Source organism: Ctenopharyngodon idella, chromosome 1, assembly GCF_019924925.1.
Source record: "Ctenopharyngodon idella isolate HZGC_01 chromosome 1, HZGC01, whole genome shotgun sequence".
Taxonomy (NCBI): domain Eukaryota; kingdom Metazoa; phylum Chordata; class Actinopteri; order Cypriniformes; family Xenocyprididae; genus Ctenopharyngodon; species Ctenopharyngodon idella.
The window spans coordinates 40,866,775-40,925,673 of NC_067220.1; the positions used below are offsets into that span (position 1 = coordinate 40,866,775).

The 58,899-nt window shown below is 36.9% G+C and overlaps 2 protein-coding genes across 2 annotated transcripts; one reads left to right on the forward strand and one right to left on the reverse strand.

Moving 5' to 3' along the window:
• Positions 1 to 289: 289 nt before the first annotated feature.
• On the reverse strand, positions 290 to 12,273 carry patl1 (PAT1 homolog 1, processing body mRNA decay factor). Its single transcript, XM_051899307.1, has 18 exons — positions 12,118 to 12,273; positions 11,255 to 11,357; positions 8,911 to 9,308; positions 8,527 to 8,601; positions 8,237 to 8,437; positions 7,389 to 7,490; positions 7,060 to 7,146; positions 6,100 to 6,302; positions 5,867 to 6,017; positions 5,376 to 5,490; positions 5,098 to 5,195; positions 4,146 to 4,205; positions 3,920 to 4,065; positions 3,453 to 3,612; positions 3,154 to 3,279; positions 2,972 to 3,063; positions 1,370 to 1,519; positions 290 to 810 (listed from the first exon to the last, which is right to left on the reverse strand). Exons 1-18 carry the CDS (start codon positions 12,130 to 12,132, stop codon positions 789 to 791), a joined length of 2,304 nt encoding a protein of 767 aa, XP_051755267.1. The 5' UTR covers positions 12,133 to 12,273; the 3' UTR covers positions 290 to 788.
• Positions 12,274 to 13,054: 781 nt separating this feature from the next.
• smarca5 (SWI/SNF related, matrix associated, actin dependent regulator of chromatin, subfamily a, member 5) lies at positions 13,055 to 26,226 on the forward strand. Its single transcript, XM_051900286.1, has 24 exons — positions 13,055 to 13,332; positions 15,113 to 15,232; positions 15,362 to 15,528; positions 17,545 to 17,645; positions 17,763 to 17,863; positions 18,078 to 18,257; positions 18,369 to 18,524; positions 18,599 to 18,730; positions 18,910 to 18,978; positions 19,205 to 19,314; positions 19,499 to 19,725; positions 19,811 to 19,932; positions 20,113 to 20,265; positions 20,477 to 20,609; positions 20,747 to 20,895; positions 21,013 to 21,132; positions 21,220 to 21,327; positions 21,430 to 21,543; positions 22,276 to 22,398; positions 22,613 to 22,745; positions 22,831 to 22,949; positions 23,663 to 23,875; positions 25,571 to 25,681; positions 25,786 to 26,226. The coding sequence occupies exons 1-24, from the start codon at positions 13,255 to 13,257 to the stop codon at positions 25,849 to 25,851; spliced, it is 3,105 nt and encodes a 1,034-aa protein (XP_051756246.1). The 5' UTR covers positions 13,055 to 13,254; the 3' UTR covers positions 25,852 to 26,226.
• The last annotated feature ends 32,673 nt before the right edge of the window (positions 26,227 to 58,899 follow it).

Below are 58,899 nucleotides of genomic sequence, written 5' to 3' on the forward strand. Positions count from 1 at the left end.
ATGATTAAGGTGCAAATTTGTCATCACATCACCACAAGTTAGCCTATACTCTTCAGAAACGGTGCTACCATAAGTATACATTGAATCAGTTATTCCTTTCAGCACAAGCGCCTAAGTAAATAAGGCTAATTAGATCATTTCTGAGGGTACGTTTACACGACAATAATGTACTAAAAACGTAAAAGTTATTTCTTTGTGCAGATGACAACTTTATCAAAACTATCCCTATTCACACAGATCTGTGAAACCCAGTGCACTGGCTGATGAGACCCAAACACCACAACCAAACTTTGTATAATAGAAAGTTTTAATTTCATGTTTTAACACAGGCATCATGTCAAGATACTTAAAAATGAAGAATACCTTTGTTTAAACCTTCATTTAAACTCACAGACACACTTGCACAGTCACTCTTTTGCAGACATACCTCAAGCTGCAGTGTATAAGAAAAATTAAGATATTAATGTACAGCAAATTTCTCCTCAAATCTAAGTGTTATAAATAAGGTCTGATGTTGTCATGATTGAGCCATTTCACAGGGAAATGTCACCACACAATGAGGTCCCTGTCCTGGCTCCTGACCCTAACAGAAGCTAAAATACATAAACCTGATCGCCTTTATTGACAAATCTATGGACAACAGTTTTATTACCATTAAACATTATTCTTAGCTATTGTGACTCTTATTACAAGAAAGGAAAAGTGACCCGACCTCACCCGCCAACACATAATCACACATAAAACTGCTCATTCACAAATACACTAACAGTCCGACTGCCACGTCACTTCTACCTGGACAGGGATGTGATCCTGGAAAAAAAACAAAACAGATATGTCAATCTAAATGAAAAGACCCAAATGACCTGATCGCTGCTTCTCTTTCTCTCATCTGATTACATATATCTTACACTGAACACTAAAACCAAACATTATAAAACAGAATGTCTTCTAGGAATACCTAATATTTATGATATATTTGCAAAAAAATCTACTTTTAATCATTTAGATTAAAAGTACATGCATGTATGTATTTTTATGTATTAAATACAGAACTAAAATGTTATTTGCTCTGAAATAGTTTTTTTTTTTTTTTTTTTTTTACATTTTCATACTTCATATATATATATATATATAAAAAATGCGTGTGTATATTTTTTATATTATTCTCAAAAGATAAATGGATAAATAAAATGATTCTTGTTAGCTAGATAGAGACACTTTTTATTTTAACTAATATACTAAGAATAATTGGAATCACAAATATAAACAGGCCATATATCTCAAATATATATGAGTCAGCCCTAATGTCTTCTTCATTTATTTCCATTTTAAAACTTGAGCTTGTGTGTGTTTCTGTGGTCAAACTCACTGTAGTTTCTCCTGCAAGAGCTCGAGTCTCTGCCGGTCCACGTATCGAGAGAACAGCGACACTAGGTTTGGAGGAGTGAACAGCGGTGACGAGAGCGCAGAGGACGGGACCTTCAAAAGCTCCCGGGTCACAGAGAACACCAACTCAGTCCTGGAAACAGAAAGAAAAATGTGGTGGAAATTCACCTGTAAAATTACAGTCAGGCAACTCAACTTTATTTTTCTGTGACGGCGACCCAAGGCACTACCAAAGGGTACCTCAGAGAGCTACAAAAATTAGCTCTAGAATACAGAGTATTGATTTGGGAAATTCATACATTTTCTTTTATCGTTGAACAAAGTCTTTCAAAGTTGGATGGATAAATATATTATCAAAAGGCCACCAACTTTCTTTTACCATTTACTGTATGTAATCTTCTGGTTCATGCTCATTCACTTTGGTCTTCCTCAACATCCCATAATATGCTTACCTTATGCACATAATTCATTTTTAATTGGAAACATTTTAACTGACTTCCAAGACTCTCCCTAGGCTTACTGACCTTGTCTACAGAAAGAAGCATTATTCACTAGTACTTTCTGACAGTATTTGTATTTATTAGACTTGAACCATGAGAGAGAAAAGAAACAATATATCTATTAAGAGTGTGATGGAAGGAGGAGGCGCTTGTGTTCAGTTTTACATTTGAGCGCCTCAGATAACTTGAAACATTTCCATGCATCTCAGTCATTATGTGACCTTTACATGTACGGCATGACGTCCGTTGGACAGCGACCCTCTTGAAACCTTCATTCGTCCCCTTACATTCTTAAACAGCAGTTAACATTCACTATAAGCAATTACTTTGTCATTCTCCCCTAAATCCTCTGTCAGAAGCATTATTTATTGAGTGGCAATAAAAGTAGAGTCTGTTTTTAATAAATACAATAAGTAAACAATACAATAAGTTTTTTGAAATATTGATTTACACATTTGTATGCATGTCAAAAACAAAATATCTTTCATTTTAACAAGCTATGTAAGGTAATCTCTAGAGATGTGTGCAACGACTACTTTCATTAACGTTTAAATCGAAATTTTGCAACCGACTACTCTAACCCCACTAACTCCAATCATCTGAATCAACAGGCAGCGCAGGACCAATAAGTTCAAACCTAAAAGCCAACTATAAACAGATTTCATTAAATAAAAGTTAATCCACACAAGTCATCACATTAAGGTATTGTTGTTTTGTTACAATGGCAACCACATGTGTGTCCGAGTTTGAACGCTTCTAGTTTCGCAAAATCGTAAGAAAAGCTTGAGGTACGTGTACTGACAACTATACATTATTTAAGCTTATTCTTTTTGTTAGGATGCTGATATAGCAACTGTTCAAGTGTCAAATAAGTTTCATGTTTCTCCTTTAATCCGATATAAAATTTAATACAGTATTGTCCCTTCAAACTGGTACAGGGCTCTATGCTTGCATTTATTTTTAGGAGCACTTGTGACCTCAAAAACTAATGATGATGAAATACTGCAGCACAACACTTTATTTCAAGAAAGCTGAAATGACTAGCATTTATATGTGTTTAACTGGTTTAACAGACAGATGCTCACCAGCGGTTATCATCCATGAGCTGACAGTTGGGATCCGAGCTCTGCATCCTCTCTCCTTCACTCAGAATCAGATACAGCAGCGTCACGCCAAACTGACAAACACAACATCATCATTGGTTTAGTCAGTCAAAAAGGTTGACGCACTATGCCATTATAAACATTAATGAATTTGCCAGTGACACCTTGTTTTGCAGCACGAGGGGAAGCTGTCCTTCCCTGCCCTGTAGCTCCTGAAGGAGATCGGTGAGGGAGGTACTCGACATGGACTGGATTACTGCTGTGACTGGCTCCACCAACCAACACAGAACCTAAGAGAGAAAATACGCAGGTGAGGAAATTTAAGCTAAAAGCACACTCCTTTTTCTCAGTGCTTGACCTGTAAGACTTAGTATTGCATTCACAGCATTTGAAGGGTTTCTTCCTCTTATTCTCTTCACTAAGATCATCTGTCACAACTAAGATGCATCATCTGTGAATATACCTGGTCTTGTTTGTCTTTCTTGGCCAGGGCTGGAAGGTTCCTTGCTATTCCCATGACAACAGCAGCCGCCTGTGGCTGTGGCAGGAAGGGGAGGAGTCTGGAGATGAGGCGTTTCCCCTTACGCACAGACATGATCATCAAGCACTGCTCATCGCTCACTCTGCAGAAGGATGGAGAGTAGGTCTGTTATGATCGCAAACCTTCAGTAGTGATTTCACACAATTCTTGACTAAAGCAAAAACTACACTGTTTAACAAAATTGATTATTTAAAAATATGATTATATTCTTCAATTACAACAATGTGATTTTTTAAGTATCCCTCAATTAGGTAGACATTGCTTCATGTTTCACTTTTTGCTCATTCAGAAATTGCCAAAACAGTCCAGAATTTGAGTCAGAAGATCCTGGACTGGGCTTTGATTTGTTGAATCAAGCAAGTGTGTAAAGGCCCTTCTGTGGCACTCACCGGTCATCCCACTCTTTTTCTCGGAGGGAGTTGTAGAGCTGCAGCGTGTGGGTTTTATGCTGTTCTAGCAGGGCATCTCTTTGGTGCTCAGGGGTTTGCAAGAACTTCTTCTCAAAGTCTTGCACTTCTAGCAGTAGACTGTACATCTGCATAACAAAATACATAGATTTTTAATAAGAAATACAATGGCTAGAAAAAAGCTTTATTTCTATATTTACACTCCTACCTTCTCCACAGTGTAAAGGATTTGTCGTCTTTTATTCCACACTTGCTTCTCTCTTTTTTCCTGTAAAATGACAAAAATTACCAAGAAGAAAGAAACTGTGCCATTACCCAACATATACCTTTTAAATAACCCCTTTATTCATGAATAAACAGGGGACCTAAATACATGGTTGCAAGTTAAATTCTAATTTATTGTTTTAATTAAACCCTTAAAGTTGCAAACATTATTTTGTTGAGTCCTGTTGACATGATTATTGCATCAACTTAATATTGTGTGGTAATTTAAACTCAAATTTCTGCATGAATTGTTTTTTTTTTTTTTAAATGACGGGTTATTGTCTTGATAAATGGAAATTAGCCAGTGTATTTCTAGTTCTCAGCATGTGTTCGCAAATGTTGAAAACAAGTGTTTTTGTTTTTTTGTGAAAGAAAAGACCTGTTAGTGTTCAATGCTGTTATGTTTGACATTTAAGAGTTTTTTGTGGTTACCATTGTGTACCATTGTGGTAACAAGATAAAGTGATGCATGATACATGAAGGTAAACACTATTGACTCTATAAGCAATGACTGCGCTAATGCCAATGTTAAGTAATATCTTACTTGTTCATTAAAAATACATGCCAAATAAGTTACATTAAGCATGTGCTATGATAGCTGTAGATTTTAACTGAAATGGGTAAGATTAATTGGTTCCAGGGCTACAACTCAAGAAGTTGGAGCAACTCAATTTTTTTTTGAGAAATTTGAAGTTGTTTTAACTCAAAAAAAAAATTGATGCAAACTGTGTTTTTTTTTTCTTTGTTGTTGAGCTAACACATTATTGTTTGGAATGTGTGGGTCCACTTACAAGTAACCAAAAAAAAAAAAAAAAAAACATATCAAGAGAACAGCCTCATAAGTGGATTTATATAAAAGAGTCTGTGTAAAAGAGGCGGGTGTTTAGAGTTCTGACCTCATCATCACTGCGAGTGGTTACCACGGCATCAATCATTTTCCTTGGATTGTTGACACTGGAGACAGTGAGTTTTCCTAATGAGCCAGCAAACTGCACTGTGAACCAAACACAATCACACAGAGTATTAGACCATCTGAACTGATCATGTCCTGATATAAATGCACAATTAAATTGCCAATAACGAAATATTAATTGTGGACCCTGGGTGAACTTGTGAGATTTTTAAGACCGATTTTTTTTAAATAAAAGGCCACGGAGCTGCGTATTGTTTTTACCTGGACGATAGGTGTGCTCCAGTTTGGCCACCTGAGGAGTGATGAGTTTTGTGGTGTGTTCCTTCCTGTTGTCTCTGTCCCGCTCCTGGCGCTTCTCCATTTTCTCATAGTAATTCTGCAAAATAAGAGTCGTTAAGCATCATACAATGTTGCTGCTCAAATTTAAAAAAATAGAAAAAAGAACTAGTTACAGCAGTATTCGAGAATAATTTGTTTGTAAAGTTTGTAGACAAACTTTGATGTTGGCTTGAGAAAGCCTAGTCTGAAAGTTTAAAATAGTTTAACAAGCAGTAAGTTAAGAATTTAAGATTGAAATAGTTTTAAAAACTTAAAGTCTGAAGGTAAGATGCTAGGTGATTGCTAGAGAGTTGCTTGCATGTTTCAGGTAGAAACATGTTAGTGGCATGTCCCACGCTAATTGCAAAAATCACAAAGAGTTTCATTTGAAATGACATGTCAGTCTTTGTGCATATTAGTAAAAGAATGATTACCTGGTAATAGTAGTCATCCAAATATGGATCGGTGCTTTGAAGCTGCATCATTTGGATTCTCGCTACCCATTCCTTCTCTCTTTGAGTCATTAGATTGCTGTAAGGATCTCTGTTTTTCCTGTCTCCAACACCTCTCCCGCCGACGTGATCACTGAGCACATGAGACACAGAAACATTTACATGGGGCATTTCAAATCAGTGCTTGATCCAGTGAAACAGCTGACGGTACCCACCCTGAGCCTCTGTTCTGCATCCTCTGGTTGAGCATCCTGCGGTGCTGCGGGTGCAGGTGGGTGGTGTTGTGTCGGATGGGTGCGTGGCCAAGAGGAGGCCCATGGGGACCCATTCTAGGACCAGACTGCCCAAAGAATGGCCTGAAACCCCCAACACCCCCCTGTAATAATGGAGGAGCTGGACCACGCTGGAACTGACCAACCTGAAGAGCGTAGCACAAGACAAAAAGAGAGTCTGTCAGGTTTCTAAGGTATATATACACTATTAGAGTCTACTATACTGTATTAAAGTCTTATCTTACATCACTTTATGTCAAGTTTAGAAATTCTCTGATTCTCTCCTAAAATTCTACTTATACAAGAACAAAATTCTTGGTAACTGGTTTGAGGTAGGGATGTTAACGATTAATCGACGATCGATTAATTGTCGATAATACATTTAAATCGATAAAACACGCAGCTCAAACAGCAATGCACGACTAATAATAACTATGATAGGGACTGTTACATTACATTTACATTAATGAGAACACTATTTTAATAAATCGTTGTGAATTTATTGGGTTAAGTTGCTGTTTTCAGCGCGTTGTTCCAGGAAGAGCGCGTCCACAACAGGAGTTACACATTCTGACAAGCAAGCATCTGAGGCGCCGTTGGTGACACGTTGTATAGTCATTATATTTGATTATTAAATCAGTAAATTAATAAATGATCAAATCACTTCACATCAACTACTAGCCCTTTATTTAGATTAAAACCCCTTCTCATTCATTTGGTGAGGAACATGGCGTTTTGAGCAGCATTTGCACACCCTGTCATGCTGTTGACTATATGCCACTGCAGTAGACGCATATTGTAGTATTAAGGCTAACGATTAATCGATGAATTGATCGTTAATTTAAACGACGATAGATCATGGGAATGTGTAAATTGACATCCCTAGTTTGAGGATTCACTCACCTGAGAGTTGAGCAGTTGGGCTCTCTGTATCTGAGACAAAACAGGACCAACACCAGCAGGGAACGGAGGATGAGACAATGGCGAGTTCTGAAAGAGCAGAAAAAAAAAACAATGTCATTTCAACACTGTTCAAAACCATTAAAAATAGATATGAAACCATATTGTTTAACTTGAAAAAGCAAGTCAGACATTAGATGTCCCCTAAAGAGAGCCACCTCCACGTTGAGCAAATAGGCATCAAAATGCAAAACTGTTCACTTGTTTTCACTGTATTATAGCACCACCATCAGGTGGTTTTAGTTGATGTTGTGAACTGATCTGGGACTCACAGCGATGCTGAGCAGGTTGTTGGGAGACAGACGCTCAGGGAAGGGAGGAGGGTAGCGCAGTGGCACGGAGGCTCTTACGTGAACGGCTGAAGGGTGATTATTCTAGAGACAAAACAAACACCTTCAATTTGAAATCTTTTGCATCACTGTTAAATGCATAAACATCAACATTCCTTGGGTTAATTTATTAAAATAATAATTTAGTGAATAATTTGACATTTTCAAGCATGTTTACTTTATGTATTAAATCATTTTAATCTAATGCAACTATCACTTCAAAATGATGGTCCTCAGACTGAAAAAAAAAAAAAAAAGTTTGGTATCTAAGATTTTTTGTAGTGTTTTTTAAAAGTCTCTTCTGATCACCAAGACTGCATTTATTTGATCAAAAATACAGTAGAAACAGTAATATTGTGAAATATCACATTTTTAAATTAACTTTTAAATATATTTTACAATGTAATTTATTCCTGTGATCAAAGCTGAATTTTCAGCATCATTACTCCAGTCTTCAGTGTCATGATCCCTCAGAAATCATTCTAATATGATGATTTGATGCTCACAAAACATTTATGATCATTATCAATGTTTACTTTTCTTTTTCAGGGTTCTTTGATGAATAGAAAGCTCAAAAGAACAGCATTTATTTAATATAGAATTTTTTATAACAATGTAATAATCTTTACAGTTAGTTTTGATCAATTTAATGCATCTGGTTGCTGAAAAATATTAATTTCTTTTAAAAAAAAAAAATGTAAAAGTACTGATCCCAAACCTTTGAACAAAAAAAAAAAAAAAAAAAAAAAATACAACAAAACATATGCTTGGACAGGATGTCAGGATGTTACCTGCTGATTGAGGACTTGACTCATGGGCTGTTTTGGAGGCGTTCCAATAGGTACAGCTCTTACAGGTGGACTTCCAATCACAGGTGAGGAGGAGCGAGGAGGCGGAACCCTTTCGGACAAATCTCGCCCTTCTTCTCTGCTGAGTGCGGGAGGCCGATTTGGAAGCCCGACCTCTTTGATAATGGACATAAGTGTTTTGTCCTGAGTAGTGAATCAAGAAGATTAGAAGAGCAGAACTGAAAGACTTTATAGTAAACTTGAAGATGCCTTTTTGTATATAAGTACTTTACCTCTTTTTGATTGACTAGTCCAGAGTTAACAGGACCGAAGCCCATACTGTTCTCCCAAATACTGTGAGAGTTTATCTATGGGGAAAAATATTAAAACAATATTATAATATTACTATAAAAAATTGAGCATTTAAGAAAAAAAAAAAAAAAAAAAAGCAAATCTGTGAAAAATAAAGTCAAACCAGACATTGAAAGCACACAAAAGAACAGTTCACTTTGAAACATGCAGTGATTTATATTTAATTAAATCAAAGTCTTAGCTATTTGATAATTGCAAGTTACCTGCTACATTCCACACCTTGATGCCATTTTCATGTATGTGATTTACAAATACATTTACACACTATTAATAATGGCATATTATGGAGGTAGTATCACACAAACCTGTGAAAGAGGAGCCGGCCCTCTGTGTAGGAGATGCTGGTGATGTTGGTAGCTCCTCATCAGAGACTGTCCAGCTAATGCTGAGGGATGAGGAGCCTGACCAGACAGCTTTGGAGGAAAGTGAGATCTGTCCGAGCTGGCAGTGCCCACTCCAGCAATAGCAGGATCCGAGCCCAAGATGAGACGCGTCAGTGACTCTGCCAGGTCACCGCCAGCCCGCTCATCTATGTCAGGGTAAAGCCGGGAGGAAGAGGAAGGTGGCGGGAGGGCCGAAGGGTTGGCATTGCTGCCAGCAGGAGGGAGGTCACCGGAGGAGGCATCGGCAGCTCCCGGCGGCCCATCTCGAACGAGCTCGTCAAGCTCTGCCAGACGGGCATGCTCCTCCTGCCAATCATCATCTAGGAGAGGAAAATGTATTTTAATGAGGTGATGTCAATGTCATTTAAATAGAGTTATAAGCTTAAACCTGTAAAGTCTGACATTTGAAATAATCTCTCTCTCTCTCTCTCTCTAATATATATATATATATATATATATATATATATATATATATATATATATATATATATATATATATCTTTTGTTTTTTTTATATAGAACAGAGTATTGAACCTTTAGACAAAATATAAAAGAAAGTCTTGCAAAAAAAAATTGCATTTATTTTTTATGTTGAGTGTCATATTTTACACATTGGGCTTTTATGGCTCATATAGAATGATACAGGAGAATATGAAGCTCATACTCCTCAAAACACCCCAATTTTATTCCCAAACTGAGCAGAAACACACAATTCGTGCAGTTCCTGATATTTGCTTCTAATTTGCTGAAAGCTTATAATTTAAATCAATGAGATCTTTATAACAGTACAGCAGATTATTTACAATACCATTCAAAAGTTTGGGGATCAGTGAGCTTTTTCTTTCTTTCTTTTTTTTTTTTTTTTTTTTTTAAGAAATGAACACTTCTTTTTAGCAAGGATGCATTAAGGCTACGTCTACACTAACCCAGAGACATTTCAAAACAGAGTTTTCATTTAAAAACCCTCCCCATCCACTCTAGCGTTTTCCAAAAGTTCCTCATCCACACTGAAACATCTAAAAACTCTTAAATCCCCTTCCTGCGCATGCGTAAAACATACTAAAAGTTCACGAGATGATGCAGGGAGAGCAGATATAATAAAGTTAACACGCTATTCTTCTGGCACGATCATTTTATTAGCATATGATCACAACACTCACTGTTGCCTATGGGTATAATATGCATCACATGACTAAACATGTGTCATCGTTTTCAAATAGTGTGGACAAGGCCTAATTGATCAAAAATGACAGTAAAGACATTTATAATGTTACAAATGATTCCTATTTCAAATAAATGCTGTTATTTTGAACTTTATGTTCATCAAAAAATCCTAAAAATAATGCATCACAGTTTCCACAAAAATCTGAAGCAGCACAACTGTTTTCAACTTAATAATTAGAAATGTTTCTTGAGCAGCAAATCATCATATTAGAATGATTTCTGAAGGATCACGTGACACTGAAGACTGGAGTAATGATGCTGAAAATTCAGCTTTGATCACAGGAATAAATTACATTTTACAATATATTAAAGTAGAAAACAATTATTTTAAATTGTAATAATATTTCACAATTTTGCTGTTTTTATACAGTTCTGGCAAAAAGAGACTTCTTTCAAAAACATTAAAAATCTAACCAACCTCAAACTTTTGAACAGTAGTGTATAAAATGCATATAAATATCAGTTGTCACTCTATATCTCCAAACAATATGTCTCAGAAAGATGCTTATTTTTATAATCAATTCTCTGTAGTTGTAATTGTGGGGGTAAAACATAAGATGCAATGCAATACAATGATGATTGAGAGATGAACAAATAAACACTCCTCAAAAGCCTGATAGATCATATTTGATACATTATAACATTATTTTTTTTCTCTAAAAATGTATGTATGGATTATAAAGTAAACCTAAGTTGCTTCCGTCCAATAAACGTTCTTCTTGAAATCTCGAAGTTACTAACAATATAAAAGATATTGTTCTGCTACTTTATTAAAAACATTAAAGAATTTACAGCAAAAAGACATGAACCACAACCTGAAGGTGGACGTTTTTATGATACTAAAATGCCTTTTACTTGCTAAAAAAAAGTATAGACGATCAATTAGAGGGCAGAAAGCCTTTAGTTGATTGTGTATGACAAGCAAGGTTTTGATTATGTTGGCAATTTAGAAGCCTTAGAAAGTCATTTATCAAATACGATACATTAGGCTTTATAAGGTAAATTCATAATTACAAGGTGTAAGATTTGTAGACAAATTTACCGATTGCCCCTGCACCGAAAGTGTCATCATTGAACTGGTCAATTTCATCTTCTTCCTCTACCAACCCTTCCTCCTCCTCCAGGGTGCAATCATCGTCAAAAGACTAGAAAATAACAGAAACAATATAGGGTAAATTTGCAACAAGTCATAGAAGAGTATTGGGATCTATGGAGGTGGAAAAACAGTGGTCTCAGGGAAAGATGCTGCTGTCTCCACATGCACAGTTATAATACTGTGCTTGTGCTCACCTCAAACCAACATGTTCAGTGTTCGAGTGTATTAATATCAATCATTTACCCACAACTAAAAAGAAGATGCATCACGTATTAGAAATGCGTATACTTATACACGGGTTATGTAAACTGGTTAGCGAAGTAACACCTGATGTCACAGAACACAGCAGATAATCAGAAATCTTGCAGAAACTCTTTTGCCCTTAATAAATCATGCTCACAGTCGTCAAATAAATTCAAAATGATTGGAAAATGAAAGCTATCCCAGTGCGTTTACATTGCTCTTGTTAGTTGACGGACACGCGCGGCCTCGCTAACATGCTAACAAGGCCAAAGGTTTAATATCACACATCTGGGCGACACTGAACGCAAAACGGCGGGTATATGCTAAGGACAGTTGGCTATTATAGATTCCATGAAGCCTTTACATGTTATTCAATATCATCACCAAAGAAATTGAACGGTTAGACCTCACAAACAATTTTAGCACGCTAACTGTAGTGTCGAAAAACAAAGCAGCAATTTCCCATCAAAATCTGAGTATAAATATTCTAAACAGCACTTTTCACATTGCTTTTCTTAGAACAGAGGGATTTCAACGTACACTACACAAAGAAATGACAGATTTACCTGAAAACGGAACATGTATCTGTGTTTTAAAAAATGATCTCGTTTAATTCTGCTGCGCGAGACGCCGCGCGCGCTTGACACGGCACAAGATTCCTCACGCGCGAGCTTAAAGAGATGGCACGCGGCATGAGTGAAGTAAAATCACAATATTATTCTGTTGTAGTAACCATAATATTGTTATTCATTTTCTATGAAAAAAATCCAGTTTTGTGTTATGTTGGAATCCTTTAAAAATCCAATTATGATATTGAAAATTGATTTCAAATTATGATTGACATTCCATAAGGAAAGGAATCCTGTTCACATTCCATATGTTATTATTTCTTACTGGGTATTTGAAATATTCCATAATATGAATTATGGATTAACAATGAGAAAGTTAAGATATATTTATAAAGTATAATCATAATGGTATTCTTTAAAACATTTCTGTAATAGCTATAAAACAAGTGACCGCACTGACATGCATTCACACAAGAATGAAATTAACAAATAATAAAACTGACTTCAATTTTTTTATTATTATTAATATTGGCAATAACGGTGTAAATATTCAATGTGTAGCCATACAATACAATGTTTGAGACAGAAATGACAGAAAGGTCTCTACATTAGAATGGAATTGGGAAAGTAATGGTAAAAGACACTCCTTCTCTTTTGATGTAATAAAGTTAGAAAAACCAAACAGAACAGTCTTAAACAACAATGAGGGTTACAATACATGACATTCTTAAATAAAATATCTATTATTACACCACTGAAGAGTCTTACAAGCAACTGAATTTTTTTAAGTTCTTTAAATAGTTAAACACCTTTTTTCAAAGTAAAAAAGAAGATAAAGAAAATATGAATGTAAAATTTTGAAAGGAATAGTAATACACATTCAGGTACTGTCTTAGCGCACGTGGTGACGTCATGCACTGCGGAAATCTCGCGATAGCCCATAGCCGGGCCCGTTTGCGGGAACAGTGTCAACAGAAAAGCCGGGGGCCGTGAATGACGCGTGGTGTGCTTGCTCTATTTGGGCAATATTTTGAAACTTTCCAATCAAGCCTATATACTTTTTCGGCTTTTCGGGCTTATTTTTAACGGAATTACTCGTGTCCATAGTGAAATAACGGATTTATTCAGTCAATCATGTCCCAAACAGAAAGCAGCATGGAGCAGCAGCAGCGGGAAGAGCCGAGCCAACTCGACTCGGTCGGTCCGGCAGAGGTGAGCGGTTCATTTCCATCATATCCCGCTCATAATTACATCTTAGTTCATCTGGGACTTCAAAACACCGACTGATGGAGCAGGAAACGAAGCGTCGACGAACCATCTACACGCGTCGCACGAGAGTGCAGCCGAAAGTTTTTGTTAGCATGTATTGTTCCGGCTCAGATGAATAGATGAGCTGATCGGCGTCCATTTTCGCACTCATAACAACAGTTAATCACTTTTTACCCTAGTACATTAAATTGATTTAGGAAGCTTTAGGGATGGAGTTGGAGAGATGTCCAGTTTGATGTGTTGTCAGTGTGTATATAAGCTGAATACGACACGCAGTGGTGTTGTTGTTTTGTTATGTTTACTTTAAATAGAGCTCATTTAGCTATATATGGGTCAGGCGGACCATTTATATTGCTTTAGCTGCAGTTATCTATTCGGACTCTTCTTATTGTAGACTTAATTCAAAATAAAAGTTCAGTTCTGTGAGTTTCCTGTAGTGTGACCCTGAAGGTGGAATTACCCGCCACAAATTTCACCATACAATGACATCAGTTGGACGTATGTCGTAAGTTTATGTTAACTTGGTTGTTTAGAAGTATTTTTTAAATCAATGTGGTGCTGTTAACTGCATTTCATATCAACAAACCGAACTACTGTTTGTATCGCTGTAAAAGAGAAGTTCGGGCTGAGCATGAGTCGCATTAACGGTCGTCAAAGAACAATGATGTTAAAGGGATAGTTCACCCAAAAATGACAATTCTGGCATCATTTACTCACCCTCAATTTGTTCCAAACCTGTATGAATTTCTTTGTTCTGCTGAACCCAAAGGAAGATATTTTGAAGAATTTGGGTAACCAAACAGTTGTGGGACACCATTGACTTCCATAGTATGGAGAAAAAAATACAATGGAAGTCAATAGGGTCCATCAACTGTTTGGTTACAAACATTCTTCAAGAAGCGTTCAGCAGAACAAAGAAATTCATACTGGTTTGGAACAATGAGGGTGAGTAAATGATGACAGCATTTTAATTTTTGGGTGAACTATCCCTTTAATTCAAAATAAAAGTTCAGTTCTGTGAGTTTTCCTGTGATGTTCCTGCAATGGTGACCCTGAACGGGGAATTACCTGACACCAATGTCACAAAAGTTGACATTAATTAGACTTTTTTTTTTTTTTATGTTTACTTGGTGGTTGTTAGTATTTTTTAAAAGCAATGTGGTACTGTTGATAACTGCATTTCATATCAAACCAAGCTATTATTTGTATCGCTGTAAAAGAGAAGTTTCGGTTGAGAGTTTTGTTAAAGTTGATAATGAACTTTGATCAAATATGCGCATTTAAAATTTTGTCACTTTTTGAAACACAAAAAAATACTGATGACATCATTTTGCCCTCGTTGGTGTATCCAAATGTTGTCCAATCAAATGTCTTGAGTGAAAATATCCCTGAAAAAATGTCAGCATGAAACAAATTCAACCTAATATCTAAATGTATTTTATAGGTTTTTATTGTGAGGAAATTCATCCATGCATGCTACTTTTCTTTATTTTTTTTATCATGATCTGATCATTTTTAATCAGTGTCATAACTTGATTGGGTGTACATCACAATAAGGGGGAAAAAAAAGATACTTCTGTTTCATAAACGCTTCTGAAACTTCCTGTGGCATTAGATAATGCCAAAATAGAAAAAAAAAGCATCCATCAATCTTGGCTTGAAATAATAATTTTTTTTTTTTCTTGGAGTTCATGCATAAATTACATTATTGTTTCTCTTTAAGGATGATGCTTCAGAAAATGGTCGTGATGAAGCATCGGATACAGCAATGGATAGTGAAGCGCACTCGTCATCTCCCTCATCAAAAGAAAAGGACCAGCCGGGTGGATATGAAGAAAAAGTGGTAATGCATTTAGCCTTCCATAACAATGAAAGTTACTTGAGTTATAAATGCATATTAGTTGTGCAAGAATGTTGGCCTGTAAGTAGACGTGACGTATCTATTGTTGACTCAACTGCTTTGTTTCAACAGAAAACAGACCGGACCAACAGATTCGAGTACCTCCTGAAGCAAACCGAAGTATTTGCTCATTTCATCCAACCAGCTGCCCAGAAGACTCCAACTTCACCTCTGAAGATGAAGCCTGGTCGCCCTCGCATCAAAAAAGACGAGAAGCAGAACCTGCTCTCTGTTGGAGAGTGAGTTTTCCCACACTTTGCCAGTAGAATTTGAATTTCTCCCATTTGTTTTTCTCCATTAAAATCATGCTGCCAGTCACACCACTGATTAACAACTGCAGATTAGTGTTGTCAAAAGTAACGGTACTTCAGTACCAAGTCGGTACTGAAATTTTGAAAATGTGACGATACCAGCATTTCTATAGTTCCGGGTATATTCGGTACCCACTGATAGGGCTGTGCCAGTATTTTACGTGAATATGACAGGAGTGAAGCACAAAGCTTTGTTTACAGAAGAAATAGGCTAATAGGTTAGCAATTAAATGTGACCTCGCAGCCATGGAAACATTTCGGTTCATGCCGAATGAGAGAGGTAGCTACGTGAGTCCATACATTTAAGCTTTGTATTCTGTTTTGCGAATCGCGATCTGGTCACCCGATTGGCAGAGAATTTAACAATATTCCATTAGTTATTCCACTGAATATGGAATCTCTGTTTCTTTTCCCAAATCTTCACTCATGCAGGGGATTATAAACATTTCTTCCTTTGGTTCGCTCTTAATTAGGCCTATTATATTCACATTCTTTACAGTGGTAAAGTAGAAGAAACACAGTAGGACAGAAACCTTTTTGCTTGCACGTCAATTTCTATTTAACACAGTTTGTGCTTGTTGTTAGACTTGATAAGGCACGTCAAGTTTATTTGTATAGTGTGTTTCACACAAGCTGGTGATTTTTAGTTTTGCTTTCTCTGGCAGCGCAAAATCAAACATAGCCTGAATGTCTGAAGATAAAACTCGCTCTTCAGACCTTTTACAACAAGTGTCAGTTGCTTGTAACATCAAGAGATAACATGAAGATATTATTAAAGAGAAATGGTCTCTTTCCTGCTTGTGTCCCACATCAAAGCGCAGAGCGGTAGGCTTTTTGACGCATCTTTGTGTGGAAATAAAAAACAAATGTTTTTTAGAATAATACTTAACTTTCTTATTATTTAGGTTACCATTATTTACTGATATTTATTTCATAGTTTTACAGGCTGTAGTGTGTCGTTTCACTGAAGGAGTAGCTAAAATAAACACGCATGTCTGTTTCAAAATGGATGTTTGAGCATTATTATTTTTATATTTTGAAACTTATTTCATTGAGGTGTGTGTATGTGTGTGTGTATATATATATATATATATATATATATAAATACACACACACAAACATACATACACATGCTCCAAACATTTATATGTATGATTACTATCATATTTAATATGTTTTTAAAAATAGGCTAGTTAAATAAAGTAGTAAAATAGTTCCAACAGATTTTCCCCTGGTACCGAAATTGGTACTGAGAACCGCAAAATTTAACTGGTATTGGTACCGATTACTGGAATTTTGGTACCGTGACAACACTAAACTGCAGAGATCATAGTAGGTCTGTTTTAAAAGGTTTATGATCAGTTTTTTTGTGAAGAAAATTAATGAGAATTTTACTTAAGGGAACACTAAAGTCTGTTCTGCTCTATTGATATTTCATGTGGATTTTAATGTAGCATCAGCATGAGGTACTATTACAAGGGCTGCACAATTAATCAAAATTGATAATGTTATATGGCTTAGCAAAGTCTGTGATTTAATTAAGTATATATTTAAGACATAATAAATGTATACGCTGCATGTTTCCGAGTGAAGTGCAGCATTATTTTACATGAGCATCTCATGATCCTAAAAATAAAATTATTTTATTTTTCTTTATTTTAAGTTTTACACTGAAATTACAAATTTTTGATATTTTTATTTAGTAATATCAAAGCAATATTGATATATAATTACACAATTTTTGGCCATATTTGCCTCCCTACAAGCAAGCAGAACAAACCTAGAGATTTCTTTTTTAATTGCTGTCACGATTTTAGCAGGAAAAAATCGTCCAATACATTTATTATTGTTTGTTTACCTTCACTCCATTAGTGTAAACTCCATGTGTTAATGATGTATACTCCCTGTTGACTGATTATGTGTTCTTTTTTTTTTTTTTTTTAGTAACCGCCACCGTCGGACTGAGCAGGAGGAGGACGAGGAGCTGCTAAACGAGAGCAGCAAAGCCACCAGTGTTTGCACACGTTTTGATGATTCTCCTTCTTGTGAGTTATACACACTATTATAAACGCATGGAACAGTGTTTGTATATGCAATAACGTCAATGCCCTCTTGGTAATTTCGAAAAAGGCTTATTATTGCGAATTAACACTTATTGACAGATGTGAAAACCGGCAAACTGAGAGACTACCAAGTCCGTGGACTGAACTGGCTCATTTCCCTCTATGAGAACGGAATCAATGGGATCCTTGCTGACGAAATGGTATGATTCTGTCCACCAATTTATTGACCTTTTATTAGAAAATGTACAAATATCATATCTTGATATCTTTTTGTTTTTAATTTGTGGATTCCAAGCCTGGAAATGTTATGGAAACTCGTATAGTCCATATAATTTTTGCAGCTCTAAAATATTTCAGCAACCAGAAGTTGAAAGTTTCTTTTAATCAAATGTCTCACACTTCTTGTCCCATCAGGGTCTTGGTAAGACTCTTCAGACCATCTCTCTGCTTGGCTACATGAAGCACTATAGAAACATTCCTGGACCTCACATGGTTCTGGTGCCCAAATCCACCCTGTATAACTGGATGAATGAGTTCAAGCGCTGGGTTCCCTCTCTACGAGCGGTCTGCCTCATCGGGGACAGGGATGAAAGAGTAAGTAGGGTTTTCCAGTGATTTTTTTTTATTGTGAATTAGGGCTTGATGAAATCCTTTTTGTAACTTTTATAAACTTCTGCCCATCTAATAACTCACTTCTGGTTGTAGACGGCTTTTATCCGTGACACGCTGCTGCCAGGTGAATGGGACGTGTGCGTTACCTCCTATGAGATGGTCATTATTGAGAGGGCTGTCTTCAAAAAGTTCAACTGGAGATACCTGGTCATTGATGAGGCTCACCGTATCAAGAACGAGAAATCGAAGGTTTGCAGTTGCATCTGTCTTTTTCAAAAAAGCTTCTACACTTAAATATTAATCTAAACGGTTGTTTCTCTCAGCTTTCAGAGATTGTGCGAGAGTTCAAGACCACAAATCGATTACTGCTGACTGGAACCCCACTGCAGAACAACCTTCACGAGCTGTGGGCGCTGCTGAACTTCCTGCTGCCAGATGTTTTCAACTCCTCAGAGGTGCCACTTTCATTCAATTCTGTCTTCTTTGATATTACCACATGTTAAGATTATATTTAGGCTAAGCAAAGTTAACTTTCTATTGAATTTGTACATTTCTTTTTGCATCAGAATCTGTTATAAATGTAACTGTTATTGAAGGTGTTCTTTTGGACTAAGCTTGTCTTTCCACTGTGCAGGATTTTGATTCCTGGTTTGACACCAATAACTGTCTGGGAGACACAAAATTGGTGGAACGTCTACATACTGTGAGTGCAATTCATAATCAAAACGGAAAAAATTATCTTGTTTTCAGAAAATAAAGCCTGCTTTTAGGACCCTAGTATGAATGTAGGCTTCATTTTCTTAATGGAGAAGAGAGGGGAAAAAAAATAAATAAAAATAAAATATATATATATATATATATATATATATATAATATAAAATAAATAAAATTCACATGCAGTGTAACTAATAAGTGTCTTAATGGTACAGGTACTTCGTCCATTCCTGCTGAGGCGTATCAAAGCCGATGTGGAGAAGTCTCTCCTCCCCAAAAAGGAAATCAAGATGTATATTGGGCTTAGCAAGATGCAGAGAGAATGGTAAATATTAACAATAATAAATGCCAAAAATATGTGGTTCTTGGTTGATTTATTAGGAATTTTTTAAAAGGCAAAATCTGTATAATGATGCTTTTTTTTTTTTTTTTTTTTTTTTTTTTCCTGATGTATTGAACAAAGTGTCCGAATCAACAGACATATAATGATCTTTTATTATTCCCTTTAGGTACACCAAGATCTTGATGAAGGATATTGACATTCTGAACTCTGCTGGTAAGATGGACAAAATGCGTCTGTTGAACGTGCTGATGCAGCTCAGGAAATGCTGCAACCACCCCTACTTGTTTGATGGAGCGGAGCCTGGCCCTCCCTACACCACTGACCTCCACCTGGTGGTCAACAGCGGAAAGATGGTGGTGCTGGACAAGCTGCTGCCCAAGCTGAAAGAGCAAGGTGACGACTTTGTTGCCAGAAGTATTTTGCACATGTAAACGTTTGAATTGATTTGACATGTTGCTTTTAACATTGCTTTTTGCAGGTTCCCGTGTGCTGATCTTCAGTCAGATGACCAGGGTGCTGGACATTCTGGAGGATTATTGTATGTGGCGCAACTACGGTTACTGTCGTCTGGATGGACAGACTCCTCATGAGGAGCGACAGGTATGAAAATGAGTCTTAAGTATGTGTTCGTGTATGTATTTTGATTTTCTCACTGTACACCATAAGTGACACACCATCATTGTCATAGAACAGCTCAATAGTAAATAAGCGCCAATGATTGAGGATAAAGTAAAGTCAAGATTGATGATAAAGTCTGTAACATTCTTCTCATCTCCTCAGGTCTCCATCAATGCCTTCAATGAGCCCAACAGCTCAAAGTTTGTGTTCATGTTGAGCACCAGAGCAGGAGGTCTCGGTATCAATCTGGCCACCGCTGATGTCGTCATCATCTACGACTCTGACTGGAATCCTCAAGTGGATCTTCAGGCTATGGTCCGTATTCATGCTGGCATCTGTTTCTGCAAGTTTACACCATGTATTTGTTGTTGCTTTGATTTGTTGTTGCTTGGACTCATGGGTAGCATATTGCGTTCTCCTTTCGTCAGAACTGTTTATTAATTAAAAAGTCCTTCTCTCTGAAGCAGCATCAAACCTCTTCTGGAATAGAATGTTAATTCATTTTCATTGGGTCTTCTCTGTTCAGGATCGTGCCCACAGGATTGGTCAAAAGAAACAAGTGCGCGTGTTCCGATTCATCACAGAAAATACAGTCGAGGAAAGAATTGTGGAGCGTGCAGAAATGAAGCTCCGCTTGGACTCCATTGTCATTCAACAAGGCAAGACATGAAACAAACATAATGAACTACTTTAATTGTTAATATTTAAAACAAAAAAATCTGATTAGTGTAACCACTTTTTGATAAATCTTATTTATTGATTTTTAAACATGATTAATACTTTTGCTTCCCTACAGGGAGGCTGGTCGATCCAAACATGAGCAAACTGGGTAAAGATGAGATGCTGTCCATTATTCGACATGGTGCCACTCATGTGTTCGCCTCTAAGGAGAGTGAGATCACCGATGAAGACATTGATGCCATATTGGAGAGAGGAGAGAAGAAGGTACAACCTTTAATCCAGGGAAACTGCCTCACAAAGCTGAACAGATGCATAAATGACCACAATGTTTCAGTTAATTCAGAGCAATGCTCTTTATGACACTTCTAATGTTTGTTTTAGACCATGGAGATGAAGGAAAAGCTGGCCAATCTTGGAGAAAGCTCGCTGAGGAACTTCACCATGGACACAGAGAACAGCGTGTACAACTTTGAGGGTGAAGATTACAGAGAAAAGAAGAAGGTAATGCATTACAAACCTCAACAAGTACTTTTCATTATAGTCTAGGTTTTAAAATGATATACTGATCTGAATTCTCCTCCTCCTCAGGTCATCACTAACTGGATTGAGCCACCCAAAAGAGAGCGCAAAGCGAACTATGCTGTGGATGCTTACTTCAGAGAGGCCCTGCGTGTTAGTGAGCCCAAAGCACCAAAGGTATTATTAGCTCTGACACTATTGACCGTAATCAGCGTTTGAATTGGAAACCTCTTCCTTAGAGCTGTCCTAATAGACTTTTTCTCCATCTGATTCCCTCAGGCTCCCCGTCCTCCTAAACAGCCCAATGTTCAAGACTTCCAGTTCTTTCCCCCTCGGCTGTTTGAGCTGCTGGAGAAGGAGATCCTGTATTACAGGAAGACTATTGGCTACAAGGTGTGTTTGTGTTGAAGTTCAGGTTGGGGTCAAGGTACACTACCGTTCAAATGTTCCATTCAAAAGTCTCTTCTGCTCACCAAGGCTGCATTTATTTGATCAAAAATATAGTAAAATCAGTAATATTGTGGAAAAATTACAATTTAAGATATTTTTTTTCTATATGAATATATTTTAAAATGTAATATTCCTGTGATAAAAAGCTTTTCAGCATCATTAGTCTTCAGTGTCACATGATCCTTCAGAAATCATTCTAATATGATGATTTGTGCTGCTTCATATTTCTGTGGAAACAGTGATACATTTCTTTGAATCGAAAGTTCAAAAGAACAGCATTTATTTGAAATGTTATCTTTTGTAACAAATATTTCTACTGTAATTTGATGAATTTAATGTCCTTGCTGAATAAAAGCATTAATGTCTTCTTCAAAAAAGAAATCTTGCTGACTTATGAACTGTAGTTTACTTTCTTAATACACACTCTGGCTCTTATTGTGAATGATTCATAAGAATTCATAAGAAGTTATTTAAAAGAAAAAAAAAAAGTATTTAACTCCCAAATATGGCACGTTATAAAAGTAAAATGGATTGTAAATGAAGTTTCATGTTGACTTTCAGTATGTCCACGCATTAACATGCAGTTCAGTGAAGCGGTGAATAATGTTATGAGAACTCTTCAGGAGCAATCATCCCTTCTGATGTTCCTAATGAATAATGTCACTGTGCAAACAGGTGCCAAGAAACCCTGATCTGCCCAACTCGGCCCAAATGCAGAAAGAGGAACAGGCCAAGATCGATGAAGCTGAACCACTTAATGAGGAAGAGCTGGAGGAGAAGGAGAACCTCCTCTCACAGGTAAATCCCATCAGGAACTTCATGTGCCAACCCAGTGGAGTGCACTTCCCTATCTTCTCATATATATCACCTTTTAAGTATAATTAATCCCACTGTATAAACATTAAACTTCTTATCCTAGTCTAAATTGTGCTCTCTAAAGTTTCGACCTGCTGGTGTCCATGTGATGACGTTTGTGTACTGATGTTCATGTGGATATGTCATCTATATCCAGGGTTTTACTATCTGGACCAAGCGTGACTTCAACCAGTTCATCAAGGCCAATGAGAAGTGGGGAAGAGATGACATTGAGAACATCGCCCGGGAGGTCGAGGGCAAAACCCCAGAGGAGGTCATGGAATATTCGGGTATGTTGACACACTGTCCGTCACCTTATACCGCTGAACCATATACAGGAAACGCATGATTGAGGTGTGTTTTGTTTATGTGCAGCTGTGTTCTGGGAGCGCTGCAATGAGCTTCAGGACATTGAAAAGATCATGGCTCAGATCGAGAGAGGAGAGGCCAGAATCCAGAGGAGAATCAGCATCAAGAAAGCACTGGACTCTAAAGTGAGCCGCACTTCTGTCTAGACATAGTATTCAGTAATGTGGTAATGAACATGCAAAGTATTGTTATCGTAGATCCTTAAAATTCCATGAATAATTTTAGATGCCTTATTAAAAATTGTTTGGATGCTGCTTTTCCATCAACCAGTTAAATTTAACTACACATGCTGTGTAAAGGAGGCATGTGCACTCTAATGTAAACAACCTCGACTTGGATGTGAAGTATGCAGTGCGTTCGAAATCACATGCTGTAATAGTAGGTGCTACATCTGGTTTGAAACTTTGCATCCATTAAAAAAGTACATTCTATGTAGTATGAATGTGTGTAGTGTGAATGAATTTTGGGCGAGTTACATCTGCCATGTTGTCAATCATGTGACCTACGGCATCAGTTGCATTTCGGTTGCATCAAATGCGCACTTTAGATTTTCACTGGAAGTAGTTGGTCATCCAGGTACTTTTCGCCTATTGTTTTATGAATACTATGAATTCAGACATACTACTACGGAAAAGGTTTTAAACATTTGTTTACTTGATGTTTTATTGCATTTAAATGTCAAACTTTTTCTTACAACAAAAATATTAAACTTTTTAATAAGAGGATGACATAAGTTCCTGTTTCTTGATTCAATGCCAAAATATTACTTTAGTATTAAGTGATATAGTGACTATATGATAAAAGCTTTAACCATTATCTATATTGTTTCTCTCTCCAGATTGGCCGTTATAAGGCGCCATTCCATCAGCTCAGGATCTCGTATGGCACAAACAAAGGGAAAAACTACACAGAGGAGGAGGATCGATTTCTCATCTGCATGCTGCACAAACTGGGATTCGACAAGGAGAGTGTTTATGATGAGCTCCGCCAGTGCATACGCAACTCACCCCAGTTCCGGTTCGATTGGTTCCTCAAGTCCCGCACAGCCATGGTGAGATTTATCTTTTTTCATTACTTTAACTTTTCCAATAAGAGGCAATATTTGCAATAACCTTTGAACTCCCATGCTTCTTGAAAGTACTTGAGACACATGGATTCAAGGACTGGACAGAATGTGAAAACAAACATGGGTCCTTGAAAGTGCTTGAATTAAACATGAACTAAATTTTGTTAGAGTAGCATGGTGCTATTAGAAAAATTGGCCTTATGCGCTGCCAAAGACAAAATGAAACGTCACTACTGTTTGGGGAAATGCCTGAAAAAAGGTTGCGTGAGCGCATGGATCATCATCACGTGCAGCAGCCCTGCATGATGAACGCATGAGAGGAGCAGAGCTGTTTAACTAGCTCAGTGCAAATTCAGTGATGCTTGGCTCAGTATTGAGCTACATAAAAATTGATTAAAGTTAATGCTGCAGCGCTACTTTGTTTACAGAGATAACCAGGGAAACTAATGTTTCTGCTGTTCCATAAGTGCCATCTACTCGCAGAGACTGAACTTTTTTGAACATTTTCATTCAGCACGTCTCCCTTTTTTGTTCAGACCAGTGTGAAGTTCGACCCATATTTTTACACAGCTTACAGGCAGTGTTGTAAATGTTAACCAGTGGATTGATAAGAATTTTACATACTCTAGATATGTGTTATGGTATATATGAATAGTCATTTATAATTTTATCATCCCTTTTCTTAAATGGTTTAAAGGCTGAAAAGTGAGTTTTTATGTTTATACAACTTATTGTCAACTTGTATTTAAACTGTAAAGATGTTGAAAATGTCATTTTTACAGTCATTTTATGCTTTAGCATGTTACCATAAACACTGATCTCCCCCAATACGGTATTAATTTAATTTGACTTAAAAGCCTTGGAATTGATTTTTATAAACCCTGCAGATACCCTCTAAATAATTTAGAATATTTAGAAGTTTAATGTCCAAACAATTACCTTTTATTCATATCATTTCATTTTTATTATAAAATTCATGTATTTAATATTCTCTCTATATTTTAATGTTGTAAAATAAATGTTAAAAGCAGGAATGAGGAAGCTCGCGCTCGCTCTCTCGTACACACTACCAGCCCTCACTCCTCACTGGATTTTAAAAAGGTCACATGCCCTTCAAACTTGATTTTAGTTGTCAGTATATGCCTAATATTACTGCAGTAATGATAATGAGGTACAGTAGGCCTTTGATACTGTCCAGATATGCAGTAACAACCCCACCCTTTATTGTCTTTATTATGCTTGATATAAAATAAAAGGTGCTTTTATAAAGTCCTTGAATCTGGTGTTCATAAAAAAAGTGGTAGCCCTGACAACTGCATAATGCTAATGCTAATAATAATAATAATAATAATAATAATAATAATAATAATAATAATAATAATAATAATAATAATAATAATAATAATAATAAAAAATTATAAATTAAAAAACAGGAACTCAATATAGGGTAGGGCTGCAATAGTAGCAAAATCAATAGAGTTGTAAATTAGATCTCTCTTTTAGTTATATAATGTACAACAACCTTCAGTTGTCGAGTTATTGCCCTTGACATTGTTTTGGTTATTAATGCCGATTTAATACATTTGGGGAAACGGCATGTCATTCTGCTCATATTAAAGTATGAAATCGCGCTAACTTTCAGAACTCATAACACTGTTATATGTGTTTATGTAATCACAGGAGCTCCAGAGGAGATGTAACACGCTCATCACGCTCATTGAACGTGAGAACATGGAGTTGGAGGAGCGAGAGAAAGCAGAGAAGAAGAAGAGGGGCCCTCGCACGTCTTCGGTGAGCTTGTGCCAGACGTTCTTCATCACAACTGCTGGAGATATTGAAGATGAGCTCATAAGTTGGAGAGTAATATTTAATGACCTGTTCCTCTTTCCCCGTAGGCCCAGAAACGCAAGCAGGACGGGACCCCTGATGGACGTGGCCGCAGGAAAAAGCTCAAATTGTGAACGGCCAGGCGTCACGCCTCACTTGGCGAGGACCTTCAGTACAGCAATACTTGCATTTGTTGTTACGGGTCCCACTCATGTACTGTATGGATTTGCTGCACTGAACCTCGCCTCCAAGTAGCTTGACCTTTTCAACACGGTGTAGAGTTGTAAATTAGATCTCTCTTTTAGTTATATGATGTACTACGGCTGTGCTGTCAGTTGTTTTGTATTTATACCTACTTTTTTTTTTTTTTTTTTTTTGTACCACATTCCATTTGCTTGTATCAATTTGATTTGCTGTCTTTCCTCTCATTATTAGCATCTTCAGTATTGTCTCTGTACCCTCAGTTGAATAGTCAATTGGAACATGACTAATAAATGTTTTTTTTTTTTTATAAACACTGCTGTTTTTTCTCCAAATGTAATATCTTCAGCTTGTATATTAATGTTGCATTGGTGTACATAATCAACAATTACACTGAGCTTTGCAAAGCTGGTATGACAGGGACAATGTTTGGGTATTGCTTGAGAAAAATCCTCGCAAGGAAGGAAAAAATCAAGCCAAGGATGACTAATCTTTTTCTAAACAAAAATAGTAAAAATGCTTGCAAAAAGTCTTACCTACTGTAATTCATAAATGTTATTAGGTAAAGTTAGGTTAAAAAAAAAAAAGTAAACTGAGTTAAACAGTACTTACAATAAAAAAAATAAAACAACCCATGCTAAAACAAAACAAATGTTCAATTGCTCAATTAAATTAAAATCTGCAAAAAAAGACAAATAAACAAATGACCTCATTTTTAACATGTCATGATGTTGAATCAAAGGATCTCTAAATAAATAAAAAATATATTAAACCCCATATTAATAATGATAAAATATGGTTTAGGAATTACAGCATAAAGTAGCCCCATTGATTGCCGTTTGCGAAAGGTCGGTCTTAAATCAGAGCATAACAATAATCCTTACAAAATAAAAATAAGCAGACATATATCATTTTGTGCTTGAATAATAAAACCTGCAGAAGAATGAGTTTGTTTTAACTCGAAGATATCAAGCCAAAATTGCTTGTTAACCATACATTCACACAATTTTAAACACAAAAATACTTTTTGTTCATTTTGTACTTTTTATACATTTATTGTAAAACAGAACAAATCAGTTTTTTTTATTTTTTATTAAAAGGCTAATTGAAACACTTAACCCTTAATTATATATTTATATATATATATATATATATATATATATATATATATATATATATAATCTTCCTGTCGAATTTTGATTTATATGAGGTGCTTAAAAGCAAACAACTAATTTTTAAGGCATGTTTTGGTATTTAAAATATTTCCATCTTTTTCCCCAATAAAAAGTACAAACGAACTGTCCCGTGAGACACTCCGTACCGTAGTAGCTCTGCACGCGGCAGGCAAAACGTCTCAGCTTGGCTTTGCATATGTGTCCTGCTTATACTGTTAACGAATACATTGAAATCTTGTGCCGCAGTTTTTAAGACCCATCATATTCTTCAGGTTTAACATTATTACTCAACCAAACAGAAGTAACGAAAAGCGCATGCGCGGTGAATTTACAGCACGCGAGTTAATCGAGACGCTCAGCGAGGGAGCTGATGAGACGACAGGTACATCTGAGGTGAGTTTGACAGCCGGATTTAAAAGTATTAAAACCAAACAATGTATACAAATTTGTCGTGAATGAAGTGAACTTGGACTCAATCGATACATTTCAGTTTAATTGACGTGTTTCTAAAAAGTAAACTGGACCTTTTGACTTGTTGAGGTTAGCAAAATTGAGTTTGCTAGTCTATCCAATTTTACAACATCTGTAACTTGTAATGTAGCTAAATAATATTGAACAGTCTAATAATGTAATAAAACATCTGACATAATATTTTTTTAGGTACTGCCTCCTGGATATGTTGCTGTCATACCATGGGGCTCCAGCAATAGTGTGATTTTTGGGAGTCCCAGGATGGGTCAAGAGCGCATTGCCGTTTCCGAACAGGCCGCAACACACAATACAACTGCAATACACTGCAATACAAAATATTTTTTTTTAGTTAATTATAATAGTTCTTATTTTATTTTGTATTTGAATATTATTTTTAAACATGAATTTGTTTATCAAATATAAATGAATTGTATTTATTAAATATAAATATTTGATGATACATATTTAGTAATTAAATACAGCTTAAATTACAATAATTTTACAGTGTATTTTTAACTAATTTAAAATGGTCATGGAAAATATTAGCTATTGTCATGAACAATGATCAACTTTGTAGTTTTTTGTGTGCGTGTATCATTGTGAAAAATCTGCATTCCATTAGAAATAATCTGTTCTAATCGTGTTTAGTTGATGCAGAAGGTGGCGCTGTTGCTCTGTTTTAATGGAAACGCTGCAGCAGTATGTTACGGTTAACTGTAATGCTGTTGAAGATGGCCTGCTCTAAAAGCACAGTAGCATTAAGCATAAATGATAACCTCAACATCTCCATCCATGAATAGTTTTGTAGCAAAAACTAATGTGTTTGTTGGAGTAATAGGGCCTTTATTGTGTTTGCTCGCTGAATCAATACAAATGTTTTTACATTCTTGGCAATAAAAAGTCTTTTTAAGTAACAATTAAAATACCCTAACGATTGATTTTACATTAGGTGGCTTAGATCTTAATATAAGCAGAAGAGTTTGTAGTCTCTAGTCATTTATGGCTTTCATGTAAGTTTTGTGGTTTTCATCACTAGTGTTTTCACCCTGCTGGGTCATTCCGTGTCAACTCAGCCAGAGGTATCTGGCTAAAAATTTTGATATTTCTTTCACCAGGGAAAAAAAAAAAAAATGAAGAAAAAATCGAAAATATAAAATGTAATGGATGTATATTTACAGAGTAATCCACTATTTTGAAGGGGGTTAAAATGACATGAGATTTGGAGCCAGATTACAGGTGGGCGAAAATGACTGAAGATGGAAGCATCATTATTTTATTTTTACACAGAGATTGTTTGGTCTATTAATACAATCTGTTGAGTTTCACAATCTTTGTTACATTATATGCCAACGGTGACAGTTCAAAAATGGCAAAAATCACTTCTTGTGACTTTTTTTTTTTTTTTGCCTGAAGTTTGCATGCCTGTAACCATAAGTATTAAGTATTAAAGAAATCTTAATATCCTTATATTCTGGAACTTTTCCATATATGGTTCAATCCCATGGAGATCCCAATGAGACTCCTTGTCCAAATTGTTGAAATTTACCTATTTTCAGTGGTCAAAAACCAAACGTGGCTAATTTTTCAAACAGCTGATAGTTATTGTGTTTAAAGAAGAATGTCTGAAGAAAAAAATAATGAAACTAAATGTAACTTGTTTCCCTCTATCAAAACAATAGCATACAACATACCTGTCTGAGTGCCTCAAAATTATTTTCCCCATGTTTGTTACACAAGAAGTGTTAAAGATATCTTAATATCATTTTTGATTCTTGTTCTTATTAAACTTTTGTTTTAGAATATTCATTTTTAAGGCCCTATATGGTTCAATCTCATAGATATAGGGATGTCAATGTAGTAACGTGTAGTTACGATACTCTTGCTAGCTTTAGAAGCTGTTAAAATGAACAAAATCCCATCTTCCAAATACCCCTGAGACATATTCAAAAATAAATTCTTATAAGTACACTTTTGAAAGCAAGTTAATGTGCCTCAAAGTGGATTTTTGGCACTCAGAGAGGTATGTTATATGCAGTTGTTTTGATAGAGGGAAATGATACATTTCTAGTTTCAACATTATTTATTTTCCAGACATTCCTCTTTAAAAGAAAAAAGTTTGAGCTGTATGAAAAGTGACCCACATTTGGTTTTTGACCACTAAAATTAGAGCCATATTGAGATCCTAATATAGGGTCTTAACATGTGGATACCAAAAAAAAAAAAAAAAAAAGTTTGTTAAAAACCAAATTGTAAAAGGATATTAAGATATCTTTAATACCTCTTGAGTTACAGTAATGCAAGAAGTGCTTTTTCCCGTTTTTGAACTGTCACCGTTGGCATATAATGAAACAAAGTTTGCTAAAGTCAACAGATTTTACTAATAGACCTACCAATCTCTGTGTAAAAATAAAACGATGCTGCCATCTTTCAAAATTTTTCTTCATTTTTTACCTCCCTGTAACTTGACTCCAAATCTCAGGTGAAAAATCTTCAGAAAAAAATATTAACCAAATCAAAAAAATTGAGCCGAGGAAGTTTCTGAAATTTGGTTGATTTGACATGGAATGATCCTGCTGTATCTTGCTGTTCTATTGCTCTTTAAATGGTAATTCATGCATGCTTTCTGTAAATAAATCTGCAAATGTCTGGTCTTTGAATAATCATATCATGTCTAAAATCAAAGAGGTTTGATATCAGTCTTTTCCGTATTTTATGTGAGGCCATTTAATCGCGCGAATTGCAAGTGTGAGGAATTGATTGGACTGTTCAGACGAATAAGCCTGTGGTACATCATTGTCCCTCATTACATTCGAGGTGAATGGCTGAATAAAGCCAGCAGCAGCCATTCAATCGCTCCTCATTGAGAATGTGAATGAGATTAAAGATGCAGCACAGAACTCATGGTGAATGGTAGAAAGAGGACGCATCGATCAAACACACCCCTGCAATGTATCACTGACCGTTTGTCTGTTTCTGCTAGTTTCTGTGCAATAACTGTGGCTGAAGAAGAAAACAGCAGGAATCACAATTTTAGAGAACACACCAGCAGTAATCATTATCAGTTTTGTTCTGCCGTCTGTTATATTGTTGGTATTGGGATATCAGTGTGTAAAGGCTGATGCCAGGAACTGTATGTGTTTAAAACACCCTGCTATATATTTTGAGAGCTGAAAATCTCAGAATGAGTTTTCATATCAATATATGGACCCTTCTGAAAAGATTGACATAGTTGGTTGCCAGCATGTATTATGTAAATGGGTCCTAGCCTGGGGTACTAGTGTCCCCACCAAGCTTTTAACTAGCTTAACCACCCAGACTACTTGAGTTAAGCAGCTTCACCAGAAAGCGGCCATTATGGTCCACCAGCATTCATTTAAAGGTGCAATATGTAAGAGTTTTGCAGTAAAATATCCAAAAACCACTAGGCCAGTGTTATATATTTTGTTCACTTGAGTACTTACAATATCCCAAATGTTTGCAACTGTTTGTAAATCGTGAGAAAATTGCAATTTTAACCAAGGCTCTGGGACGTGTGAGGAGTCGCCTGTCAATTGCGTCATACCGCGTTACCCTCGGTTTCTGGTTTTATTTTGTAGAAACCATGGAAACGCCAAAGACGCTTTAATATTTACATGTTTTAATAGGCAAGGGAACAACTGTTTTGATGTATTTATAGACAGAAAAACTAATTGTTGTTATATAGCTCAACACGTTTAGTCTTATTGTTTAAATCTAATTTTCTTAATTTTTTGCGAGTACCATGCTTTACCATGCCTCAGAGAAAAACACTATTTTGTGAAGTAGCTAACATAGCATAATCAGATGCAGCTTTATTTTTAGTAATATAGCATTTTCTCCATCATACAATATATTTTAACTGCATGCTATTTATCAACACAAGCCATCCAGCATTTAACATGATATTCTAAAATCGATCTATCTTACTGCAGTGTGTAACAAGTGTCTCACAGCCGCCATCGAGCGAACGCACAGAGTAACATTATAACATTTTCAACACACTCAAATGTATCTAATATGATAAACAGAGCTGTGTTACCTCATACTCATGACCAGAAAAGCGGAAGCGGCGCCGGCGACTGTGGCATAAGAAAAGCTCCACTGCTCGTGGCGTGTGTTGCTCAATCAATCCAGCGGTCTCGTTCAGCTCCCACAACACTCGGTCCTGCTCCGCTTCAAGCTCCGTCATCAAGTTACACCTTTGTTTTGAATAGGCCTCTAGCGGACAGAAAATATTACATATTGCACCTTTAATCAAGCTCTAAAAATAGCTCCCTTGGATATTGTTGGATTTGTAACGTCACACGCCAAATACATTTGCATATTCCTGCCTCCAGAGCAAGACATCGACGAATAGTTAGACATCATCGCATGATAGGCCCCACCCACTGGCATTAAGTCATTTAACAGCTGACACTTGCCTACACTGGATGTGAGCATCACGTTGTTGCATCAAAACTGAGTCCAGCGCTGTCTGTGAAATTCGCTTGGGACAGTTGATGGAAATGTCACTGGCCCGACTGTTTCAGTACCAGTCAGTATCATCATGAAAATCTATCATTTGCATGTGTTTTTAAGTCTTGCCATTTTAAACATTCAAGCAGTGTTAAATTGTTCAAGTGCAATAAGATGCGAAAGGAACCGAATTCAGTACTTGCACGCAATCTGAGGCAGCGCAATCTGACCCAAAGCCTGCGCGCCTTTCGCTTCCTAATATGTTTCTACATGGTTTACACAAAAATATGTCAGAAATGCCTGTTTTGGTAAATATTCACGTAAACACAGTCGGTTATGTCTTAGGTGAAAGTAAATGGGAAAAATCGGAATCAATATATTGGATCTGTCCATCAGGTCTTAAAGTGACAGCAGCCTAATATAGCCTGCTGCTGTCTATTATTATCATTAAACAAACAACAAAAGACAAAGAGAAAATCATTTACTGCTCTTGACTGAATAACTTAGTAGCTTTATAAGAATCAGTTCGTATTTAGTTTACACAGTGTAGAATATGCTGTGTTTTATTTTTTACATTTTATTACTTTATTAAGTGTCTGTAGTATTTCGTTAGTATAGGCATAATTGAAAAAAAAATGTTTCTAACCATTTGAAAGCAGTATTTCACATCAAAACGACAAAAACAATAACTGCTTTTCATGATTTTTTTGTGGTGGGTTTTGTAAAAACTTAAAGGGTTAGTTCACTCAAAAATGAAAATAATGTCATTTATTACTCACCCTCATGCCGTTCCACACCCGTAAGGCCTTCATTCATCTATGGAACACAAATTAAGATTTTTTTTTTATTAAATCCGATGGCTCAGTGAGGCCTCCATTCAAAGCAATGACATTTCCTCTCTCAAGATCCATAAAGGTACTAAAAACATATTTAAAACAGTTCATGCGAGTTCAGTAGTTCTACCTTAATATTATAAAGCGATCTTTTGGGTGAACTAACCCTTTAATGTTGAGCCTGGAGTCCATGTCCACATTGTAAAAAAAATATTTATTTATTTTACTTTTATTTCTTTTATAGCTTTTTACTATGGTAAATTTACATATGGAAATATTGTTTATGGAGGTGTGGCTTGTGTATATAGGCAGGAAGAGCAGAGCACTTACAAAATACTCATTCATACAATAAACTGCCAATAATGTAACCATAAATACATTAAAAATGGCTCAGCTGACAAAACATCTTTCCAAAAAACTTTCAGTAGACAAACTCCATAGAACAGTTTTGAAAGTTGTGAGTTTTGAAAGTTATTTTGATCTATGACCTTTATACACTGCAGGACATTGTAAAGACTCGTTTTCACCCACGTCAAATTCAATATGGGATCTACCCTGATCTACCCAAGGCCTATAGCCAACCACCTATCATATAAAACCCACACAAAATGCACAGCTGCAAACATAGAGAAAACAGATCTGTCTTTCAAAAACATGAGGAAAACAAGCCTAAGATATTGACTTAATGTCATACAGTAATATTTAGTTGGACTCAGACTTTACTCAGACGTGATTGGTTAAAGACTCAGACTCGAATAAGGTGGACTCGAACCCAACACATATCAAATTTGTAATTGCAAGTATCTTTATCTTAGATATTTCTCCCAAAATTCTTTAAAAAACAAAAAAACAGAGGTGTCCATTTTTGACACAGAGATAATATGAAAATGTGGCTAGCTTAGAAGAACTGAATGAAAAAATGTTTGAGTTCATGTTCATCTGATTTGTAATTGTAGATTTAGGTGTTTTATCCAATCTGAGCACAGTTTGAGACATTGTTGAGGTCATTGATGAGACGTGAGATTATTTCAGTCTTTTTTTCAAGCCGGAGACACAGGCAAAAGTCTCCATTTGTTCTCAAGTTAATCTTTTTTCTCTATCTGTGATATTAATGTGATGAATGTAATTTTGGAATTTTCATGGGTCAATGGGGTGTAGAATCGGGCCGCTTTTAGTCAACGCTGTTAACGTGAATGATGTTAAAAGAGTCTCGTTCTTCCTGTGCGTACCATCTGTCACTGTTTCTGCACTTTTCCCTCATTCTCCTAGTCCTGGCTGAGACATTCCTTCCTGTTCTCTTCGCTATCTTGTTTACAGTCACCTGCGCTTGTGAATAATGCAGTGTGTCCGTTGCATGCATCGCTTTGAAAGCTTATTTGCCAAGAGCGTCCTCAAATCTTTTGTGGACCACATGGTCCATTTAGTTTGTGCCTTTTAAAAACAAACTGTAAAAAGCCTTTAGACTCCACTGTTGGACCCTCTGGCATCCTCCCTGGCCACTTTCTATTTTTAATCTCAGTCTGGCTGGAGGCGGAGAGCCGAAGCCCTGAGGTGTTCAGCCACGAGCTTCTGATGTCAGCTTTGCTGTTGCAGGCTGAACCCGTTCAGCAGTAATTGCAGCAGTTTTAGGTTGAGCTTTTGATGTTAAGTGTTTGCTGAGGGATCTGTGTGTGTTATTACAGTTCTGTCTTCAGATGATATGATTTTTGAAGTTTTGAAGTTTAGTCATTATCTTAGTGTGTGTAATCAATTTAACACATTAGACAGAACAGTACACACAAGTGTTTGTATTTTATTTTTTGTGTTTGTAAGTATTTGACTATTAAACTCTTTAATGCAAGCATTTAAATGTCTATCTATCTATCTATCTATCTATCTATCTATCTATCTATCTATCTGTCTGTCTGTCTGTCTGTCTGTCTATTGGTCTGTCTATCGGTCTGTCGGTTGGTTGGTCATCTATCTAAATATATAATTGTGAGCATAAAGCAAAATCATTGAAATATTTTTTTTTCCTCCCATCTCATATTTTTTCCTTCACCATATCCTTTTAGGGGCTCCGTAGAATGCATTATTTCCTTTCTGAATTCGATATTCGGCTTCAGGCACAACCCTACTTGCAACCGCATAGAAACACCCTAACAACCACCCCAAGTACCCTAGCAACACCCTAGCAACCACCCTCTAGCAACTGCATGGCAAACGATTCTTTCACCTTCGAACTTTGATCTTTAAAAATTGATTCAAACAATTCTGTCTAAACTATTTCACACTTCAAGCTTTTACAGTTTACTTCAAACTTTCAGACTAGGCTTTCTCAAGCCAACGTCAAAGTTTGTTCACAAACTTTACTAATCTAGTTATTTTTTAATATTAATTAATTATGTAATTTGACTTTATGTAATATGAATATTATTATTTATTCAATATAAATATTGATGCATCATGAATGTATTTTATATGAATATTAAATTATTAATTCAATCCAAATATGGAGTATTATTTAATTAAATTTTTTAATGTGATTTTTTATTTATTAAATACAAATATTTATTTTATGTATTTAATAAAAATTAATATTTATTGATACATATTCCATAAATACATTTTTTTTTTATCTCACAGCTTGAACAAAACTTAAATTTTATCTTGATTCTTTTAATAAGCTAACCAATTCCACTGTATTTATTCTATTTGTAAACTTACTATACAGTAATTGCTGACATGATTTATTGTATGTCCTGATAAGCTGGCTGGGATTTATCTGTTAAAAAAAAAAAAATGTGCAGAACACATTGATTCACTCAATTTCTTGAAAACTCCCAAATCTTCAGGGCACCAAGAAATTGTGAGGTGGTTAACATTACTACCTTTACAAGTGGTTTTGATGATAACAGATGTTCAAAGGATACGTTCAGGATTCCTTGTGCCTTTCTGCAAACCAGGCCTCTGCAGTACCGTTCATTATAAAAACTGGCAGCGTATGAATTGGCAGTGTGAAATCTAATGCAACGTATTCATATCCTGCATTTATCAAGTGACCACAGGGTCCTGAAAGTAAAGAGATTGTGTGCTGAATAGCAAAATGATCTATAATAGCCTGCAACATGAAATAGTAGGAGAATGCACTGACAAATTGAACTTGAACTGGAAATTTTGATGAATGACACATTTCACTGCGTGACTAGGGATTGTTGCTGTAAGCTTTCTAACTATTATTCCTTTAAGCTGAAAAATGTCTAGAATAAGGGCCGTGACGCATCAAGCTGACCTTGAGCATCTGTCAGGCTAGTTTCTGCAGTGCGTTCCACATGACGGCTCTAGTCGGGCTCACGCCGGCAGAAGTTCGCCCGATTCAACAATCGGTGTCAGTGAGAGAGATCACTCTGATTGGCTGTTCAGTTTAGCGAGCGAGTGGGTGCACGAGAATAAAAGCGAAAGTGATGAAAGCGAGCAAAGAAGTCAAGACGGCACTGTTATAATTTTACATTATCTTACCTGAGCATTCTAATGCGCAAATATGTTTATAATAACATGAGCTGCCTGGAATGAAGAAACAACATGATTGATATTCAAAATGGTAATCAATCGCTGCTTTGTTTACAGTTTGTATATCTGCAGTCCTAGGGCCAGATTTACTAAAGGGGGCAAGGTAGCGTGAGAGCGCAATTCCACAAATGCGTTAAATAATCGTTAAATAATGGCACAAATACCAGTAAATTGACGAGCGCAAACATTAGTAAATTCATTTAAATACTCTCCTTCCATAAATTTTGCGTCTGAAAGGGAAACTGCCGCAAAAACAACTCAGTCCATGCCTTTTCTACTCTAATTTTGCACTGCGTGTCTTTAGTAAATCCCAACAGTAGTTTTTTAATGCCAAGAGAGGGTGTGTGCTGGCGCAACAGGTATCAATATAGACTATTGATACCTGTTAATATAGACAGATATTTCCCTACACGCAGGCACAGAACACATGTCCTAGTTGACAGTCAGCTGTAGTCTTTACAGTAAACAAGTGCAGGTTTTTGGCCGAGACTCAGCCGCCTTTGAGGCGACAACACAGTCAGGTTTTGTCGGCACTAATTCTTTGGCATTTACTTGGCGTCACAGCCTTAAAAGAAAAACATAGGCAATAAAAAGTTTAAGAATTAAAGTTATATCGTTTTAATGTTATAAAACTCAATATGTGCCCTGTCACCGTCAGATTTATGCATTTAAAATAGTGAATTTTAATGTTAATCATATATTTTTTTAATAAATCTAATAGGTTCACACTCTTCAGGCAGTGGAAGAAAAAGGAAATGTCCCCATCAGCAAAAATGACTCTGTACCGGTATTCAAACACTTTGAAGGGTTTGACATGATAAAATCTAGGCTATGGCAGGCAAGAAATAACATAAAGAATATGTGTAGAATCCATAATTTCACACTGTGTTTTTCTCTGCATCCCAAGGGAATAATAATGAGTTTTGCACAAGGACATAATTTACTCCATCCCTGTGCAAAATAAAAGCAATTAGGCTAGTATTTAGAATTGAAATCTGTTTTAGAATCTTGCTTTGGTTCCTTTATTTGTAAATGGGAAGGATGTCATGAATTGTAACTAGTAGTAATGTTGAATCAATTCCTTGTATTCCATGAAACAGCCAAATGACTATTAGACATCCATGTTCAGGAATCCTATAACCGAGGGCCTCTTAACGTGTGATGTTATTCCTCAGTGCATGGCTGCCATGTCTCCTGGTTAATGGGCTGGAAGTTTCGTGGGATTTACCGCACAGTCATTAAACCCTGAGATCATCTAAATGGCCGTCTCTTGAGATGGACTGCTCTACAGGCATCAGATAAACCCCAATTAGTTCCCCTAGCTAAGATAAATGGCCATATTTGCATGCCACCTCATTAATATTCCTTAACATTTTTGCCCTATATTTTGCTTACACTTTTCCCTGTTTTTATTAATTTATTAGATCCTCATCACTGCGTCTTAAAGCTGCACTCACTGATGTTTTGATTACGTTATTCTGGCCATTATGGTTGAAGTACACCGATCAGGCATAACATTATGACCACCTTCCTAATATTGTGTTGGTCCCAATTTTGCTGCCAAAACAGCCGTGACCCATCGAGGCATGGACCCCTGAAGGTGTGCTGTGGTATCTGGCACCAAGATGTTAGCAGCAGATTTTTTAAGTCCTGTAAGTTGCGAGATGGGGCCTCCATAGATTGGACTTACAGGTGCTGGTCATATAATTAGAATATCGTGAAAAAGTTCATTTTTTTATTGTAAATTATTTTAAAAAATGAAACTTTCATATATTCTAGATTCCCTACATGTAAAGTAAAGCATTTCAAAAGTTTTTTTTTTTTAATTTGTTGATTAGAGCGTACAGCTAATGAAAGTCCAAAATCCAGTATCTCAAAATATTAGAATATTTACATTTGAGTTTGATTAAATGACCATCTCTACAGTATAAATTCCGGGTATCTTTTGTTCTTTGAAACCACACTAATGGGGAAGACTGCTGACTTGGCAATGGTCCAGGAGACAATCATTGACACCCTCCACAAAGAGAGTAAGTCACAGAAGGTCATTACTGAATGGGGTGGCTGTTTACAGAGTGATGTATCAAAGCATATTAAATGCAAAGTTGACTGGAAGGAAGAAATTGGGTAGGCAAAGGTGCACAAGCAACAGGGATGACCGCAAGCTTGAGAATACTGTCAAGTAAAGCCGATTCAAACACTTGGGAGAGCTTCACAATGAGTAGAATGAAGCCGGAGTCAGCGCATCAAGAGTCACCACACTCAGACATCTTCAGGAAAAGGACTACCAAGCCACTTCTGAACCAGAGACAACGTCAGAAGCATCTTACCTGGGCTAAGGAGAAAAAGAACTGGATAGTGAACAGTGGTCGAAAGTCCTCTTTTCAGATAAAAGTAAATTTTGCATTTCATGTTGAAATCATGGTCCCAGAGTCTGAAGGAAGACTGGAGAGGCACAGAATCCAAGCTGCTTGAAGTCTAGTGTGAAGTTTCTGAAGTCAGTAATGATTTGGGGGGGGCCGTGATGTCTGCTGGTGTTGGTCCATTGTGTTTTATCAAGTGCAAAGTCAATGCAGCCATCTTCCAGGAGATTTTGGAGCACTTTATGCTTCCATCTGCTGACAAGCTTTATGGAGATGCTGATTTCCTTTTCCAGCAGGACTTTAGCATCTGCCCACAGTGCAAAAACCACTTCCAAGTGGTTTGCTGACCATGATATTACTGTGCTTTATTGGCCAGCCAATATGCCTGACCTGAATCTATGGGATATTTTCAAGAGAAAGATGAGAAACAGTCGATCCAACAATATACAGATGATCTGAAGGCTCAATAGTGCCTCAGCAGTGCCACAGGCTGATCACTTCCATGCCACACTTCACTGATGCTGTAATTTGTGCTAGGAGCAAGTCATTTGCTGTAATATGTCCTGCCGATCAAGTATTGAGTGCACAAAAGAACATACTTTAAAGAACTTGAACTTTTCTGTTTTGCAAATCCATTTTTTGATTGATCTTAGGAAATATTCTAATATTTTGAAAACTTTCATGAGCTGTACGCTCTAATCATCAAAATTTAAAAAAAAAACTTTTGAAATGTTTTACTTTACATGTAGGGAATCTAGAATATATGAAAGTTTCATTTTTAAAAATAATTTATAATAAAAAAATGAACTTTTTGATGATATTCTAATTATATGACCAGCACCTGTATTTGTTCAGCACATCCCACAGATGCTCGATTAAATTGAGATCTGGGGAATTTGGAGGCCAGTCAACACCTCAAACTTGTTGTTGTGCTCCTCAAACCATTCCTGAACCATTTTTGCTTTGTTGCAGGGCGCATTATCCTGCTGAAAGGGAATACCGTTTCCATGAAAGGGTGTACATGGTCTGCAACAATGCTTGGTACGTGTCAAAGCAACATCCACATGGATGACAGGACACAAGGTTTCCCAGCAGAACATTGCCAAAAGCATCACACTGCCTCTGCTGGCTTGCCTTCTTCCCATAGTGCATCCTGGTGCCATGTGTTCACCAGGTAAGAGACACACACGCACCTGGCCATCCACGTGATGTAAAAGAAAACGTGATTCATCAGACCAGGCCACCTTCTTCCATTGCTCCATGGTCCAGTTCTGATGCTCACATGCCCACTGTTGGCACTTTCGGCGATGGACACGGGTCAGCATGGGCACCCTGACTGTTCTGCGGCTATGTAGCCCCATACACAACAAACTGCGATGCACTGTGTATTCTGACACCTTTCTATCAGAACCAGCATTAACTTCTTAAGCAATTTGAGCTACAGTAGCTCGTCTGTCGTATCGGACCACACGGGCCAGCCTTCGCTCCCCACGTGCATCAATGAGCCTTGGCCGCCCATGACCCTGTCGCCGGTTCACCACTGTTGCTTCCTTGGACCACTTTTGATAGATACTGACCACTGCAGACCAGGAACACCCCACAAGAGCTGCAGTTTTGGAGATGCTCTGATCCAGTCGTCTAGCCATCACAATTTGGCCCTTGTCAAACTCGCTCAAATCCTTACGCTTGCCTATTTTTCCTGCTTCTAACACATCAACTTTGAGGACAAAATGTTCACTTGCTGCCTAATATATCCCACCCATTAACAGGTGCCGTGATGAAGAGATAATCAGTGTTATTCACTTCACCTGTCAGTGCTCACAAAAGTTTTCATGACATCTTTTGTAGACCAATGTGCAATGGTTCATTTATTCCAGTAGGGACATTGTCGATTAATGTGTTTGAGAAATTACAGTGACAGAGTTATACAATGTGAAACAATACAATTTTAGATTGTTATGGCTAGTTAGCAACCAATCATGCCTAAACAATACTTATTTTATTAAATATTCATATGCTTTCTATAATCACAGATGATTTTACGTGCTTTATCTAGTTTCAGAGTGAAGTCTTCACTGTACAGACAAAAACAGTTGAAGCATTAATTCTTAAGAGTATTTAAACTGTTGTTTTTTTGTCCGATTATATTATGTCGAACCGTTTGTACAATTAAGACAGTATTGACCTTTATTTTATGGTCAAAGTCTTTTATCTTGTTTTGTGTTCCACACAGAAAATGGAAGTCATACAGGTTTGAAACGACATGAGGGTGAGTAAATGATGACGGAATTATCATTTTTGGGTGAACTATACCTTTAAATGAATTTAATTGTATGACAGAAAAGTTTGTGTGGTAGGCCTATTTCAGAAATCCTGAGTGGAGTAATGTGGCATTTATTTATTTAACTAACAGGTGGACAAATTGTAATGTTCTTGTCTGATCATTGTTATTAATGTCACGCATCTGCAAACTGTAAGATTTGACTCAACATTTGAGAGTTTATGGATATGAAAGTGTACCATGTAGAAAGAGTGTGTAACTAGCATGGTAATTCAGGATTTAGATCAAAACCCCCAAACTTTCAGAGTTCCTCAAGTTTATTATGATATCCAGGCACACAGAGGCATAATTGGTAAGAAAAATAACCAATTGGGAATGAACACAGGGTGAATGCCCAGAATTACTGAGAAAACCGCTGACAAGATTGTAATTGGGGGCTAGAAATACATTAAGCGCAATAAGGCACCAGTGACAGTGATGAGATGGGACGGTATCTGCTCTCTGATGGTAGAGACCTCTGCTGGTGAACTGGTGACGGGACTCCTGTGGATGTGACAGTATTTCACAGCTCACTGACGCGTCTATAATTAAATGCCCTGTTAAGCAGCACTCCAGCGCAACACTCGCCATAACAGTCAAACAGTGAATAGAGTCCACTTAATGAATAAACTTTTTAATGAGCTCTCGGGCTTCTCATATAGCCATTGGCTGATAAACGATGTGCTTCGTGTTCTTGGTTCATGTCTTAACTGTGCTGCTCTTAATTTAAGCTGCCCGCAGTTTGTTCAGTGATTAATTGAAATGCACTGCAAATGTATGTGTGTGTAAAATTACATCTATTTATAGAGTCTGATAGTGTCATACACACACAAAATGCTTCTCTTTTGCATTTTTTTCTAATTTAATACAACATTTTTCATTAGAAACCTAAAATTTGAGAATTGCCCATCAAGTGCACACAGTCCCTTATTCCTTTATGATCTGAAACTTTTTTTTGCATCGAAACTCTCATCCCTTCTTGATCACTTCACCTGAAGCCTGCTTGCTTTAGCCTGTTGATTTCAACATCATTGAAATTTAGTGTTTCACATGTCATTTTGTCTGCTTTCCACTTGGGGTTAACCTTGCTTTTTGCAGAGTTAAACTTGAGTTGGGATTCCAGAGTTATACGCTTTAAAACAATGCAATGTTTTTAGAATATTTAAGAAGAATTTTTAAACCATTTTTTGTCCATGCAATTAAAACTGCTTTAGACCCGGTTGAGTTGTATTTTATGAACAGCATCTTTCAAAATATCTCTATGACTTTTCAAAAGAAAGTCATAGAGGTTTAGAATGTCATGAGGACATGGCAGTAAATGATGACAGAATTTCATTCTTGGAGTGAAATATGTCTTTAAATGAATTGAATTACAGACAGAATAATTTGTGTATTATTTCAAAAAACAACCTTAGTGGATTAAAGCTTGCTCCATCCATCCAACCATCTGTCCGTCCGTCTGTCCATCCATCTTTCTGTCTGTCAAGCCATTCAACCAACCAACCATCTATCCATCTAACTGTCCATCCATCCATCTGTCAAGCCATCCATCCGTCATCCCATCTGTCCATCCAACCGTCCATCCAATCATTCATCTGTCCATCCAATGTCTGTCCATCCATCCAACCATCTGTCCGTCCATCCATCTGTCCATCCAACCATCCATCCATCTGTCCATCCATCCATCTGTCCGTCCATCCAATATCCGTCCATCCAACCATCTGTCCGTCCATCCATCCATCCATCCATCCATCCATCCATCCAACCATCCGTCCATCATCATCCATCTGTCCGTCTGTTCGTCCATCTGTCCATCCGTCGTCCATCCAACCATCCATCCGTCTGTCCATCCAAGCATCCGTCCATCTGTCCAGCTATCGTCTGTCCATACATCTGTCCATCCAACCAACCATCCGTCCGTCCGTCCATCTGTCCAGCTATCGTCCGTCCGTCCGTCCATCCAACCATCCATCCATCCATCCATCTGTCCATCCATCTGTCCATCCATCCATCTGTCCATCCATCCATCTGTCCATCCAACCATCCATCCATCCGTCCATCTGGCCATCCAACCATCCGTCCGTCCGTCCGTCCATCTGTCCAGCTATCGTCCATCTATCCGTCCATCCATCCAACCACCCATCCATCTGTCCATCCAACATCCATCCATCCATCCAACCATCCGTCCGTCCATCCAACCAACCATCCGTCCATCCATCCGTCTGTCTCTCTGTCCATCCAACGTCCATCCATCCATCCATCCATCCATCCATCCATCCATCCAACCATCTGTCCGTCCATCCATCATACCATCCGTCCATCCATCATACCATCCGTCCATCCAACCATCCATCTGTCCATCCATCCTTCCATCCATCCATCTGTCCATCCAACCATCTGTCTGTTCATCCATCCGTCCGTCCGTCCATCCATCCATCCATCCATCCATCCGCAAATTGTAGCATTAACCTAGCGATGTGAAAGTGTACAGTGTAAAATCTTACATCTTGACCACTAAGGATTAATTGCTAACCCAGCATAAAGTACTGTATAAACAATGACCACCAATGACAGTGACCACCAACACTTATATTTTGCTGTATTTGAACTGATATTACCTCTCAATATTTAGCTTGTTGTCATATGAACTCGGGGGAACAACAGAGCAGATGTTTGAGCCTCCAAACACCAAACGCACCCTCTAATGTACCCATAACGCTGCATAAGTACTCAGTGTGATTTTTAGCTCCTGCAGGAACTAGTACAAGTATCATTCAGGGTACACATGTCCTCTGAGAAGAGCGCAGTTAGCAGGAGAGATTAAACAACGTATTGAGACAACTTGGACGGGGTATTCTCATTACTCTTTATCCTGTCATTTGTCATCCTGCTAGAGTTACTGCAGATTGGCTGTCTGCCTTGAGCTCCTTCCTTTCCTTTCCCTGTTGTCTTCTCCATGGCTCATTTGAATGATTAGAGGACAGAAGGATAAACCGTATGTTGCTATCTGTGTCCTGGCCCATTTAAAAGCACACACTGTTGTATTTCCCTCAGATCAGTTATAGCAGACCTAGACAAAATCTGCAGACATTTTTTTTTTTTTTTTTTGCATTTCGTGTACTTTTCTGTGTTTTCTGAAGTTATTCCAAAACTTTAAAACTTTAACAGACCAAAACTGAAGACATTATTCACTGAAAATCATCCTCTTTGAAGCTCAATAACACCCTATTGATGATATTAGTTAAAAACAACAACAACAACAACAAAAAACAACAACAAAATGTTCAGAAAATTTAAATCTGAAATGCAATCAGAGCAGGTTGTTACAATAGCTTAATTCATATTGTGAATCTACAGCCCGAAGTCCTCTTTCATGATCATGTTTGACTTTGGAAATAGGAAAGTGATATAAAGCTGAGTTATCTTGTCTCATCTTTTACTGTCTGCTCTGGGAAAATGGTTTCTCTGAAGTGTTGTTACACCCAATGCCTCCCATCAAAAATGTGTTGACGCTGAACAATTTGCTATTCACCAAATGAAGTAATGTGTGACCTCGTAAATACAGTGAGAGAAAAGGGAGGGTTCTTTACCGTCCGAAGAAGAAACCGGGTGATGTGGGAGTTTCACAACACTCAGACAAAAGTGTCACTGTGCAGACTTGGGCTTAATATAATGTTTCTTACTTTACAGCTATTTCCTTACAACTATTTCCATACAGATAAAGTATTTCAACTGGTATTTTATTCCTTAAAAATATTCTAAATATTTTGCAAATAGCAATAGACTGATTATATATATAGAAGCACTGTAATGGCGTAATGCAAGACTATAGAGTTATATAGCTCAGTTATATATACAATTGCACTGTGTTCATTGTGAAGATTTATGGTCCACAAAGATTAATCTTCAGTGTCTACCCTCACATTTCCCAAGATGTTTCTTAATGCGTTGAACAATGTGCCTGTGAGAACAATGTTCCTGAAGACCATAAATATAGCCATTTTTCTTCTTTCTCTGTGCGAAGCTGAAGCGCTGGGGCTCTGCTGACTTAAATTCAATGAAGGGAGGAAAAACAGGCCTGTGGTCGGTGGGTGCCATTTGTAAAAAAATTCCCTCGATTTGAATGAATTCACATGAAATAAATGTTAGCGGTCATGACAGGTCATTAATATAGTGCTGTGTTGTGATTTAATGAGGGAGCGTTGAAATGCCACGGGAGATGGCGGTGCTACGAGAGAATTTTTATTTCTGGTTAAACGCTGTGTGCTTCCAATAGTGCTTCTTTTTTTCTCTCACCATCATAACAAATCTACAGGACTAGCCAACATGGACAACACAAGTGTGTGAAGAGAGGCTTATATGTTTCTGGTGGATTGTTATGGAAAATAGCCCACACGTGAGTTGTGTGGGCAGAAAACACAGTTTCATTAAACAGTTGCACCACTTTAGGGTGAAAAACCATTTTTTTTTATACATTTAAAGCATCCAAGCATTTATAAACCATCAGATGTAGATGCACAGTAAAGTTCTGGAGCGCCATACATATCTTCGGTGATAGTTTCTGCAGACAAAAGTAAACACCACTGGTGATGTGGTGGAAAAAAGATGGACAGTTTTATTTTAGGCAAATACTGCTAACAGAAGTGAAGACATTACGGTATGTTTAGTTGAATATATGCTACCGTTCAAAAGGTTTTTTTTTTTTTTATGTTTTTGTGTTTTATGCTCAATGCTGCATTATCACAAATAAAAACAGTCATTTTCTGTATTATTATTTCGGTTTAAATGTTTTTCAGTTTAAACAGTTTGAACTGTTTTCTATGTGAATATATGTTCAAGTGTAATATATTTCTGTGGTCAAAGCTGAATTTTCAGCATCATTACTCCAATCTTCAGTGTCACATGATCCTTCAGAAATCATTCTAATATAATGATTTGCTGCTCAAGAAACATTTATGATTATTATCAATATTTTTTGTGGAAATCGTGTTGCATTTTTTCAGGATCCTTTGATGACTAGAAAGTTCAAAAGAACAAAATTTATTTGAAATAGAAATATCTTTACTGTCACTTTTGATCAATTTAATGTAGCCTTAATGAATACAAGTTTAGTTCTTTAAAAAAAAAAATTACTGATAAATAAAAAAAAATCTTACTGAACGCAAACTTAAGACAGAGGAGAAGTGAGCCTGTTCTCTGTAACTGACTTCATTCTGCGTGTTTTCATACGTTTAGAGATACTGCATAAAAAAAGTACTGGATGGAAACAATATGTGAACAAAAATTTCCAAATTGCCTAAAAAACTTGCTATAGATGAATATATTTTAAGAGTTTGATTCATGCATTATATGCATAATTGTTTTCATGATATGTTGTATTTATGCACAACAATCACTTTTCCCTGCATAATTTTCATTCTAAGCTTCAAGGCTGAATCCTTGTTAAAATAGAAAGGAGTTTAAATTTCTTTGAAAGCAATGCATCCTGTCTGTGATTTATTTATTTTCAAAAGTAATGGCCAGTTTTTGAGTGTCTTTAATGGAACTGATGTCTTGTCTAGGTCATTTGGGGTTCCTGGAAAGCAATTGTTCAGAGCTGTTTAGAGCAAACCATCAGTGCTTTTAAAAAGCATTCAATGCTCTGAGTTAAAGCATGGAACCAATTATCCACATCCCTTACTGTTAGTTATTTCAAAATAAATGATTCTCTTTGAGTCCATTCCTTCCTTTCTTTTTTTTTTTCTTTTTTCTTGCTCATCCTTTCAAGTGGTCCTGTAAACACAGGCCAATTAACTGTTTTTTCAGAAATATTTCTGAATCTTTTAGGTGTGGGCAGCATGAAAGGTTTGCTCTTTCTCTGGCACCCACCTATAACATCCAGTCTTTTCCACATGCTGCTCTTTCTTTCTCATTTGCTTTCAATTTTGTCACTTCCCTTCTGAATGAAGAAGGAACAGTCACTTGTTGTAGATGAAAATAAGTGTATTTCTTTGCTCCACTAACCAAATGTTCCTTGAAATATAGAACAACCATTCATTTTTGGTTATTTACCATTGTCTTACAAAAAATGGTTTTCACAGTGATGCCATAGAAGAACTTTTTTTTGGTTCTCCAAAGAACCTTTCAGCGAACAAAAACATTCTTTCTCAGTGTGAAGAACATTTAAAAATCTAAAGAACTTTTTTCCACTATAAAGAACCTTTTGTGCGATGAAAAGATTCCATGGATGTTGTAGGTTCTTCATGGAACCATAGATGCCAATAAAGAGCCTTTATTTTTAAGAGTGTACCATGGTACTCTTTGAAGAGGTTTGCAATCCCGCCTGGGCCTAGACATAAGGTATTGTAAGCTATCGTATGTCTTGAGAAAATGTAATTCTTTTTTGGTCATTTTTAGGGCATGACAGCTCATTGTAACTATAAATTGTTTTATGGAAAAAGATGTCTAAAGATTGTGAGTAATTAATAAAAATGATGTAAATAATGACGATTTTCATTATTTGGGTGTATTATTCCCAAATAATGGGGAAACTGCTTTAGGGTTAAGTACAATCGTACTGTTGATTTAAGCCAAAACTAATCAAAATCTTCCATTTGCTATTTATGTTCCATTTATGGACCATTATCAATAATGCTGACATATCAGGAACCTCTTTGTGATGTTTCTTTTACATATAAAAGTGTTTTTGGCCATCTCTATGACCACACAAGTTGTGGCTTTTCCACTATGTTAGGCATAAGCATTTTGATTGCTGTCAAAAACCCTAATTGTGTTTTTGCACATGAATAAGCTTCAGTCTAAAACCTCTGCAATGGTTTTGTAACCTGATTTAAAGGGTTAGTTCAACCAGAAATGAAAATTCTGTCATTAATTGTTCACCCTCATGTCATTCTAAACCCATTAGGCCTTCGTTCATCTTCGGAACACAAATTAAAGGGTTAGTTCACCCCAAAATGAAAATTCTGTCATTAATTACTCACCCTCATGTCGTTATAAACCTGTAAGACTCTCATTCATCTTCAGAACACAAATGAAGAACTTTTTGATGAAATCTGAGATTTGTTCTTGTGTGTCATTCAGGTTAGGTTGAGGCGTCAAAGTGATCGTTGCAAAGGCAGTCAATAAACGGACAGACATCTCTCAGATTTTATCAAAAAGATCTTCATTTGTGTTCTGAAGATGAACGAAAGTCTTACAGGTTTATAACGACATGAGGGTGAGTAATTTATGACACAATTTTTATTTTTGGGTGAACTAACCCTTTAAGCTAAAGTAGTAAACGGTGATTTGACGTAGAAGAAAATCGCTTTGGAGGTTTCTGTCTTTGTAATGTAATGTTTGCAATAGACGGCTGCTAATATTCGATTATATATTGAAAATTCAATAAAAAATGAAATTAAACAACATTTAGCAAAAAAAAAAAAAAAGGCACATTACAATAACCCCATTTACATTTTTGAAAGCATGTATCATTACACTAGTTGGGCATATAGTTCTTATACCCAAAAGGACGATCAATCCTCATAGCTGAAGGGAGGACGAGGTAAACGGCTTCATAACTCTGTGTTTGTTAAGGCTTCACACCCTCATATTGATATCCATCCATCTTGTGTTATAATTCTCCAAGCAGAAAGGCATTTGAAACCCAGCCAATACATTTTGAAGCTCTCTACTGATTTTCACAAGCAAATTTGTTGAAATCCTCTCAACAGTTTATTTGTGATATGCTCCTGTATTGATGTTTCACTTAGCGCAGAGAGTTCATTATATATTTCCAGCACGCAGCGCTGTAACCCATCACCTCTCTGAACTTTATTAGAGCGATTCCCTGTGGTGCTGTGCAGTTTACCGCTGACATTCCTGTTACGCCGTGATTTTAGAATACAAAGAACGGTTCCTTCGGTGGACTACTTCCATACACATACGTGCAAAGTATTTGCATTCGTTCTCATAAATATATTTATGCAGGCTAATATAGTGCAACAATAAGTCTATATAATATATTATCCAGCATTACAAAGCTCAGTGTCCTCATAGTAATTCATAGGCATACACAAACTGGCTTGATTTGTGGCATCAAGAGAAGCCCATGTATCTGCTCTTGGGCTTCAGGCATGGGTTTTCTTAAATGAAATCTCCAACTCCTGATTCATGGTTGCAGTCTGGCCTGCCCTGTGTTTCTATTACATTTTTTGTCCCCAGTTCAAACATAATGCATAACCAATAGGCATCTTGACAGACCATAAAGAAATCAGGCAGTATAACATAGTGTGGTTCCTTTAACTTTGTTCCTGTTTCGATTTATCTCGATGTCTTTCTGGGAATCTTAATAAGAACTGGTTAAGATACTTGAACTGAATCTCCAGACAATCATTAATTAATGGTTTTTGGATGTCTGAATTCTTGTAATAGTTTTTTCCTGCGCCGCTACTGAATCGACAGCACCAAGGATTTTTTTTATCTAGTTGTTGTGAGTTTAGAGTCTGAATTGAATGTGAATTCAACTTGCATCACAAAATAAAACAAAGACAATAAATAAACAACTTCAACAACAATAAACAAACAGCGCAGCCAGTATAGTGATTTTTTTTCATGATCAAATGACTTTGACTGAATTAATTCAAGGTGTGCATTTTCATTATGCAAAACTCTTTGTCTATACCATAAGCAAGTTTCTTTTGAACTTGAATTGAATTATTATCCTTGTCCTTTTAACAGTTAAGGGGTTTTCCCGTGACTGACAGCGCTAGTCAAAGCATTTGTCAGTTGCGTCTTGTTCCGTGTTCACAGTTCAGTCTTTTCAATGTAAAAGTCTTCGCTACTGACTGACACACTCATCAAGACAGTCTTTGCTGCCATCTACTGGCGTATTAATGTAACTGTTGTTCTGCTGCTGTTCACGGTCAGGGACTATTTTTTTCCGGCGGAAGGAAAGCTTTTAGTGACAGTTTACTTCATGAAAGTTGTATTGATACATATTTTTGGCTTTAATATTTGTATTGTGTGGTAACCGTTTTATAAAAGCAATAAGGTACTCGAGGCTAGTGTTGTATCATGAATAAGTCACGGCTGAAGGGGTTGCAGGCACTCCACTTCACGTCGTGCCTAACAACGTCCTTCAGCCGTGACTTATTCACGATACAGCACAGCCTCTCGTACCTTATTGCTCACATATCTCATGTTTAACCACTATAAGAGCCAGTACCAAATCCCCGAAGCACTGGCTGAGATGAAGCTGTTCTCGGTGGGTACACGAGCAGTGAACGGCCGCTGATGGCCTGGAGCTCGCATCTCCGAAAACGTCTAAACAAATTGTAAAATAGGCGCTATGATGAAATATGAGACATATTTCAGGTCTGAACAACGACATTCTTGCCTAAAAACTCTTAAAACTACAGTTCGTGGTACAACAAGTGTAGTATTTGTAAAAAAATATGGTGGATTTGGTCGACCGCTGTGACAGTCGCTTCAAGCAGAGTGATACAAATGGTGAAAAGACTGGAGTGCTATTATCACTAGAATATTGCATGGCTCGCAGCAATCAGATTCGAGATCCAGAAAGAACTGTTTTGTGTATATATATATATTGATGGGCTGGAAATTATGTTTTTTCCCCACATGTCCATCAAGGACAAGGTCATGTGTTATAATTGTAATTTCTGGATCTCATCACAGTTCTGGATTGTCAAGCCCTGCATAAACATAATAGATTAAAGATATGCAGAGATTTTTGTTGTAGTAACAGGGTATTTAACTGTTCTTTTGTGTAGTATTGTTTAGTAAGGACAAATCCCTCAAAACTACTTCCTCAAAAATAGTCAAAACAATCGTTGTGCATTCAGAGGCAGAATGGTTAAACTCCTTGCATTATCTCTGTTCTTCCCAGTGTTTCTCTCATTCACATGATCGATCCTTTCCTCCATCTATCCAACCTGTAGTTCTTTGAAAACATATTTTCCTTCTCTGCGTGCTACTCTCTTGACAGAAATCCCAGCCCTGCATCTAATGGTTGCAGCAGCAGCTGGAGGGAGGCACATATCCGTTTAGACTCCAGCGGTGTCACGCCTCATCTAAATAAATCAGGGAGCAGTGCTTCATAGAACAGGAATGGAGGAGACTGCCTCAAATCAGCTCTAGTATTGGCAAAACCTCTCCATTTCCTCCAATGCTCCGGCTAGACATGGTTAACCCACCATGTCCTTCCATTGATTATCTTCTTTTGTCCTTGTCTTTCTGTCTCTCTAATCCTTTAAAGCTCCTTGGAGCAGGAGTTTTGATGCTCTCCTTGCGTGGCATAACATTTTTAGGGCCCGAGCACCGATGGTGTGAGGACCCTATTGTAATTGTATTCAATTATTCTTCTTCTCCGAAATGAATCGCATTTTTGAGGGTCTAAATGTACATCTGATATGGGACACCTTTGCCTCAATAAACACCTAATTATTGCGTAATAATAGTTAGTAAAGTAGAAATTAAGTTTAGGTATTTGGTAGGATTAAGGGATGTAGAATATGGTCATGCAGAATAAGGAATTAATATGTGCTTTTTAAGTACTAATAAACAGCCAATATCATAGTAATATGCATGCTAATAAGCAACTAGTTAATAGTGAGAATTGGACCCTAAACTAAAGTGTTTAAACTCGCACAGGTCATTGTGGGATTGCATTCTCCTGATGCTACCAAATTATTATTATATATATATATTTTTTTGAAACATCTTTTGTTTTCGAAACACAAAATGCCATAAAATGTTGTATATGTAGGCGGCTCACTAGGTTATAGAACAGAGCCCTTGTGCATGTGTCGGGTAAGACAGCACATTTATCTGCCACTTTACAGCCACAATGATGGGCAATTCATTACTGTTCTGCGTTTGGATATTAAACATTAGAGAATCAGTGAATCTCTGGCTGTTTACTCGGTTAATACTGTCTGATTTACTTCATTACCTGCTGCTGCGGCAGGCTGACGTATACCTTCAGTGTGAAAGAGTGTCTGTCTGCCTGGGTAATTGTTTAACCTCATGAATAAGTTAAGCCCTGCTATTGATGATGTTGAAAATGTCGTGCGGCAGACTGTTTCGAGAGCTCTGCTACATATCGATATTTTGTAGTATATTTGAGTCTTTAATGAGCAGCATTCTCCATTTGTATAATATATTAGCGTGCGGTCAATAATCGCATCAGTCCTGTAATGAATAGTGCTGTTATGGTGGGGTAGGGGAATACAATTGATCATCTTGTTTTTCACGCCCTATAAGGTGTTATTGATTACCTGTAGCTTCTGTAGTTTTAATTCTTCTCGCATTGTGTGTGTGTTAAGCTTATCAGATAATAATTAGCCTCTTTCAGATGCATGTTCAATTGCTTAAAGTTAGAGATGGGAGAGTTTTATTGCTGTGCAAATACTGATCACTTGCTAAAAATGAAATCTGTAGCTTTCTGTCATTTACTCATCTTTGCTCTTCATGATAAAAGCAATGATATCTGATTTGTAAATGAATCATTTTTGCAGTCTGATCTTTTCAGTGAATCAGTTGATCCAGTTCACAAATCACTGAATCAGACGGTTCTCAAATTCAACGCATTGACTCCATGATCAGGTTGCTGCAGGAGAGGAAGATTTTCAGCAAATAACAACTTGCTTTTGGTCTGTTCATCACATAAATCTATTGTATGATCATATAATTGCACATGGGTCACATGGACCACTTTTATGATCATTTTATGGTGCTTTTGCATCACTTTCTCATTCACGTTCATTTTTATCTAAGAAAATAAAATGAGAAAAAGTTCATGTAATCAAGACATTTTTGAACATATTTCAAAAATATTTTAAATGTTATGTTAAATGTTTTTCAGTTTACTTAATTTTTTAAACCCTTTTCATGTACATTGGAACAAAAAATTGGAGCAGGATTTACTTTGCAACAGTTTTCACTCAGAATATGATAGCAAATGTCACAAATAATTACAAAGAGTAAACACATTGAATTAAATGTGAAATTTCGAAGTAGACTGAAATAGTAGTCAAACGTACTCCAGTAATCTTCAAAAACATTTTCTTATAGTGTATAGACCACTTTTCACAATCCAATCAATTACAAATTAATAAAATCAAGATCTTTCTTACTTTTTGTTTTTGCCCTGTACTGTTTCACTCTGATATGTCACGTTATGTAAGTAAAATGGGATTTAACAGAGTTTCATGTTGCCTTCAATTCACAGCCAACAGCAGGTGAGATAAACTTCTTAGTTTAGGGGAGAGAAACTTGTTTTTTTTTTTTTCTTAAATATGTGTTGAACTTTTCCAGTTGTGGACAAAACGTTCCCTTACCTCCCAGCACAGTCATATCAAATCATCTTTAAATAAGGGGGTTTTGCCAGTGGACCTGTTGAACGGCGCGAACACTCAGAGATGCGGGTGTCTGTCGCTGAGGAGCCGCCACGAGAGCGTGAGATAATTGGCAGAGACAGAGTACCATTTGGTGCCTCTGGGGTTGTTTGAAAAGTAATTGGATTTTCCCTCAGACCATGGGGAATTGAGGAGTGCTCGGAGAGGAAAGGAGCGTGGACAACAGTGTACTCGACTCTGATTGAAAAAGAAGCAGGATGGCTCTTCCATTACTGCAAAAACGCCTTCCCTCCCGGAAGAGTTTTTCTCTCATGGATTTGGTGTGTCTCTTTCTCTCATTGCATTGTTGTCTTCTGTTGCTGTAGCTGCTGTCATTTTGAGAAGGGATGATAAAATGTCAGCTTGTGTCCTCATGTGCAGCAAAGTACCAACCAAGTGTGTGAGGTTGACTAGTTTACCTTTATTATTAACAATAATCATTAGCGCCGATCCTGTGGGTGCTCAACCATTTCTGGAAACATGAGATAGTCTCTAGAGATGCACTCTATTGAGCACAATCAGTCAAAACAACAAAAAACAACCAAATTACATTCATAATCGGCCTGACAGTCGTGCAGTGTGTTCCCGGGTTTAGTAGACTGTAGTTGACTGTTAGGGTTAGGGTTAACTTTGCAAGTACATGTCAACTTATTCTACTAACCTGAAGTTATTGAAGGATGTTCACTAATGTTTACTGTTGCAAAGGTATTTACAACTTCTTTTTACCCCTAAGCGAAGACTGAAAAAGAACTTTGCCATGAATATATCTGGCCTTTTAGTGTTCCATGGAAGAAAGAAAACATTCAGGATTTGACCTGAGGATTTTTTTATTGTTTGTTTATTTGTTTGTTTTTGTTTGTTCATGTGTTTATTTATTGATTTAGTTATTTTGTTTATTCATTTTACAGTTATTTATTTATTTATTCAAAGCTTATCTCCTTACCCCGATTCACAACGACGTAGAATCTGTGATTCCGAAGTACAGTATCCACACCGATATGGTGACTGACAGCAAACATTAGATTAATCCGTGCTGAGGAGCCGTGCTAATGCACAACTCACGTAAAGATGATAATTCTGCAAATAACTGCAATTGCAGGTTTCAAACAGAGATGGCGACAAAGAGGCAAAACTTACAGACTGCAGCTTTAAAGGGATAGTTCATCCAAAAATTATCCCATGATTTACTCACCCTCAAGCCATCCTACACAATCAGAGAAATATTAAAAAATATCATTTTAGACTTATAATCCGTGACCGGTGATTTGTTTTGCTCTATCCTCTGCGCCTCCGTCGTTACTTTGTGCGTCAGATCAAAGGATGCTCTTCCGCCGCAAATCGACGTGCACATTCTGCGTACGGTCGTCTGCCGGAAGCTAGATATTTGAATTTATAAAGTTTTAAATATGGATATTTTTGTTACAAAAATGCATCGCTTCGCTTCAGAAGACATTTATTAACCCCCCAGAGTCGTATGAATTACTTTTTTTTTATGGATGGATGGATTATTTTTTACTTCAAAACACGGCCCCCCCATTCACTACCATTATAAACCTTGGAGGACTAAGGATATTTTTAAATATATCTCTGATTGTGTTTGTCTGAAAGAAGATAGTCATATACACCTAGGATGGCTTGAGGGTGAGTAAATCATGGGATAATTTTCATTTTTGGGTGAGCTACCCCTTTAAGGCATGACACAATGTATAACTGCAGAAGTAGAAATCATAGTTCTACGATAGTTTATGTTGCTTTTTTGGCAGTTTTGCAGTATAAATCATCCACTTTTATTTTCTGGAAAGGATAACTAACATCTGTTTTAGTGTTCCATGAAACATTTGGGATTGGACATGAGGGTGAGTAAATGATTTGTATATAAAAACAGTTCATTCGTTTGTTTGTTCAATTGGTCATTTATTCATCTTTTTACTTAAGTAGTTTATCTTGAATTTTTATTTATTTATTTTTGGCATGACTTTAGGTATTACTTCAGAGGAACAAATAATTTGCAGTTCAGTGATAATTTGTTATTTTTCACCAGTTTGGCAGCATAAATGACCTTCCATTTTATTTTTATGGAAAAGAACAGCTTAACATCTCCTTTAGTGTCCCATGGAAGAAAGAAAACATCTGAGTTTGGACTAAAACAAGGTTTATTTTTAGCTAAGCTATCTTGCCAAGTGCACGAAAAACGCTCTTTTTTTCTCTTTTCACTGAAGCACAGCATCTCTATATAAAACAACATCATATCTGATGTGCAAACACCCCGTGGCTCATGTTTCTTCCCCCTCACTGCTTTCTCTTTTGATCTTGAACCAGCGGTGGCTCATTCTGCACTGTCATGTTTGCTCTTGTCCTCTAGAGCGCCCTCTAGTGGTTATTTGTACATGGCTGTGGCTCCTCCAGGAGCTGGAAAACGGCTGTGTGTTTTTCCCAGGGAAATGCAGAGGTCTGTGTCAGGAGGCTGAAACACAGTTTATCTGCCATTACTGCAGCGGCAGTCACACTTGACTTCACACTCCCACAGCGGCCACCGATCACGGCAATTCACCATCTCATGACGCCCCAGTGAGGGAAGAATTTACACGTCCTGAGCGACATGGCCACCATCAGACTACTGATGTGAGACATCTTAACGTAGCAAGGCTATATGTGCTTTGCATGATCATGGCCATCCAAGAACCAAATAACTTTGGTGTCAATCTGAAAATTCCCCAAAACTCTCACCTCACGCATTGTAGTTTCCCGTTTCTCTCTTCACATAATGAAGCCCAATGGCAGATTGACAGGCGAGTGTGTTTTTATTGACCGTAGGGTGTTGACTGTGCTGTTGGGAAGGTCGGCGCTAACACACCAGAGTTGTATATAACCTGCAATGTTTTGTTTCCTCCGGTCTGACCTCTGAACCCATAAATCTCTTTGAGCTGGGATACCTATGGTCACGCTGGCTAAGTGATTGATTGTTAGGTTGAAAGCCCATCCTTCACACAGCCTTTCTGAGCTGTTTGTTATTCAGCTAGTCTCTCTGAAGGGGAGCGGCCGTAGAGTCGGCAGTATAGGGTCAGTGCAGAGAAGGACTTCCTTCAGATGCAGCGCACACACAACACACACAGAATTTTATTTGACTATTTACATGTTTTCCTTCAATTATGGGTGTTTTTTAATCTGTGCACTTCTACAAAATGAATCTTAAAACACTTAAAACACAGTTCACACTCTCACTAGTTTAGTTTGTCAATGTCAAACAGTGTGTATACTGACTAAACTAAAAAAAAAAGCACAGAACTTTTTTTTTTTTAATATTCTCACAATATATATATATATATATATAAATTATTTCACTCATTTAGTAATAATTCATATTTTCATGATGATTATATATAAAAAATAAATAATTATTATAAATGTATTATAAATGTACAAATAATTATGGTTTATTATACATTTTTATTTAAATTAATATTTATTTATTGAAAATTTTGGCCTCAAGCAAGGGCAGTAAAATCTAAATTATTATAGTTATCAATATTGTTATAGTATTATTATTATTCCTATTTTTAATGGATACATTGTATGGAATAATAAATATGAATTTAAGATTGTATTTAATTTAAAAGATTGAAAATCTGGGTATCGAACAAGGGCAGTATAATCTAAAATCATAAAATAATAATAATACAATTATATTTTATAAATATATAATTTATAATATAATTATAATTTTATAAATAATACTTTATTCATAAAGTAATAAATGTATTTATGTATTTTAAGATTAAAAATGGGTCTCAAACAAGGGCAGTAAAATCTAAAATCTAATGAAATATAAATATGAATGATGAAGGCATGGTGAAAAGCTTCTAACACCATTTTAATGTGACCTTCATATAACAAAAAGAAAAAAGTGTCAAAGTTCTTGAAATAACAATCAACCCCTGAGACATAAAAGTGCCCAAAATTGAAGAAATTTCCAACAATGGATTTTTGAATGAATTAGCATAAATTGTTTCTGCTCTTGTTTCATGAATGAGGCTCAGTGAGTCAGTGAGCTGTTAATTCGAGAACCGCTCCGACCGATTCAGTTCTATTGATGACCGGTTTTGCGGATCGGTTAAACATTGAAAAGGTCCAACTCAAAAGAATGATCGTTTTTCATCATAATATCAAACCATCAGTTGAAGGTGTGCCGTCAAACAGATATAATGTCCTTTAACCCACATTTTCACCTTGGCCTCAATCTCAGATCCACTCTGCAGGAGAGCAGACCTGTTATCCTTATCAGCAGTCATCTGGATATCGATCCCTTGACAGCATCTCCACTGTATCCTGTCTGCGTTTGATGACAGGCTGCCAGCAGTCACAACTCTCATTTTATGAACCAATCATTTCATATGCTTATTATGCACTCAGAAGAAACAGCTGTGAGTGTCACTATATGCTGACGTCCACAGGATGAGATGCTGCTATATTTCCTCAAGTGCCTCTTTATTCCTAATGCATGCAGCTTTTTAAATCTCTCCAGGTGAAATTTTCCTGCATGTGACAGAATATTTAGAGTGTGTTGCATACGTTATCACCAGTCGTGTGTTTGTGTGCCAGCAGATGATACACTGGATTTCTGAAAGCCCTCGGGAGCAACTAGACAGCGTTGTGCCGGGTGTTTGTAAGGCAATTACAGATGACTCGGAAGAGCGTGCTGACTTGGGTGTCTGCACTTTATCTGTGAAATTTCTCCTTCCTATCCGATAATCATCTGTTGTTTGCTTTGGCTGGAGGAAAGCACAGTTATCTTAGGTGACAGCGCACACACACACACACACACACACACACACACACACACACACACGTTGGGTTTGTGCGTTTTATGAGGACTCTCCTTAGACATAATGATTTCTATTCTGTACAGACTTTACTTTCTATCCCGTAACCCTAACCTGACCCCTAAACATAACCCTTACAGAAGACATTCTGCATTTTACATTAAAAAAAACAATTAATTATTCGTTATTAAAATAACGAAAGTATAGCCAGAATTGTCAACTTTGTCTTTTTAACTGCAGAGGCAATAAACGCTAAACTGGAGTGGCAGCCTTTTTAGCTAAACATTCACAGCATCCAAAAATCAAATTAGAACAGGCTGAAATGTTTTGAAATGACTTGTACCCTACCTGATCGAGAGAGAAAAAATTGAGTCTTTCACGCCTGTGTCCGTTGAGTCTTTTCAAATAGTGTGCTAGTAAACTCGTTAACGTTGGCCGGCAGAAGCGCGCCGCAGTGTTTGTCGTTGTTGAGCGGTAGGACATGAGCTGTTGGCACAACTTGCATCTTACGTTTTTTGGATCCTCTTTTACCATTTCAAAGTGCATCCAATTCTACACTTTAGATTTTCTTATCCCAGACAT

Coding starts and splice junctions, on each gene's coding strand:
- patl1 (XM_051899307.1), bottom strand. Junction 7,147..7,388: donor ACAACCTGCTCAGCATCGCT/GTGAGTCCCAGA, acceptor CTGCTCTTTCAG/AACTCGCCATTGTCTCATCC. Junction 1,520..2,971: donor CTCATGGATGATAACCGCTG/GTGAGCATCTGT, acceptor TTCTGTTTCCAG/GACTGAGTTGGTGTTCTCTG.
- smarca5 (XM_051900286.1), top strand. CDS start 13,255: ATGTCCCAAACAGAAAGCAGCATGGAGCAGCAGCAGCGGGAAGAGCCG. Junction 17,864..18,077: donor GGATCCTTGCTGACGAAATG/GTATGATTCTGT, acceptor TTGTCCCATCAG/GGTCTTGGTAAGACTCTTCA. Junction 19,726..19,810: donor GCCCAAGCTGAAAGAGCAAG/GTGACGACTTTG, acceptor TGCTTTTTGCAG/GTTCCCGTGTGCTGATCTTC.